At 45.7% G+C, this 72089-nt stretch overlaps 2 protein-coding genes across 2 annotated transcripts in view; both read left to right on the top strand.

Annotated features, from left to right (window-relative positions):
- LOC146195005 (sodium-dependent high-affinity dicarboxylate transporter 2-like) overlaps positions 1-9716 on the top strand; it is a 56390-nt gene extending 46674 nt beyond the window's left edge. The window contains exons 5-6 of the mRNA XM_084596697.1: positions 8990-9109; positions 9713-9716. Coding sequence (XP_084452823.1) covers positions 8990-9109; positions 9713-9716 — 124 coding nt within the window. The remainder of the gene's footprint in view (positions 1-8989; positions 9110-9712) is intronic.
- Positions 9717-20013: 10297 nt separating this feature from the next.
- Positions 20014-51563, top strand: LOC146195004 (solute carrier family 13 member 2-like). Its single transcript, XM_084596173.1, has 5 exons — positions 20014-20100; positions 21781-21961; positions 38542-38694; positions 48487-48628; positions 51335-51563. The coding sequence occupies exons 2-5, from the start codon at positions 21833-21835 to the stop codon at positions 51475-51477; spliced, it is 567 nt and encodes a 188-aa protein (XP_084452299.1). The 5' UTR covers positions 20014-20100; positions 21781-21832; the 3' UTR covers positions 51478-51563.
- The last annotated feature ends 20526 nt before the right edge of the window (positions 51564-72089 follow it).

The following is a 72089-nucleotide window of genomic DNA, read 5'->3' as shown; positions in this document are numbered from 1 at the left end:
GTTTGTTCCACCAGACCTCAGTTTAGAGGCGATAAAGGTAGGGATGTCTAGTATGTTGCATTTCGCGCAGCGGTAAGAGTGATGGTGTTGGTCGCACATTGTTGCAAGGCCTCTCTGACGGTGTCATAGTTTCTGTTCGTGCTAGACGGTGTCCACTCTGTCGGCAGGAAAAGCAAGCGTATCATGCATGTGATGCCGCGAGCGAGCTCGAAATCGGCTCAATTTCTGCGATCGCACTATGACAACTAGCTTTCAAGTGCCTTTATATCCATCAGAGTCTTTAGTGTTTCAAAATATGTTCATTTTACACACATTACGCATTCTCTTTCAATATTGTGTGAATTATGCACAAGCCTTTTCTATTAAAATATCAGTTTGAACAGAAGTTTGAATTTTTTTGGTTATTTGTTGAAAAGACTTAGAAAATAAATGCCAATGACAAAAGTAGCTGTGCAAAATGTGTATATCACACATTTATGGCGTAGTCATTTATTGGATGCTTATAGTTTAGCTTCCTCTGCTGTCTTCAAGCTGTTTAGCATTCTTCATGACAGTGTTGCACGTTTTATTAGTGTAAAGTAACCTTTATTCACACATAGCCCCAGCAATGCATTTGTTATGATTGCAGTTATTTTATTGTCACTAAGATTTTTGTCATTCAGCAGTCATTCTGGGCACTGAAGCCAAGTAAAATGCACTATTCTCCTAGCAGCTGCTACAGCAGAGCAGCAGCTACAGCTTTGTTATATCTGATATATAAGCATTTTGTATACTGCACCATGCATACAGTGCCTATTTGTATAGGTAGCTTCAGTATGCAATGGAATGGCTTCTTTGGGCCTAGTAATTTATTCTCGAATGTACATGTCAATGTTGTATGGTCAATGTATACCAAGGTACATGTGCTTCTCTATATGCTGCCTCTTTTGCAGTAAAAACACTCAAGTGAAATGCTGCTGCCAAGAAATAAGTGTTTCTACTGAATATAAGTGGCAGTAAAAAAAAAAAAAAAAAGATCTTTGTTGGTAGTATTTTCTGATTACAGTCAGCATCATGAACATTTACTGCCTTGCTGTAATACTGCACTTTTCAGTTTAAGCATGTTTACACCACAGTGACCACAGCCAACTGTACCAGGCTGCAAGACGGTAGCAGAGAAGAGACAGCGAGCTGGGACTGGGATGGCTTGGCGCTGGTGTAATCAGCCATGACTTCAGTGGGTAGTTGCCGTCTCATGGGTAACCAAAATATGACATCCACTTAGGCCCATCTTTTGCTAATCTCAACAGCTTTTGAGCATGCTTTAGCACTCAATTGAAGATCCATACTAAGTAGCCCACAGCCAGAATCGTAAACATTCGCAGGAATGCTTACAACGTGTGCCAATGCTGTTTAGGCAAGCATCATTGTAAGGACAGCCTTGTAACTTGGTAGTGATGATTACCTGCATAACAGAAGCACCCCGATTTCTTAGGCAGCAAATAAATTTAAACACTATAAATATTTGTCTCCTATTGCTTTTGCCATGAACAAAATTTCACTGCAACATGCATTCTTTGGCATACAGCCCGTCTCAGCATATTCAGGAAATGTATCTCTTGCCGAAGCCGAAATCTAAGTCAGTCTCTCCCTGCAAGGCTTGTTTTCAAAAAAAAAGAAAAGAAAAGTCTTGTCCTCAGAAAAGACTCCCGGTCTTTGCAGAAATAAAAAGAAGCAGGCGTTTTTACGGCGCATTTACTTTCAAGCCGCGAATGTGTCGCAGGCAGGGAGCGTGACAAATGGCCCGAAACCAGTCATCGATGAGCAAGGCGCGCTGGACAATCAATAGTCCCTTCATCCTGTGCTTTACATATAAAGGGCAGGTATACAGAACCCTTTCGACAGCTCTCGCTAGGTCATTTTGAAGACAACTGTTAATAAACAATGCACGAGTGGGAACGAGACCTTTTGGTTGGGAAAAAAAGCCTTGCAGAGAAGCCGACTTACAACAAGTGGTATTGCACACATCAATGCATATAATCAAGATCGTTCGATCACCAACACGGGTTTTTAGATCTTAATCAGGAAAAAGACGCAGGTGTTCAGCAGGCCTTCGATCCCCTTTCGGTGCACAGGAGTACCGCTATCAAACATTATGGTGTCGCAGCGCTGGCAGACAAGGACAAGACTAGGGACACACACAACTGCACTGAACTTACAACTTTATTTTGGACGCTTTTGATTCGCGCATATATAATTGATAGAAGGATGAAATGAAAAGAAGCAGGTGTTTTTACGGCGCATTCACAAACGCTAGACGAACGCGCCGTGGAGGAGGCGTTGGTCCGGCGGGGAAGCCAGGGTCACGAAATGCGCGTGTTCGCGTCGCAGATCTGAGATAAAGCAGGCGCAATACAAGTTTACTATGATCTTCAGAACTCTTCGGCAAACACACGCAGTCAATAACAAAATCTACTCACTATTGTGATGTTCACTACGTGCGTAGAACCCCTTGCCTAGCGACTTGTTTCCGTATCCTTGACGGCAATCATCGTTCCGCCCGATGGCTTCCGCTACCGACGCACTGCGTGGTGCAAACGATCTTACATTCCCTACGTACGTTGGAAGCACGGTATAATCGTGGTTGAAAGCCTCCGGTAGCAAAAAAATGCGGTGCGCTTGCCGCCGCGGTGACGACGCACTCGCCCGCAAGCCGCCGTTCATCGATGTTCGTCGGCAATCGTCGCACAGTCACTACACTTTCTGCTTGTTCCCGAGTTGAACAGAGCCGGAGCAACTTGTCCGGCAAGTCAAACGTGTGCTCGTGCTTCATTCTTCGCTGTGGATCGCCGATACAATGCCTCAAAGCGGCGCATCGCAATTTACGCGGCCGCCATTTTCACTCTGAAACGTTTGAGACTGCTTCTGTCGCTCTCAAAAAAACGCTTTCAATTGGCGGCCATATTTAGGTGCTCAACGTCATCATTTCTTTCGTGTTCATGACGTCTGACGACTTCCACCGGTGACGCAGAACTGACCGGTCAGAACTGACCAATAGGACATAGGCATTTGAGAGCGATTTTGAAAGCGATCCGTTTGAGAGCGGTGCGTAATCCGGCCCCAGGTCTAACGAAGTTAGAAAGCTTTCGCTCTGTCGCTGCCGCTCGTCGCTGAGTTGGCTCAATCGCTTGCATGTGAACCAGCCTTTAAAGGCGAAGCTTAAATGCCCTTCCCCCATTTTTTAGATTATGAACAGCTTTGAATTTGAATCGGATATCGTAAAACTATGGGCCCACATACGAGTCCCTAAGACTAAAGGGGTAGCGTACGGGTTTTCATTGCAATTGGATGAAATTTATCCCTCACTTTTTTATTCGAACATGTGTCGAATATCTTCCCTTTCCTTTTTAATTGAACACAAAAATTAGTGGGGGGTCGAACCCTGCTAACAGAATTTTCGATACGCTTCTATTAAGTACGGAATAAATCAGTGACCTATTTCGGAATTTACGCACATTCATTTCATGATCTTGTGGCATTACCACCACGTGTCTCGACAATTCCAGCTTGACGTGCTTGTCTCAATGCAAATTTCACAGCGTGCGGCTGTGGCTTCAGTCTATTCTTACTTAAAGAACTTTTCTTGGAGCGTAGATTCACCTTTCCCATCTCGCGAAAGGAGGTTGAATGGTTCTATCTGCCCACTCGAGCATCCATCTTTTCCTTTATGCAAAAAATTGCTACATCTGGACCTCTCTCTAGTAATCTGTGACTGGTCGTTTGAGGTCACGTGTCCTCGTTTAAGTCATCACTGCCTAGAAACATTTTTAGGTGTAATTAGGTGGTTTAGCGCATTAACAATGAATATCAGTTGGAGTTACCTGTAACAACAATTTTAATCACATTGCTTAAAAGTATTTCCTAATGTTCTTTGTCTCTAAAGCCAGCGCCTTGTGTGCTGATTAGCATCATGGTAAAAAACCGATTCTATTCAGCATTAAATTTATCTTGCTCAAGGGCTCCAAAAGAATTTACAATCAAATTGTCGCAGTAACCGCTTCATAATAGTAAAAGAATTAAACGTTTCGTAGCAAACGCCCCTCAACGAAAATGATTACGGCGTAGTTTTGGTCTGTAATATCGCTACTGCAACATCACAGCAAATACCGCGACAATTAAGGAAACTTCAAGTTTCTTAACATTCAATGAACCCGCTCCAGTACACAAAAGTCTATTTGAGATACGATCACTGAAACTCTGATCGCTCTGAAACGTTGCATGCAGTGAGAATAAAAAATACAGAACAAAACACTCAGCGGAGGAATCTGAACGGTTACCAGTGTGAGGCCTTCTCTGGCACACTGAAGCTTCCATATGCAATGAAAGAGCTCTTTCATGCGATACACAGTTAGAATATTCAAGCTGGACATTGCTATGCATTTAGACAAGCGCAATTCTAGTGAGCTGTGCAAAGATTACATTTTACTCGGAAGATTGGTGTTCAGGGATCACATATCCCAACGCTTTACTACACTGTGACCACCCCAGCGACATGCTCCACCGCCTAGGCGCCCCTATTTGCTGCCAGGTAGGCGGCACCTATATTGCCAATGCACGCACGTATGGATTTGTCTCCACTCTTATTATTTCCTGGGTTATGTCCCGCTAAAAATGATGTTATCCTGTTTTAGCCAGGATATTTCATTTCTCTTCTGCACGCGTCGCCATAAAATTTGAATGTTTTGCAGCCGACTTTAGTCGAAAGCTGGCCACGTCCTATTTCACTTCCTACGGTCCATATGCAATCATTTTCTAGGTTTCATTTCGGTTTCTGGAAAAGTAGACAGTACAGTATGGTCCATAAGCCAGAGGCTTGAACTGCTTCCAAAGTGACCCTCTATTTCCACAGCACAGATGCTAACAACAGCTGACTTGCACTAGTAGCTTGTTGACTAATCTTACAACCTTTTTACCTTCCTGTCGTTAAAGCACTTGCTGTCTCCCATACTGCGCGCTAAGAGAAGCCGCCACGTGAAGGCGAAGGGCGCACAAAGGGTGACTGAACGAACATTTAAATGCTCGTTTTTCAAATGGCTACGCTATTTTCATAGTGTACAGATTGCTCACTCACACCATGCAATGGTAAGGATTATGCCTACCCCTTCCGCATTGTCGCTACTTGTTTCTTATAATTTCAAGTTCGCTCTCTGTGAGGTCAACTACAGGAGCACTGACGCACTTGCAATAAAAGGCACGGGTCCTGTGCTGTGCTTTTTATTGCAAGTGCCTGTCTTACATTCTGCGCAGTCATTTAGATGAATGGCCCCGCCGGAGTGGCGCAGTGGTTAAGGCGCTCTACTGCTTTTCCCAAGGATGCGCTGTGGAATCTCGGCCACGGTGGCCACTTTTCGGCGGAGGCGAAAAGCAAGGCGCCTGTGTGCTGTGCGATGTCAGCGCACGTTAAAGATCCCCAGGTTGTCGAAATTACTCCGTAGCTCTCCATTGCAGCGTCTCGTCCCTCATAGCCTGAATTGCTTTGAGACATTGAACTCCATAAGCCGAACCGAACCTTTAGATTAGTGACTACCATGACATAGACGTGTGCTAACAAAATAATAACAGATAGCACAAGACGAAAGCTTGTTTCTTGTGCTGTCAATTTGTATTTTGTTAACGCACCCCTACGTCAATATGACTGCAGAACCACTAGCCCAGTGTAAACCTTTGAAAGATCCATGAAAAATGTTTTAGGAAATATTGTATGACATTTACATTACGCAAAATGTGACGCCAAGCTGCCGAAGGGGCTTATTTGTTTCCAATTACTTAAGCGATCTCTGAAATTGATGTTGACTTGCCCTGTGTATATAGAACATTCCACAAGAAAATAAAACCTTGTAATCAATTTTCTTGCCAAACCTGACATATCTCATATTGTACACTGTTTCTCATTTGCCCTGCCGTCTTCCTGTACACATCCAAAAGGCGCAATCACGTGTAGTCGTTGATGCTGTGAGTGCCATAAGTATAGCGCGTGTATCCTTTTCTATTTGTCCTTTTTGCTCTGCAGGATTATCCAAAGAAGAACGATACTGGTTCGATCCTCATACAATACGTTCATAAAACGTTTCAAGTGCTTAGAATGTGGCAAAGCGATATGATGCATCTCTAATGTTCTCTAGAGCACTCGCGCTAGCCCATTGTTTATTAAACCGACTCAAAATTTCAACACATCAGAGTGCCATCGTAATGAAGAGGTGCCACAGGCTCAGCTCCTGTCTACGTCTTCATTGATGAAGTTTCAGTGTGTATCGTTCACATGTGCGATTTTAAGTTGGGTTAGTGTTCTTATATTGTTCTTCAAATGACGAAGTTCTTCAGTGCGGACGCTTGGTTTCGTAAATGCTTCCCGAGCAAACGCAAAATAATTTGTCTCGCGCGGTCGTAGGTACAAGAAGGAGTTTTCTTAATAACGAAAAAAACTTAGGAAGGTGCAAGAAATCTATTTACCTGCAGAGGGCACATTAAGGAACGCCGTTGTGGTTTTTTGTTAATATTAGTTTCATAATAGCTGTCCGGTGCACAGCGCTGCCCACTTATCATAACACACGCAGCAATCGTTTAGCTGTCTACGAACTAAACATTGATCGCGTATAGCAGAACGTGCGAACATGTTTGCAAATATGTCCTATAAAATGTAACAACGAAATGCACAAGGACATAACGGCTTGAACTGTTACTATATCTATGGCAAACGGTGGTTGGATCAACGGGCGCTGCGTCGGACCTCCGTCGAGACGGACGCAGTTCTGTTGTGGTGCACGTGAGTTCTTTTGGCGTATTTGTTAAGGCTATATTAATGAAGCACAATTATGTATATGATCCGCACCTCATTCAACCAGCCTCCATTTACGACATGCCACCAATATTTCGCGTATACCCAGAGGAAACTGAGCCTAAAGACTTCGTGCCCATAGGAAGGGGGGGGGGGGGGGGAGGTCTCTGTGCGTGTTTTGCATGCTGAACAATGAAACCATAATCCTGAATCACTAGCCTTCGTCAGTGATCAATACGAAAGGAAGGGAAACAATGTGGTGTCATTACTTTCCGGCCTAGCCGTGAACACAGGGCCTCAACGTACATTTTGGGTTCCAGAAAGAGCAGCGTTAACCCGTGATTTGTCTGCCCTTGAGCTGTGCTTCGATTAACGTCCGCTTTTCTCATTGAGCCTGACCAGTCGCCTCTCTACTTCCGGGCAGAGGTAACACTAGGATGTAAATGACCCCTGTAATTAAAGTACCCTCCGTCTCTCTAGTGCGGGCACGATTGATCTTGCACCTACTTCCTGAAGCTTACTTAATGTGTGAAAGTGTGCATGCCAATTCATGTGTCTGTGCACGTAGGTATTTACGAACAGTAATCCGAGACACACAAATGACCGGGCGCAACTGGGACCAATATAGGATGCCAATTACAGATGTACGAATGTTCTTTGCGGTCGTGTTTTTACCCCTTGTCAACATGTACATGTTTACCTTCATCCTTGCTCAACGTTTCTCAACATAATGTAGGTACAGGAAAGTTTGTCCTTTGCGGCATGTCTTAAATTTCATGAAATCTACAACGACAAATAAAACTTTATCTAGTCCAAAAACATGTCAGCGACACATTTCACATACTGTGTTGCATGTTTGCGTCCCTTGCCGCACTCACCGAAGCCTGCACGAATTGCGAGTTATATCAGTGGCGCATGGTTCATGCCTTGCAGTTTTATTATGAGTTTATATATCTTAGCGCAATGGGCAGTTCAGTTATGTCAGAAACTAAGAAACGACGACGCGCTGATATTTACAACTTTATTGCGCCCATTAGTGCGGCTTCCGGAGACTCCGCTCTAATGGGCACCAAGAACGCTATTTTTATATCTTTCCGAGCAGCTCATTCAATGGCAGAAATCTCGCGCAAAGGCGAATATATCAGTGTTAAAAGGCTGAAACGTTTCTATGTGATGCTTCATTCCTACGGGAATTTAAAACTGCAGCCTCTTAAATTTATTAGCATACGCGATCTGCTGGAGGAAGATTTGTACTATTTGTAATCATTTTTTGTAATAAAATTTTGGATTTTTAAAAATTGTCTAAAGTAGCAATTAATTTGAAATTAGTGGCAAGTGATGCTGTGGGAGGGGATGGGCGAGAGAAGCTGAATGGAATTCTTTTTCAAGACGGAAATTTGGCATAGAAAAATAGTTCCGCCAACGCCGACCTCTCTTTTTTTATCAATCGAGAAATACTTTGCACCAGTATGGCCTCACTATCCACTCCGAAATCGTCAGGCAAGCTTCAAGGCTCTCGCGTAAAACCACTCTTATTGCAAAGCGCATGTAAACACCAAATACTTGTTCTTATCGAGGTATTGTGACGTGGTGGTGACAATGCCGTAGGTCACAAAAGAACAGATAGGTGTAACACTGAAATGAGCTCTTAATTTGGCAGACTTGCGCCTGCAAAAGGACTAAACTCGGCGGCGGCGATAGCAGCACACGTACTCACTGGTGATCGAACAGAGAACAGCCGTTTCACTTGTCACCGCTCAAGTTAAAGGCGACTAATAAACACCAAACAACAAACGTTGACTAGCATTACCAGGAATAATTTAGAAACACACGAGCATCAGAGAAATTATTTGAGATACATCTCGATGCCTCTTCCATGACAAATGAAATGACGAACCTGCGTCTCGTGACAGCGAGCATGAACCGAGTACATAATCAATCTGTGTGCTACACTCATAGTGGTGAGGTCTCATGCTGGCAGCCGTTCAAAAACAAGAAATAGAGATTTTAATGGTTCGAGGCAATGTATGCGGATTCTTTAACATGCGAATGCTCTGGCAAATTGTACCATGTGCAATGTCATGGCGCTAATTTTCGTGTAGCCCGTAAGCCCTATTGCAGCGCTCACCTCAACGACACTGATATTTCATTCCGTTCATCACTCCCTTTGCGCAGGGACTTCTGCACTCAGCTGCGCGCCTTGCTGCTGGTGGTGTGGTTCGGCTCACACCTGGGCTCCTTCCTCCTTCCGACGGGCAGCGACGCAATGCTGCACTTCACACGCATCGCACACAGGTGGGAAGCGCGCGCAGCGTTCATGAGCATGTCACGCGAACGGCAGTGGGCTTAAAGAAGAAGGAAAAAATATATGGGGGACACTTAAACTCCGCCTTTAAGGTGTTGATGCGATAGCGTAGGCAATAGCCTGACATATAAAGCGTCGATTTAACCAATCTGTAAGAACGTGCCTCCTTGGCCTAGGAATAACGTGACTGAAAGCATTCCTCTGGGCTGATTTTGACATCACCTTCCCGTATGAAAGGAGAGTCCCGAGTTAGCGGCTCCTTCCAAACGTGACGTCAGGTGGCCCATATGTCCAGTCAGTGCGCGCTCCCAGCCCCGACGTCGACAAGGACACCGACTCCTTGTTTTCTGGTGAACGGGGCCTTTAGCGCGGTGTATGTTAAAGAAATGCCAGACTCTGCGAAATAATCGGTGCAAATGCTGCTTATAGTATTTTACATTGATCATGGTATCGACTCAAGGCACTGTGTGGAGCATTAAATCTGATTTTTGTTTTAACGGAGGATGCCATAAACGACAATATATATTTATATGTACAATATTTTACTATATCCTCTTCCCGCTTGTGTTGCTTCCTCCTCCTCTTCTACGCAGCTGAAGCAGGTGAAAATATTCATTTACACCACCGCATAGTAAGACAGGGTGGCAGCGGATGCTGCATATATCCATGTACGCAGAGCGTTCCTGTAGAGAAATGGGTGTTTTGCAGGACTCTTGAGTGGCGGTCTTGAATGATTGTTTTTCCGCAACAGAGTTTTATTGGTATACGGTTGAGGCGAAGTTAAAACGCGAACTTTAATCAGCCATTAAGTTTGACGAAGCATTCTGCAATTTCTGCGTTCGAATATAAACGTCTTTGAGTTAAAGTCTCCGTTCTGAAGAAAATCTGACGATCCCAGCATAGTGAGCAAAACATCAGCCCATCTATCTGGCATCCGGTAGATGTCACGTGACATTGGCGTCCACTGACTGGTCGGTGAGTTGTGTCGCCTAAAGTCGCAACAGAAGCCGACATCTCTAGGCTTAGCTGCGTGTGTTGAATGCCTGCTACACCATGCATGCTTTTAAAACACCTGTGAATATTCTTTGAGATGCGAAACAGCATGGAAGGAAGGAAGAACAAGCGCTATTGTCATCTCGTTTCCGCTTGTACCCTGATGTAAAACCAATTCAGTTGTGAACTGCCTCCAGCATCCTTGGGGTAGACCGACGATCAGTAAAAGTTGTCTCTTTCTCATCGAATGAAGACCTCTTTCGCGATGCTTATCTGAAGGACTGAAGATTCCATGCATAGTTGTTCATTATGGCGCGGCTTCAGTGCGTACGAAGAGGTAGAACAACGCTACGCGCCTAGTAAAATCTTTTCGCTTGGGGGTGCTAACCGTATCGCCTCTCCACAGACACTTTGACGACAAAACCATCCCATCTGCGTGGTTCTGGCTGGCAGCCAATGGTCCTTGCGTGGTACTGTTGCTCACTCTCAACGTCGCGTCCGTCCATTTCTTTTACCTGCGCCACCTGTAAGTACTTTATGCTCCTGTAAAAACAATACAAAAGATGATTGCTGTAGCAGAACATTTTTGCGGGTTAGTTGGTTCATTGCAGATAAAAGGTAAAACTGCGCTCCCATGTTATCGTTTTTTGTTCCTTTCTCTCTTGTCCTGTTTCATTCGCGCATTTGTACCCTTTATCTGCTATGATTGCTGTACAAGGCATCACGTTATCCAAACGGGCGGGTAGCATCGCTTTAAGATGGTGGGCAAAAATATTATATAGGTTTAAAGCTCCTGAACCGAATGTTGAGCGAATGCTTTGGCAGCAGGCGACCGAGCATTTCATCCAACACAACCAGCTTTTCGTTGAACGCATCAAAGTTCACCGGCGTTCTATGCAGAACCCACTTTCATCGCTGTTATGAACGTTCCTGCGTGGTGTAGGGGTAACGTGAATTCGAATGTCATGGCAGGCTGATTCTAATCTTACCCTTCCATATGAAAGGAAAATCCCGAGTTGGCGCAACCGGTTGCTAATCAATGGGACGCTTTTCAGGCACCGGCGACATATTCCAGGGGTGCCAATTGTGTACCTTTCACTACAAAATTATGGTTCCTACTTAAGCTCGGCCTTTAAAGTTATGATGCGATAACGTAGGCTACCAGCCAACGTATAAAGCCCTGCTTTAACTAAACCTCATGAACGTGCCTGCGTGGTATAAGGGTGGCGCAAATTCATATGCCATGACAGGCTGATTCTAATGTCACCCTTGCACATGAAAGGAGAGACCTGAGTTTGCGCTCTTTCAGGCACAGGCGCAATAAGTGCGAAATGCTCAAGGGTACAGTAGTATAGCTTTCGCTACAAAACAGCGTAATATTCGTCCTTAGATGCAAGTGCTTTGGAGAAGTGAGTGGGCACGTGAGAGTAAGTGAGCGAGTGAGCAAGGGAGAGTGATAATTGAGAGTGAATAAATGAATTGGTAATCAATTATTTCACTTGCCAGCCGGCCAGTCGGTTAGCTGCGAATCAGAGCTGTTTTATCGCTCATTAACACTCTCTTTCTATCAATGAAAATTTTTAACGAGCATCCGAATGAAATAACATTTTCTGCTTGCCAAGTATCCACTAGTTGAAACAATGCGCTAATATCTTCTCATGCCTCTCGGGATTTCCTGCCCCTCAGGCGCATCTACTCACCGGACAGCCTGCGCCAGCGCCAGGAGCTGAAGATGACTCTGCATGGGCAGTACAGAAGCGAGCCCTGGATGTCGTGAGTGACGTCTTACACGCGGAAGATTTCACAAATGCCTTTGACGGGCATCCTTGTGCGAGTCGCCTGTTCGTTCCTGGACATTTGAGATCGATTTTCATACCCCTGAGTGCTTCCGTCTGCGATGCAAATGGGCCGCACCTTAATCCAAATGCTGCCTGCCTTATTAGCTAACGCTTGCATTCGTTATGAGGCACAGAAAAGTGTTCGCATGCTTTTTTTTTTCTCGCCGAGCGAATACGTCTGTTTTAGTAAACCATATTGCCTCAACGCGAAATTATTTTACCTACAGGAAACTACCTACAGGAAACTATTATGGGCAGTTAACCGAAATATTCAAACTGCGAGGAATCGTATATAAAGAAGTATTCGCGCGAAAATTAATACGAGCTTTTTTATTATTTTGTATTGTAAAACAGACTCAGTGTACAACTTGGGTGAGTCAGTGCAAGCCATGCTTCTGGGGCCTATTTATGGGAGATAAGCAACTTGTCTCCCGCCGTTCGTGCATGTTTGTTCCTTCTCGTTTTCTTTTATCACAACAAGCTACTCTACGGTATCATCACCCGTGATATTTCCGTAAAGCAGGGAGTCTACTCCAATTAGATTGATCTGCATTCGCCCTCCTCGGCAGCATAAAAGTATTATGCATTCCTCGCATCGGAAACATAACACTTTTTAACGTGATTGGTTGTCAACAAACTTTCAGAAGCCCAGATTCCCACATATAGAACAGCCGCGATGACTACCAACACATTAAATGAAACTGGTATTTATTGAACACACAAGGAATGTACAGCTGAACAGTTTAGAGACGAGCTATCCTGGTCCTCCCATTCCAAGTCTCTGAGTACTTCCTCTAAACAAGCTGTGAATAGTACTGGGGAGATTGTGTCTCCTTGCCTAACACCTTTCTTTATGGGAATTTTGTTACTTTCTTTATGCAGAACTATGGTTGCTGTGCAGCCACTATATATATATACCAGCATTTTCACGTACGGCTCGTCTACCCCCTGATTTCGCAATGCCTGCATCACCGCCGAGGTTTCAACTGAGTCAAATGCTTTTTCGTAATCAATGAATGCTATTGGTTGTATTCCGAGCATTTTTCTGTCACCTGATTGATGGTATGGATATGATCGATAGTAGAGTACCGTTTCCGAAACCCTGCTTGATCCTTTGCTTGATTGCAGTCTAAGGTTGTCCTGATTCTATTAACGATTACCTTAGTAAATACCTTATACGTAACAGACAGTAAGCTGATTGGTCTGTAATTTTTAAGGTCCTTAGAGTCCCCTTTCTTGTGAATGAGGATAATGTTTGCATTCTTCCATGGTTCCGGTACCGTCGATGACACCAGGCACTGCGTATACAGGGTGGCCAGTTTTTCTAGCACGATATCCCCCCCCCCCCCGTCCTTCAGCAAATCTGTAGTTATCTGATCCTCTCCAGCTGATTTCCCCCTTTTCATAGTTTCTAGTGCTTTCTTGACCTCGTCCTTCGTCACTGGTGGAACGTCTGACTGTTTTTCCCTACCGTCAATCTCATTACGGTCCTGACTACTTTGGCTACTGTAGAGATCTGTATAGAACTCCTCGGCTATTTTGACTATCTTGTCCATATTAGTGATGATGTTGCCTGCTTTGTCCCTTATCGCATACATCTGGTTTTTGCCTATGCCCAATTTCTTCTTTACCGCTTTAAGGCTTCCCCGTTCTTTACAGCATGCTCAATTTTCTCCATGTTATACTTCCTTATATCGGCCACCTTGCGCTTATTGATTAATATCTCGGCCAAATCGATCTGGTCTGTTGGATTAGAAGCTTTCATACTCTGGCGTTTCTTAATCAAATCTTTCGTCTCCTTAGACAGCTTACCGGTATCCTCTCTAACTATCCTACCGCCTACTTCTACCGCGCACTCAGTAATAATATCTCTGAAATTATTGTTCCTTGCCTCTAGGGTAATGTCGCCATTCTCAGTTAGAGGTGAATACCTATTCTGTAGCGAGATCCTGAACTCTTCTGCCCTCCCTCTCACCGCTAATTCGTTGATGGGTTCCTTTCTTACTAATCTGTTGCGTTCCTTCTTCAGATTTAGGCTAATTTGGGACCTCACCATCCTGTGGTCACTGCATCGCACTTTCCCGATTACCTCTACATCCTGCACAATGGTGGGGGTTGGACACATTATGAAGTCGATTTGATTTTTAGTCTCTCCTTTAGAACTTTTCCATGTCCATTTCCGGTTCTTCCGTTTGCTGAAGAAGGTATTCATGATTCGTAAGTTATTGCGCTCTGCAAACTCAACTAGTAACTCCCCCCTGCTATTCCTAGAACCAATGCCATAGTCACCTTGTCTCCTGCCTGTTTTTTCCCTACCTTGGCATTGAAGTCGCCCATTAGTACAGTATACTGCGTCTTTACTTTTCGCATGGCCGATTCTACATCTTGATAGAAGCTTTCAACTGCCTGGTCATCATAACTACATGTAGGTGCAAAGGCCTGTACAACCTTCAGTTTACACCGCTTATTAAGCCTAATTAGGATGCCTGCAACCCTCTCATTAATACTATAGAATTCATCTATATTACCTGCTATATACTTATTGACAAGGAAACCTACTCCTAGTTGTCGCCTCTCTGGTAAACCTCGATAACACAGTACATGCCCATCCTTCAGTACAGTATATGCCTCATTCGGCCTCCTAACCTCACTAAGCCCTATGACATCCCATTTCATGCCCTCTAGTTCCTCTAACAGCACTGCTAAACTAGCTTCACTAGCTAGGGTTCTAGCATTAAACGTTGCCAGGGTCAGTTTTCAATGGCGGCCTGTCCAGCGGAAGTATTCAGAGACTTGGAATGGGAGCAGTTAGGGATAAGAGTAGATGGAGAATACCTCAGTAATCTGCGATTTGCTGATGACATTGCCTTGCTAAGTAACTCAGGGGAAGAAATGCAAATAATGATTGACGATCTAGATAGGAAAAGTAGAAAGGTAGGCTTGAAAATCAATATGCAGAAAACTAAGGTATTGTTCAACAGCCTCAGGAAGGAACAGCAGTTTACGTTAGGTAGCGAAGCACTGGAAGTAGTAGGCGAATATGTCTACTTAGGACAGGTAGTAACCGCAGATCTGGACCATCAAAAGGGAATAACAAGAAGAATAACATTGGGATGGAGCGAAGTCGGCAAGCACTCGCAGATTATGACTAGCAGCTTACCGGTATCGCTCAAGAGGAAAGTATACAACAGTTGCATCTTGCCTTTACTCACCTATGGGGCTGAAACGTGGAGGCTAACCAAGAGAGTTCTACTTAAGTTGAGGACAACCCAGAGGGCTATGGAACGAAAAATGGTAGGGGTAACATCAAAGAGATAGAAAGCGTGCAGAGTGGGTCAGAGAAATAACTCAAGTTACCGACATTCTAGTGGAAATTAAGAAGAAGAAATGGACATGGGCAGGACATGTAGTGCGAAGAGAGGATAACCGATGGTCGCTGAGGGTAACAAACCGGATTCCAAGGCAAGGAAAGCGTAGCAGGGGGCGGCAGAAAGTTAGGTGGGCGGATGAGACTAAGAAATTCGCAGGGGTCAAGTGGATGCAGCTAGCACAGAACCGGGTTAAGTGGAGAAATATGGGAGAGGCCTTCGCCCTGCAGTGGGTATAATCAGGCTGATGATAATGATGATGATGATGATGATGATCCTGGTCCTGCGCTGTGTATGGCGAAGGTCTTCCTCTAGCTTGACGTCGAATCAGTCGACGTTTTTACCTAATCATACAGTGATTCTCCGTTGTTGTTGCAAACAGTACTAAAACGTTCCATTGGTACTAAATGAATGAATTAGAGCTCCAACGTTATTTTGTTACATATCCTGTAGCAGAATATAAGGCGCAAATGCTTTTTTGCAGCCGCAATCAACGTTCTCATTCTTTACGACGCTTTCTATCAATAGGGATTCGCTGCACTCAAGCTATGAAAAACGGGTGTATTATTTTTGAAAATCTCTTGTCCAAAAAACCAAGCGCATGCTTATTCTAACACTGAAGATTTTATTGTGTCCTGTAATTGTGCGGGCAGTCTTGGTAAAGTGTGAGGGTTTACAAGCGTCGAGCGTGGGCAACAAAACACTGAAATAGACAAGACGAACTCCTGATATCGGCTTGTATTCCTTTACGAATTCTTTAAAGGTCATTCCATTCATTGTTGGGCGTTTAACTCAAACTCACTCAACAAATTTAAGAGATGCATTTCAAAAACATTTTGTTAAACATGAGATGCTTGTTTCTAGAAATCAGTCTCCCAAAAGGCAGATACTCTTACACTCTGCTAAACGGCTAGTAGCTGTACAGCAGTGAACGTCAAATTTTTTGCCCTTTCATACGGAACGCACTAAATATAAATCTAATTCCTAGTTCATGAATCACAAGAAATTATGCCTAGAATTTAAAATATCTTCCTTGTCTATGTACGAACTATACGCGTAGACAATTTACCTCGCTCCACTTTTTACCTCCGTAATTTACGGCGCTTTTTACTACGATGATGTGTAATGTGTGCTCTGCATGTGAACAGTTATTCAGGATATAAAATGCAGAGGAAACGCAGAAATGGCCGTAAATGTGGTTTCTTCACTCCATTCGACCCGTTGCAGGTCACATTTTTACCTGGTCAAATTAGCGAATAAAGTTCTGGGTCTTTCACAATTGCATCAGCTTATCTACATATTGGCGCTATAAATCAGAGCCGCCCTTAACTAGTACCGCATATTCCCGCGGCAGCAGCCGGTCTAACCTCCTACTAATTCCGAGGCAGCCATCCAGGAAGTAATTAACTATTTATTCTAAATGACTGGCGTATTTCAGTTTAACAATGTTTTTTTTTTGTTCTATTCATGCTACCCATACTCTGGCACCAGATGAAAAGTAATTTATCTTTAAGTTCACATGTGAGTTATGCTCTTACGCTCCACAAGTGTGTATAGAGGACAATGAAGCTGTCTGCGTCAAAGCCCAATAGTCTTTCATATGTGTGTATACAATGACTACCGCTGCTCCCTCTCTAATTAATCGTAGCTAGCTATAAAATGAGCTTCGTTAAAGCTGCCATAATAAATACTGCACTTAGAGGAATGTCTGCATGTGCAGCTTGGAGGTATAAAAGTGCAGCACTTAATACACGGCACGTGTCCCTGCATAATTGAAAAGAATGCTTAGGATCAGAAAGCAACGCTCATTTTTGCAAGCATAATTGCGTGCCCTAATGAATACTCGAACAAACTGTGCGAAAAAAAAAAGTAAACATAATATCCTGAAGTATTCGTTAGTGCGTAGTAAGCATATACTAATTACCACTATAAGCAATCTCCCGTCTTCGGTTCCTCGGCATTTTCCCGTAAGAAATGTAGTCGTCTAAATTTGTTCCGTGGAACACGGTCTTTTCCCGAAAGTCATTTCGCAGAAAATGTAATTAATTAATACCAACTCGACAAACGCAATAACGTGCCCATTTACTTGGACTCCGCGCTTACTAATATGAATATGAAATCTGTCCAGAAATGGCGCATCTTGTCCAGCTTAAGCCTAATTACGCGCTCTAAAGGCCCTTTGTTGTATGAGTTCAAAATTTTATATTTTGCCTCCGCTGTTTGTTTTGTTACATCAGGCGATTGCTTTTTTGGCAAAAGTAATGCATCGAACTGTTGTATTCTTGGTTTGCTGCTGCTGACATGCGACCCTATCATTATACTTGTAGCACGCTGTATTTTTGTTCTCTTGGTTTGTTCACTATCAGCGTCTCCTAGTCCTCGCTTCATAACTTTCTTGGTAGCGCAAGATGCGTCGAGATTTATGTCCAACGATTGCTGCCAACCGCGACCACTTTCATTTTTGCCGGCATTTCCGGACGAATTTTCAATTCAGCAGTGGCGAGTGCAACGAGTATTTGTAGTTCGACACCGACGAGCACGCTTGCTGCTATCGCCGCCGTCGAGTAAATTAGTTTTTTTGCGCCCCAAGTCTGCCCAATTACGAATTTATTTCAGCGTCCCGCTTTTCTCTTCGTCTGTTGCTACCTCCAACATTGTCGCCTCCACAAGAAACTGTACCACTGTGTTTTGTTGAGATGTCAGCTTCGCTGCCCTATATCATGGTTAGTTATACAATTTGCCTATAAATTTAGTTGTTTAGTACCGCTGAACCAGAAACGAGCGTAAAGCGAAGTGTGTTGTTTCGGTTTTGAGCTTTCAGTAAAACATAGTTCCTTCTCGTATTACGCGCTACAGTATAAAAAAAATATAACGCAAGCAAACGTTGCTCGAATACAGCATACGGTTAAAACCTCATCAATGCTAAAGTAAGCTGTTTGGAAAACTGCGAGTTCTACGTGAAAATATGCAGATATACACTACTCTATACTAAGCCCGCTTCTATCTGTAAAGTTCACACGTCGTAGATCTATTTTGTTTATGTGAGTGAGCTCGTCAATGCTTTTTCACAATTTCAAGGTCTCTATTTCGAAGTTTATTGTTAAAGTAATATTTAAAACCAAAGTTTTACTTTTCTCTCCCCATTTCAGAGTAATATATCTTGATATCTAGCTCGTAAGTGTCTTTTTACGATATAAGCATTTTTGTTTCGTGGTTTGTGCCTTAAACATATATTTCAAACCACGTTCTACTTATTTCCCCCTTTGATCGTAAGATGTTGGACATGTGCTATTAAATGATCGAAAACTGCTCTGTTATTTAGAATGTCTCCCAAGCCTTGCTGAAGATCGTGATGTCAAGGAAGAAAATCTATTATTCATTCTACCTGTCAAACTGCAGAAGCATCGCCGCAGCGCGATTTAAAAGATATTTCATCTCATTTCATTTATTGTACCCTCATGGCTTTCGCATTACAGGGGGGGTGGGAGTAGTGAAACCAAACAAAATCAAGTAGAAGAGGAAGCGTGACACAAAACGATACTATTGAATATAGCTCAAAACAAAATTCAACAAAAAGGAATATAGTATACATGAGTCAACAAAAAGCAACCAAACAAAAACATCCAAATAAATTCGTGAAACAACTAGGGATTAATCAGATTCAAACAGGGCGATAATGCGGCTCTGTAACGCGCAGGGTCGATGATGAAAGTAACTACCTGTGGAAGATGGTTCCAGTCATTGCATGTTTTAGGATATGGGCTGTATGTTATTGTTCCTCGCCACTGGGACAACGCAAACCACTCCAAGTTGCCGTGAGAATCGTCCGATCACTTGCGAAAACAAAATTAGAATAAACGCTGGAATCTGTCAAACATGAATCACAGCAAAAATATATCGAAGAAACGCAAGTATGGGTCTCAAAATGCAAAGTTCTCCATTGGCCCAGAGTGAGATGTTAGTGACGTTCCGCATAATTTTACCATACGTACCTTGTTAATGTAATTTTCCGTTTCTTAAAGTCAAGGCCCTGTCAGCCTTAAGAACGAAGCTTCAACCCACACGCGGGACGAAGCGCTCTGTTTCTGTATTACTGATAATAATGGAGATAGAACTAGGCTAGTCTGCAGTATCATAATTCTTACAAATACTGATTTTCAAATCTTTACTTACACTACCTGCAGATGCACATAAAAATGTCGTGCACAGAAAGCTTCTGAGGCGGTTACAAAGCAAAAAAATGCTTTGGTTTGGTTTGGTTTCTGGGGTTTAACGTCCCAAAGCGACTCAGGCTATGAGAGACGCCGTAGTGGAGTACTCCGGAAATTTCGACCACCTGGGGTTCTATAACGTACACTGACATCGCACAGCACACGGACGCCTTGCTTTTCGCCTCCACAGAAAAGCGGCCGCCGAGGCCGGGATTCGATCCCGCGCCCTTGGGAACAGTAGCCGCGCGTCGTAACCACAGCACCACCCCGGCAGGGTATGCGTCCTACACGAGGACTCCATTGTTTATGGTGGCAGTAAACTTCGTGCATTTAAATTATTATCGTATCCACGCATTAGGAAAAACAGGTATTTCACAATACTACTCTTTGGAAAGCCCGTTGTGTGAGCGTATGAAGAAATGTGAAAATGTGGCTTTATAATCTGACTGCTTTCATTCAACAGGCCCTGGGAAGGCATCATGATATTCTTCCTGGCGATCTTCGTGCTTGTCCTCTTCACCCGGGAGCCTACGTTTTTTCCTGGATGGACGTCTTTCCTCAGCGTGGAAGGGTACGTCAGCGTCCGCGTCGGGTCGCACACCGATGAGGTTTCGCCCATTTGCCGATGTATACCGCAGGAGTCCAGGCCGGCCACTTATTTTCAAGTCAGCGTCTTTTTATGGCTTCTCTCGTCATGCTCCCGCTTTTGGGGATTTTGTACAAGCAGAACCAGCCCCTGCGAAATGCACCAACGTCGATTGGTGGGCGGGAAACTGTCATTTGACTGCAGCAACAGCGGTTAGTTTTGAAGCGAAAGCTTCATTGGCCGCGATACAGCGATTTCGCCCTGGCACCAATTTCCACCGTGGTTGGACCGCTCTTTCCACTTCCACTCACACCTTCCTCCCTTCCCTTATAATGCGGTACAGGTGTCCACAGAACAAGTGTAACATATACTGCGCCTTTTCTTTCCTACGAAACAATTTAAAGAACGGGGAGGCAGCCCTGGGTTGTGCGATGTCAAGTTGAACTACCTTGAATGTCCTCGACATATACTGCGCCTTTCCTTCTTTATAAATCAATGTACGATATACAAGAAGATATGAAAACATGATAAGCTGTAGGTGTCCACGATTGCGTAGCGTCCACTCAAAAGCATAGGCCCCTTCCTATCCCCATAACCTAACTTTAATTAAAATTATGAAAAAACCGCGGATTTAAAAACGGTTGTTAAACAGGCTATTGCGGCAACACTCAGCTTTAGCTCTATCACTAGGTTCAAGCCGTGCTTAAACCCCCATAGTTTCTATTCTAGAGTATATTGGTAAGTACTGTTACTTATTCATGATATTGAAGGTCTTTGCGCAACTTTTGGATTATTATGATGGTCACGTTCGTTTTGTGCAAATTAAATATAACTGTGATTATCGACATATTTTCTGAGCACAGACAGACAGTTTTTGTTCAGAAAACTGGTTCTGCATTTTACAGGAACTGTCACCATGTGTCATCTATGACGGGAAATATATATTTGGTTTAGTATTGCATTAAGAATGTTTTTCATGAAATTCAGTGAAATGTCAACCAGTACCAACATCTAGGATTTGTTGGCTCGCGAGAAAGGAGCGTCCAAGTTATAGTGCCCTCTGAGGCCGACTTCGCACACCATTTACTCGGGCATGCATCGAAGGGTGTTTCAAGAACAAGTGGTAAAAAAACATTCTAGTTCTAGCAATCAGACAGTGCATGCACTGTATTTATGCTGCAGCCGTAGTGTCTATCTTTCCCCAGCCCGCCTTACTTCTTTTAGACTTGAAGCAGCACTGAAGGAGATGCCACGTAGTGTCGCGCTTTAGTTGACAATGAAAAGCGGTTCTGTCTGTCGGTGTTGTTTAGGACGTATATTTTGACACAGCTTTTCAAGACAGGATCAGAAGAAATAAGTGAATTAAACGTTGACAGCAATTACTTTGCCGCTGTGAAAGCAACTGCTGCTTCAATGTGCAAAGTACTCAATCAAGCTTGTCATAATGCGACAGCCAAAAAGTGCAAATGCCAGCATCCTCTGCGGTTCTCGCAAACATCTATGTGAGGTAGGCCAGCCAAACGCTTGTGCACACTTTCTTCATTTTCGCTTAGCGTTTATGTTCAAGCTTTTATGATGTGCTGAGTCAGGACTGCTCTTTAAGAGGAGACGTATGGGTAGAACGCTTCGAATGGCTGGTGATGGAAAGGTTCCCCGTCTTTGTAGGGACGTGACCGACGCGTGTCCCACGGTGCTCGTCTTCCTGCTACTGGCCTTCATGCCGGTGCAGGCTCTGGAGATGACCACCAAGCACCGCGCCCTCCACTGGAAGTCTGTTCTGCCGCACGTGCCCTGGGGACTGGGTCTGGTGTTGGCATCCGGAAACGCCATTGCCTTTGCCACTAAGGTAAATCCCTTATTTTGGGGGGAAAGCCTCTATAGGTCCATGAGTGTCCACGCGTGTGTGAATCTGCGAGAAGTGTCACAATTATTTGCGATATACCGCGGGATACCCCGAGATTTGACGTCATTACCAGGTGATGTCATCGGCAATGACTAGACGAGATGTCATTAACGCGGACATGACTCCATGATGACGTCACATTCGATTATTTAAAATAATCTGAGCTGACATCATCATGACGTCACATCCGATTATGACATCGCGTCTGGTGATGACTGATGATTCACCAGGCGATTCACGCACATACGAAGCTGACTTCGCTGGGCACCCTATCCAGGCGTCCGTGCTGTGCCATTCGACGCTTCTTCGAACGCCGCACCACACAGCAAACCGAAGTAGATGCAGTAAAGCAGGAATCAGCGGCATATCAGACAAATGGTTTTGCTCATCTGACTTTAATGGTTAAATTGACCCCTTGAATTTTTGTTTCTTTGATGTCCGTGGTTATCCGCGATTACCTGGACTCAAGCTGTGCAATTCGCATTTAAGCGTTATAGTGTTTGAACCTATTGCGAAATATGTCACCATAACTAATATTGCAGAACATTCTTGTTATTAATTAAACGTCGCTCGATGCACCGAAGTGGACGGCTTTAATGAACCAATCGGCCAAGCGAGTTTTTGTTTAGCCCTGAGGGAATGGAGTATCTACAATACGTATCTCCGCCTGGTGGTATTTTACCCTACTCTACGAACGTCATGTGATGAGATTTGTTTTGGGATGCCAACCTGAGACTCAACATAAAATGGACGCGGTGGCGGCCAATGACTGGTGTGTCGCCGCTGTTACTAGTAGAAGACTTCATTAAAGCACAACACTTAAGCGACTAATACATCGATGACCTCCCATATCAAGACGCTGTTCTTGTTATAACTTCAAAGAAACTCGGAGAACAAGGAAGTATGATCTGAACATACGCTCAGACTATGAGTTATGTATAAGTAGACAGCTGCTATCCTTTCTTCTCGGATAAAAATAACAGTGGTCATGTTGGATAGTATACAAGACAAATGCACAACAACTTAGACAGGACACTGGAAGAAACACACACAACAGTTCACGAGCGCTCGTGAACTGTTGCATGTGTTTCTTCCTGTGTCCTGTCTAAGTTGTTGCGCATTTTTCTTATATACTATGCAGAACCAACTAGCCCGACAGCACGCTCTTCTGAACTGTCATGTTGGATGTCAAACAGCCCCGCGCGATTGCGACTGAATGTAAAGGCATATTCTGGGGTAAGAACACGAACAAACGCGATCACGAGCAAAAGAGGACCATTGTCGCAACTTGTTGCTTTAGGCCATAGCCGATTTTACGGAAGGGGGAAGGGTGCTGTCACATCGGGCGCTGGGCTGATTCCGTAGCAAACAGTTGACGATACCCCCCTCCCCCTTAACAGCCCAGTCAAACTGGTTTCTTCGAGGGTCGTGCCCCGCCGGGGTGGCACAGTGGTAAGACGCCCGACTACTGTCCGGAATTCCCGGGTTCGAACCCGACCTCGGCGGCTGCGTTTCGATGGAGGCGAAACGAAGAGGCGTCCGTGTGCTGTGCGATGTCAGCGCACGTTAAAGATCCCCAGGTGGTCGAAATTACTCCGTAGCCCTCCACTACGGCTCCTCTTTCTCTCTTTCCACTTTAACTCCCACCTTCCTCCCTTCCCTTACGGCGCGGTTCAGGTGTCCACAGAAAACGAGTGAGACAGTTACCGCGCCTTTTCTTTCCAATGAACCAATTATTAATTATTCGAGGGTCGTAAAATGGGCTATAGGAAAGACGGATGAAGGGGGCACTCCGTCTTTCTACTGATATAAAGCAGTGCGTAGAGGCCGTGGAGGTGTGCAGTTTTATACGAAGGTTAAAATATGGTTGTGTTCATATTGAAGTTGAGTGCGCTGTTTAGAGCTTCACGTGCTGTTTATGCAATTAGAATTTACTTTTTTTTCACAGCCGAAACAGAAAGCTTCCAACGTTAAGTATTCTATACCATGGCATTTTAACGCGGTAGCCTTAAGGAGCTCGTGTCGCAGAAAAGCCGGTGTCGTCGGCGTCCAGTGAGCGATAAATCCCGGCATGCACTTCATAAATAAAAAGCAAGTTCCTAGATGGGCTGAGTGGGAATCGAACCAAGGTCTCCGGAGTGTGAGACGGAGACGCTACCACATAGCCACGAGTTCGATGCTTGAAAGCGGTACAAAAGCGCTTCTAGTGAATGCGGTGTTGCCTTAGAAACATGCCGTAGAACGTTATACTGCAGTGTATATCGGTAATTATGAGCATGTTACTTACAGAAGTCGCAGTTACACGAGCAGCGAAGTACGTTTCCGCTACATTTCTTCTGCGCTCTGCGCACATGCAGAGCCATCTTGCGGCAAACAGAAGAACCCCTCCTCGCAATGTGCGGCGCTGCCCCGAAACGTGGCGCGCCACTCACCCCTGACGTTTCGCCGTGCACCCTCACAGGTTGTAGAATCAAGCGTCTTTCCTTTCTTTAGATCACTATCTTCGCTCACCCGCTTCTCCCCTTCGGGCCGCGTGGGTACCGGTGCGAGGATGCCCCAATACCCTTGCTTTTAGTAAGTATTCTCGACGAGGTGCAATAACGCTATCGCGTTCCACTCTTGAAGGCGAAGCTTAAGCGTCCTCTAAATTTTTTTACGGCTGCCCCTACAGGGCTGGGACTGGTAGGTCACTGCAGCGTGCGGCGGGGGCTAGCCTTTAACCGCATGCTTATCTGTTGTAGGCCATCACTGCACCCACTATCGCTTCGATGGTGGACGACGGCTGTTGCGACGCGCGTCTTTCTCTCCCTCTTCTCTTTCTTCTCTATTTTCTCTTTCGTTGTTGCTGTGGCTGTAGAAAAAATAAAAAGAAAATGCATGGGCCCGCTACTGGCTCTGTAGCTGAGCCACCTCCGCCTCCTGATTGATTGATTTATAGGAAGGGAAAGGCGCGGTAACAGTCTCACTTGTTTTCTGTGTACACCCCCAACCGCACCGTAAGGGAAGGGAGGAAGGTGGGAGTGAAAGTGGGAAGAGAGAAAGAGGAGCCGTAGTGGAGGGCTACGGAGTAATCTCGACCACTTGGGGATCTTTAACGTCCGCTGACATAGCACAGCACACGGACGCCTCTTCGTTTCGCCTACATCGAAACGCAACCGCCGAGGTCGGGTTCGAACCCGGGTACACCGGCACAGTAGTCGGGCGTCTTACCACTGCACCCCGGCGGGGCGCGTATTTGGGTTTGCTCGGTGCGGTGGCTCCACAAGGGACAAAACGACAGAAGAGACGAAGAAAGCGGGCTGTTCCGACTAGCATCTACCGCCCCCAGGAGCCGAGCAGCCTAGCGATTAGCGGCGCATGCTTTTTCAATGGGCGTCATGCTGGACGCGGCACTAGCTTGATAAAGCCTATACTACTACTACTACTACTATTGCTACTACTACTATTATTATTATTATTATTATTATTAGTAGTAGTAGTAGTAGTAGTAGTAGTAGTAGTAGTAGTAGTAGTAGTAGTAGTAGTAGTAGTAGTAGTAGTGGTAGTAGTAGTAGTAGTAGTATAGAGGAAGTCTCGTTTCACGAGGTTGGTACTGAATTGTCTGTATGTAACGGGCGAATTAACTGGCTAAATGTTATCTTCACAGTTGTGATTATTAATAATAATAGTAATTGATTCACAAGAAAGGAAAGGCGCAGTATCTGTCACACTTGCGTCTGTGGACACCTGAACCGCGCCGTAAGAGAAGGGATGAAGGTGGGAGTTAACGTGGAAAGGGAGAAAGAGGAGCCGTAGTGGAGGGCTTCGGAGTAGTTCAGGTGTCCACAGACACAAGTGTGACAGATACTGCGCCTTTCCCTTCCTGTGAACCAATTATTATTTTTATTACTAATAATTAAAACTGTGAAGATATTTAGCCACTTAATTCGGCCGTCTACTACTACTACTACTACTACTACTACTACTACTACTAATAATAATAATAATAATAATAATAATAATAATAATAATAATAATAATAATAATAATAATAATAATAATAATAATCATTAGCAGAGAAATATTACTTTGTGTATTATTATTATTATTTGGTAGTAGTAGTAGTAGTAGTAGTAGTAGTAGCAGCAGTAGTAGTAGTAGTAATAGTATTATAGGCTCTCTCAAGCTAGTGCCGCGTCCAGCATGACGCCCATTGAAAAAGCATGCGCCGCTAATCGCTAGGCTGCTCGGCTCCTGGGGGCGGTAGATGCTAGTCGGAACAGCATGCTTTCTTCGTCTCTTCTGTCGTTTTGTCCCTTGCGGAGCCACCGTACCGAGCAAACCCAAATACGCCGGCGGGGCCCTCCGCTGCCTGATTTTATTTTTTTTTATAGGAAGGGAAAGGCGCGGTAACTGTCTCACTTGTTTTCTGTGGACACCGCCACCGCGCCGTAAGGGATGGAAAGAAGGTGGAGTGAAAGTGGAAAGAGAGAAAGAGGAGCCGTAGTAGAGGGCTACGGAATAATTTCGTCCACCTGGGGATCTTTAACGTGCGCTGACATCGCACAGCACACGGACGCCTCTTCGTTTCACCTCCATCGAAACGCAGCCGCCGAGGTCAGGTTCGAATCCGGGTACTCCGGCACCTCGTGCGGACATAAGAGAAAAAAAACTGATTTATTTATAGGAAGGGAAAGGCGCGTAACTGTCTCACTTGGACATGAGAAAATAGAGAAGAGAGAAAGAAAGAAGAGGGAGAGAAAGACGCGCACCACAACAACAGCCGTCGTCCAGCACCGAAGCAGTGGCGGGTGCAATGACGGCCTACAACAGATAAACCGGTTGCTGGATAGCCCCCACCGCGAGCGGCGTTGACCTACCGTCCCAGCCCCGTAGAGCCAGGAACTGCCGCCCTTCATCTCTCTCTTCCGTCCGCACGAGGCAGCGCCAGTGGCTTAACTACTGAGCCAGTAGCACGCCCGTGTATTTTCCTTCTTCCTTCAGGCGCAACAACGTCTTTTACGGCGTGGTACGCATGTCGGCGGAGAATAGTGACAGATACTGCGCCTTTTCTACCCTGTAAATCAATTTCAAACGCCGCTGATGCCTGCTGCACTAACGCCTCCTAGACATCTGGGTCTGCTTTTTGCTGTGCGGTGCGGTGCGGCGTTGAAAAGCGCCGCACGGACGCCCAGATCGAACGCCCAATGAGATCAGCTTCGTATATGCATGAATCACCTGGTGACATCCTGACCTGTCCTGACGGTACATCGTGCGCTCCTTGACGAACGGAACCAGCATTTCAGTGAATGCATCAAAGTTCACTGGCGTTCTATAATTCCGTTACAGGAAAAGAGAGACACAGTATCTGTCACTCGTGTAATCCCCTTATCATCCTTGCCAGCACCCAAGGCATACTCGGCCATACTAGAAAACTATAGAGGAAGAAGAATGCGATATCCCCCACCGCACAGTTCTCTCACCAGAGACAGATGTCCGTGGTGCGATGAAAAACCAACACTATATCACATCACATGGGCCTGTCAAAACATAGATGTGGTCCCCAAAATTCTAAACCCGGGTGCAGAGCAATGGGAGACTCTGCTGTCCAGCGACCGCTGCGAAGACCAGCAAGGTCTGGTACAGCGAGCCCAACGGGCGGCAGTAGCCAGCGGAGCCCTGGACTGTGGGCAACCGACAATTGTGCAGAAGTGGACGAGGTCGACGGAGAAGGCTCTTGTGGATTCAACAAGCAGACATCTCTGAAGACGTCCCAAGAGCCGCCAAGTAATATGAAGCTAAATAAAGTTTTTCCTTCCTTCCTTCACGGTACACAGACGGAATTATGAAGAGCGTTTCACGATCCGGGGCGTGGTGCAGTTGGTAGAGCGATGGCTGGGGCACAAGGAATGCAGGCTCGATTCCCGGTGTAGACAAGGTTTATTCATTTATTTCTAACTCTCACTATCGAAAGCGTCACACCTGTGCTGACAACCTTGTGTCTACAACGATGAGGCATCAAAAGGCCTTAAAAGAATTCCTGGCCAAACCCACCTAACTCTTACCGGAAATCCTATCTGCGATTGCCCGGAAGCGAGCTCTAGCTGTAAAGCTCATTGTGGCCCTTTCCCTGTGTGTCCTTTGTCAGCGTGTCTATTTGCTCCAGGTTAATGCTTCACGCAGTTCTAAGTAGGCAGACACTGCTGCGATACTTCTTGAAACTATTTTGCTATTTAATGTCCGGCCTTTTATGCATACCTCACCTATTACGAGACTCTGCCTGCCTGAAATACTTTATTTCAGGTATCTTACAGAGAGGACGACGTTTAAAGTGGTCGGGGCCAGTTATAATAATCACTAGGCGAGGCTCGTATAACAGGAGCCCATTGGTGAGCGCTGAGCCTCGAGCTCGCTCGACCAGGGCCTTCTGGCTCGCCAGGCCGGAGAAGTCTAGCAGGGGTGCCTCCAATCTTTTCGGGTGGGGTCGAGTTAGGGGCGAGGTTCGGGATTAATTGGCACGCCTACGCCATGTGGAAGATGACTGAAGACCGCACATTGCCGGCATTGTCCTCTACAGGTAGGATCAAAGTGTTTCAAAAAGGCGTGGCAGAGCAGTTTTTTCATGTACAGACGGCGAATTGTGCGTTTCTCCACCTTACTAAGGCCCTTAAAGTGCTGAAGATACATTGTGTGGCTGAATTCGTATAATTGAGCAATTTCTCAAAACGGGAGGGCAGGATTTGGTTCGGGATCAGTTTCAGAAGGGTCTGGAGGCATCCGGAGAGTGAGTGCGAGGACGGCGGCGTCTGCCGTTTCGTTGCCTTCGAGGCCGATGTGAGCAGGAGCGGATGTCGTCATTCGAAAAGTTTCGATAGGCAAAGAAAGGAGTATGCTTTGTTGAACAATTTCTACGGGCCCCTTTCGAGTCGGTGATGACTCGCGAAACCTGGTCTGCGGCGGCTTTTCGTGATGGCGACTTCCTCCGCAATGTTATCGCTAAGGGCTCGGACATTAGTCCATTCACCACGACGTTTTGGTAGACGACTGCGGCCGTGTACTAATCCCATTATAAGAGCCACAGACGTCCCCGTAGAAGATTCATTCTGTTTCTTCCTATAGTGGGGGGCCAATACCACCGCCCGCGCAATACGCCTGCCACTGGGGTCATCACGTGTCATGACCGAAAGAGCACACACCTGTTCACGTGTTCTCCTGCATCACTTCCTCTCTTTATGTAGGGTATTTGCATCGTCCTCTCAGACCGATACTAAGTCAAGACCCCCTATCACTCGAGCAGATTGGAGTGTGGTAATGCCATTGGTTCCTTTGCTCGTTAGTGGAGAAGTGACTGCATGTTAGCTTACGCAAAGGAAGGGAGGGGAAGATGGTCGGTTTGGTTTGGTTTGTGGGGTATAACGTCCCAAAGCGACTCAGGCTATGAGAGACGCTGTAGTGGAGGATTCCGGAAATTTCGATTACCTGGGGTTCTTTAACGTGCACTGACATCGCACAGCACGCGGGCGCCTTGCTTTTCGCCTCCATGGAAAAGTGGCCGCCGAGGCCGGGATTCGATCCCGCGTCCTTGGGCACAGTAGTCGAGCGCCCTAACCACTGCGCCACCCTGGCGAAGGGTGGGGAAGACGGGAGAGGGCAATGCACATTCAGATTGGCACAATGGGGACCCTATTTTTCCCTCTCTACAAGACATCAAGAGGAAGTGAGCCTGTGTTCGTGTTCGTTTCAAGAGGTATACTTTCGTGAGCCAGTTCCGCACATTGCCGAGGAGCATCATGAGAAAGTATTGTGTGGCTGCCGAATATTCAGAATATTCCCACCACACATTCAGCCTTTTAGAAATGCAAAGCAGTTGCTGAAAAAGAATCCTACCTGCTTCGAAGCACACTGAATGTGTATGCGACTGACTATACTGTTGTAAAGGCTATCGGCAGCCCTCTATACATGACAGATGGACTTAATGGCATCAGATTGCCGCCAGATTTCCGCTAGAACAACGCCCGACTACTTGGCTCGGCACTACGTTAGCAGCGGCTGGCCTTCATCTCTTTTACGCCTATCCTAATTGACTCGAACTCCCAAAACGCTGTTGCCGAGCAGAGCGCCCTTAACGTTCTTGCTATTTTTGGCGTTCACCTTCCATCCATGATCTCAAAAGACGTCGTGCTGTAGATACCTATAGAAAGGCGCTAGCAGGGTATGAGCAACACCTAGCTTAAGTCGTCGTTTACTTCGGCGAAGAAGAATGGTCTCTGTGAAAAAAAAAAGAGTATTGTACTTTTTACACGGAAGCTTATTTGTCGCCTCCGAGCTGTACAGGAAGACGATCTAGAGCACCTGCAGAAGTGTTTTTCTGAACATGTAGTCTAGCTACTGAAGTAAAAGAAGCAGCACACTTTTATTGTAATGCGCGTTTCTCGTTTGCGTCTTTCTCTGGCCAAGTTTCAAAACGGTACGCCACAAGCTTGGAGCATTGCACGAGCAAAACGGTTGCTATCAAGGAAGAATAGTCGCTATCCGCACAGTGCTATGGCGGTTGCGAGCCGACTCTGGTAAAACATGTTTGTCCTTGTTGGGGATGTTAACAATGGTCCTCAGCCGCTGGGTGGCCGATTAATGCGTGGCAGATTTCCGACGTGGGTAGTTGTGGAAGGTTTTATTTTCTGATGCATATTGTTGACCCTCCTCACTTCTTATTCGTATATGTTGCTTAAGTTATCAAACGAGGGGCTTTGTCCCGTGTCCAATTACTAATTTTAATTATTGCTTGCACTTTGCAATTTTGCACACAAAATATATCGGCCGCAAAATAAAGTCATACCTGCCTCTGTTCTCCAGTTTGAGGCTGAATCTGTACTAACGAAATTGTTGAAATCTTAAGCGAAGCGTATAAAGCAGGTTTGGTCGTAAAGCCATCACTGTCATCATTACAGTCACCATCGCCGTAGCCGTAACCCAAATTGATAAGACCGACCTTGGAGACAACATGCAAATGATTTCATACCACATTAATGACGCAACCAGATTTTGTACACTGTGAATAGTAGAACCATTTTGCTTCTCATTGACCGTCAATCATGTAGACAATCCGAAGGCTAATTTGAGACAAGGATTCGAACCGAAGACATATCCACCTCTGACAAGTCTACGTGTCTACTGGGAAGTGAGATACTATGCCGTTCTGGTATCTAAAAACAAAAAATATTAAGAAATTCGCGGAATGAAGCAGCGGTGTTAAAGACGCTTTGCGTGTAGTCCTTAGTTAAATCTTGAGCGTCCCCTAAATTTATTTTAAATAACGGCACTCATAAGGTCATAAGAGGAGGGACGGGAAGGGCGGGGGGAGGGGGGGGGGAGTCGTATTGTGAAGCTCCACTACGCGGGTAAGAACCGAGTTGCGCGTGAGTGTGCACCGCCCTTTATGCGCATGCGCGAGAGCCACGTGACGTCACGGGAGGCGCAGGTGCGTCGCCTCCTCGGCCGCAGCTCCGCCGTGAAGAGGAGCTACGGTCTGCTCATAATAAAACATTGTCTCTCCCGGGAATCGAACCTATACCCCAGCATTCCTCGGATCCCTAGACGAGCACTTTCACCAACTGGGCCACACCTGGGATTTTGTTTTTCAGCATGGTATTCATTACATGCCTTTAAATTCAGCATAGAGCTATACACATTATTTACCAAGTAATCAGCCTGTAGGCGAAAAGTCCAATTGATAGATACAAACAACACCACACAATTAGAAAACGACTTAGCACAACTTCAATAAAACGGTGGCAAGGAAAGACAACACATCATCAATGACAGCCACTCCGGTTGATAGTCACTATCTTCCTGTCGATAAGCTGGTGCACCATCTGGCCGAATTGAGTAGTGGGGGAGACGAGAGGCTAAGCACTCCGATCCAACATACGCGTTTTCCACAGGCTGTGCAGTCCATTAAGGAAAATCATGTAAAAGGGTTTGTGGTAATGTGCGGTGGGCATCAAGTAACGCACACTGTGGGAATTCAAAATAAAGTCTTTCTTCGATGCTCTTTGCAGAACGTCCCAAAAGAATATTGCATCTTTGCAGGCAATGAAACAGGGTTCGATGGTTTAAGGTGTATCACATAACCGACAATTAATAGAAGAAACAAAATTACTTTTTTTTTCGTGAAGCCACACTTTAACAGGCAAAATGTCGGCATGAAGTTTAAACAAAAACGTTTTAGCAGAAGACGAGATCGGCATTTTCCGCCCCCTTTTTAACACATCATGCCCGATATCATTGGAATAGAGTGAACGATATAAGGGAGGCGGGAGCAACATAGATATCAATTCTTTGTATAAATGTTTCCTTGAAACAGAGAATAAGTACTCATAAGAGAAGCGAACTGCGAGAAAACGCACTGAATCGTAAACTTATTTCATAAAACCAAATAATATTGGCCGATCGGTAAAATTGGAAGAGACCACTAAGTTTGGAAGAAAGTTCATAAGGTTGGTTTGCAGGGATGCTCTGGTAATTGGATGGGAGCTATTACGGAAAAAGAAGAAACGAGCAACTAACTGTCTGACATAGAGATGTGTCAAACCTAGTCCGCCAGCAGAAACAGGCCTGTATAAGTTATCGCGCCGTATAGGCTCAAAACTGGACGACCATATCAACGTCCCAAACGTTCAGTGGAAACTTTAGATGTAATTCCTCGCGAAATGAAGTGCCTGTAAAACATAATAATTTTTTTGTAGCCAGAAACATGTTATATGCCTGTGCTCGGCCAGAAAATGATAGGCAGTGCGGAACAAAAGTCTGAGCATAGCTTTGGAGTGCAGTGACTCACTATTTCCAGTAACGGCCGCTAAACTTGAATGGCTCGAAGGGGAATACCTTGGAGTTCCCCTTCGAGCCACACGTGGGATCGTGAGCAGTGCATCTTAATTCTCCTTCTCTATCGTGAGGATGATAGTAGTGATGATGATAGGCTAGTTACCGGCGCATTTCGGGCGAGCGTGTACACATCATTGGATTGAACTTCATTATATTGAATTGGATTAGACTGAATTGTATTGGGCAGGACTGTATGGAATTGGGCAGGATTCGAGTGGATTAGATTGGATTTGACTGGAAGGAACTGCACTTGATTGGACTACAGTGAACTAGTTCACTGTAATTGTACTGCACTGGATTACACTAGATTGGATTGTATTGGTTTGGATTGGATTATATTAGACTAGGTTTGATTACACTGGATTGAATGGAATTAGATTGGATTGGAGAGGAGAGGAGTAGGCTGCCAAGCACCAGGAACACATGATTCCGCAACGTACATCCTGGCCTAGCTGAACTAAGCCTCCGCCAATTTCCAAGCGTAACCACACCTCCCTAGCTTTCTCTAGCCCTCGGCTTAACCAGAGTTAAACCACAATTAATTTTTTATAATGGTCTTGTGTTTTCGTCTTCTAATATTCTAGCATAACACACCTGTAATCAAATTCAAAACACTTCAACGCGCTGTATTTCTAGTTTTTGATTTCACACATTCAGCTCGTTATCTCGTATAATTTAAGCATTGCCTTGACAAACTCAGAGCGCCATGTTATTTATTTTGAAATAGTTGACATTGCCAATACTCACTTAACAGTATAAGGTTCAAACAGGGAGACTATAGAATCCCATTAAAAGCACTTGGCCAAAGTCAGCATAACAGAAGTTTGAAATTTATCGCCGTCGTACAAATTTTTAAAGCGGCCCTTTCGGCCTCGTCGCCTTCGGTGCCGTTTCCAGTGCAGCAGAGCGAAAAAGAGTCACAAACCAAATGGAATTTCTCAAAACAGCCACGAGCTCTGCGTTACTACTCGCACGTGGTGGTTCTTCTTTCTCTTCTTGTGATAAGTGTTTTTTTGCTCGTGAGAAAACTAAAGAGGGCTTCGTAACTGCACATACATGCCTGCAATCGTGTGTCAAATTATTTGCCTCCATATACAATAACAAGGCTAATTCAAATTTCGAATAAAAGAGTATCCAAATCGTCTTTACTAGTTTCTTCTGTAGCGTAGTGAAACGACCGGCCAGCACAGTGAAGACATGTGGTCATCTGATTATTGAGCAGAATAAAAGGAACCAAAATGCAAAGTACTTCTACAACAAACATTTCTCAAGGGTGCATTTAGAGCAAACGACAGTCTTTGATACTCTTCCTATCCTGTGTTCAACTTTCCTTGCTGTATAAACAAAGAATGTGTTTTTGGTAGGTTACAGCTGAATCGAGAGCTGAATTCTCGATTCGCTGACAGCTCGCAATTAAAAAGACCTAGCCGTCCCAGAACGCCATCCCCCGACGTCGAAGACCGACAGAACCCTTGTGCAGCGGCTGACTGCGCGTTATCGGCGGGATTGCCTTATTTGGTCGATTAGCGGCATTTGCTGAGAGACCGCAGACACGTTTGTATAACCAATTCTGCAAAAATCGAGGCGGGTTGTTTGACTGCTTACCGCCCTCTGTGCATGGCCGCTCTTTCGCATAGCATTTACGGCAAGTAGAGAAAACGACCGTGGAAAGCATTGTGAGTTAATTCGCACGTTAAAGCGTAGGCGGTATAGTGTTGAAATATTCGGAGCATATTCGGAGCAGCGTTCCGGGTTCGCACCTGTAAGCTGTTCATATATATCGAAGGGGGTACATTAAACAACGCTTATCCGTGATTGTTTCGACAGATTGGTAAGGGATAGTATCCGAAAGGTGATCTCATTCCAAAAGTCGGGCAACAAGCACAGTCTCCTTTACTACTCAGATATCTCGTTTACTAAATTTTCTTGCCAAGCACGCAACTCCTTTCTTTTTTTTCGCACATTACTGTCATAAATTCAGTTCCTCCTTCTTACAATCAAAGCCTGAAATCAGGAAAACATACTCTAGCAAGGCATGATTAACTTCTGCATTTGTAAACTCAAAATTTATGCTTGATAGCATTGTTTCAGAACCTTCTGAAAACGTTTGTCAGAAGCTATAAATGCGCAAATTAAATTCGTGAATTTAATCTCATCCGGTTTAATTGTCCCAATTCACTTAATTATATATGCTTAGTTTTGCTCAACTCACTGCACTTATCTATTAGAGAGTTGAATATAGTCTGTTTACCACAGGGTTCCCTTTGTGGCAAAGTTTTTTTTTTCTGGCTGATATTGGTGATTACCTTCATGATTTATTCGAGAATCTGTATTTTTATGCTCGAGTGCTTAGACTTTTAAAAACAACGTGTATATATATTATAACGTTTTTATCATCTGATCCTGATGTTATTTCTGAGAGGTTTCAGTCATGGCAAAATAGGCTGGTTTCAGTAGGTGCTAATTCATGAATGTCTCCAGAAACAAAAAATTCACAAGCTGTGTATTTGTTATTTAAACACATTTCGCTAAGGAACTCTAATGAAAAAGGATTACCACGAAGTAAACATTCTCTGCAGCATTGTTTCTGATTTGCACTTAAACTTGTAATTATGTCGCGGTGAGAGAATTCTCGAACCGGAGACGCTAACTTCCTTCATCTTTTCATCTACTTCCTGCTAATCACTCATTCGATTGAATGATTAATAATCATCTGCAGACTGCCATTCTTCTCTTGGGAACCGAATGCATTGAATGGGAATGGTTCAAAACAAGAGCGTCACGCCAGTTATATTTACTTGTGACCTGCCGTCACGTGCACATTGCCTTAATGTCGCTCGCGGCTGCCGATTATTGCGTTTGCGCTAGCATTGTAACAGGCAACTAAAAACAATTAATGAAAGGCGTGCCAACCGCCTGACGCCTTAGACGTCTAAACAGCGACTTGACGGGAAGTGAACGAGGTAAAGCTGAAGAAGAAAAAGAAATTAGGAGGACACTTAAGCTCCGTCGTTAGGGGTATGACGGAATAGCGCTTTCTGCACAGATAAGGAGAGAGACGACGACGACGACGACGTTTTTCACTAAGCCCGACAGACCATGACGTCACCGCTAAGCTCGGACGCTGCTTCTTGAAACTTGATGCGTAACCAGTGCGCTCTCAGCACAACATGCGTTTTGCCATATTAGACGTCTCCGGCCCGTTTTTGTTGCATTGAATCCGCCTCTCCTGCCCGCATCTCGGCTTTTTCGTGCAGCATAACCCTCATAGCCTCTGGGGCCTAGCCTTCATCTCCGACTTCTCAGCTTCAGACTCACTTGGCCAAACCCATCACAGAGGGCTAAACGTAGATGCACCATCGGCACTCGTAGAATACGAGGACGACTCATACGAACGTCCCGCACTAGTTGACGGCAGCGTATTCATATCCCACGTGTAGTTCTAGAAATACCTCCGCTCCTTACGCATTTATACGAGAGCACCATATATTTTTACACTATTTGCGCGCCATCTGCTGCGGCAGAAGAGTACGATCACGGAGCAGTACTTGCCTCGACCTCACCTAACCCAAGCCCTTCTCCTCAGGTAACCCTTATGAATGAATGAATGAATGAATGAATAAATGAATGAATGAATGAATGAATGAATGAATGAATGAATGAATGAATGAATGAATGTCGCAGGTTTCCTGTGGTCGCCACATGCTGGCGGCACTATATTTGCACGAAAGTAAAGCGCAAAACTAGCGGAAATGGTCTTTGCCTAATTATTAGTTTCTTATTAGTTCATTTCTAATGACACAGCTATTCGATAGCATACGGTCATGCGGCAAACCATACATTAGATACATCTTTGATCAAAAATATTGACGTTGTTCCATGGTGTATTTCGGTTCAGAGAAGAGCATCGAGCAATTCCTGATCAGCCAACATGTATTGGAGTGCTTGATGAACCTGTGCTGTTTAAAAACATTTAGATCTGTCGCATCAGTAATTGTGTCACTGAAGGGTTTTACTATTACGTTCTGTACTTGTCCCACGCCAAAGTCAGTAATAAAGAAAAAAATATTTCCATGATTTACGTGCTCGTCACGCCATCTGAAGTGCTGTAGTTTGATTCCCCGTGTATTCGGTACTATATTTATTTATTTGCTTCCTCCCATGTTTTCGCGTTACGACGAAGAATTGAACGCCGACATGCACTTTTCTGCGGCAAGGGGCCCTTAATGCTATAGATTTATAAGGTGCCCTACTGGAGGGCTCTAGAATAGTGTCCCTAACCTGGAGATATTTAACATGCACCAACATGACGCAGCACACGGCCGCCTTGTGCGTGTCGCCTGTGCCGAGACGCGGCCGCCGTTGATGGATTAGAACCCGGGCATTCATCAGCCTAGCCAGGCGGCATCGGCAGCTGCTTGGATCCTAGGAAGAGCAATGTGCACAAATGAAACGGAGAAACGACTGGCTATCTCACATCTCGGTGGACATCTAAACCACGCCGTTAGGGAATGGTTAAAGTGTAAGAATTTATAAGCGGAGATTTAAAACCGCTCTGTAGACCGTGGGAAAGGAGATAAGAATGGCACTTCATGGTCAACACATCCGGTCGTTGGCGGTTTCAAGCCGTATCGCATGAAATTAAATGTCTTATATAGGCAGCATTTTCATCTAATGTGTCTAAAAACTTCCAGTAGTAGTGGTAGAAGGTGGTTTTTAATAAAAATTATACAAAAACGGACGTGAAAAGTTGTTTGCCCGACCCGGCACCTGCTATCTGAATACCTGAAGCACCTGAACTAGGGCCGCGTATAGAAAGAGAGTGAGAGACAAGGAAGAGAAATCAAAGAGGTGAGCGACCAGTACAAAGGGATAAAATAAAATAAAACAGTTCACAGTAGGTCGAGGTCTGCCCAAAGCGCCTGGAAATATTTTAAAACAAAACAAATTACGCAAACACATTGCCGGGGAATACCTTGAGAAAAGAGTGAACAACCATCAGAGCTAAAAAGAAGTCAAACAGAACGACTCAGCTAGGCCCTCTCGCGAAATGCTTTGACTAAGCCATTGTTTAAATAAGCTGTTAATTTGTCAGTTTGAGGTTTCGTGAAATTGGTGCAAATAGGGTGTTGTGTATTGCTTTTCGATAGCTTATGTGTTCCATTTATTATCGTACTCTGCCGGCAGTTTCGACTGCGCTGTCCGAAAACTTTATTTTGGCTCTTAGTTCTCTTACCTCTCCCTCTGGGCCGCTTCTTTCGGTAACCAATGACCATATCACGCATTTACTAAGGGTTACTCCTTATAACAGCTGAAGATGTATAACAACTTAATGAGCAAATCATCATTACATGCTTCGTGTGCGCTTCGTATCAATTGCATAGTCATATCAGTGGCGGAACAAACCTTATGCGATGAGTGGCAGTCACCTAAACCAGAAATCGTCAAAGCATTCGCGTAAAGATGAACACTTTTTAATGTGCCACTGTATGATCGTATGGTCAAGAGCGTCACCTTGAGGGCATTTTCAAAGCCAAAGCGTTTCTTTTAGGAAGTGGAAAATAGGTATAGTGCAGGATAAGTTCTCACGAAACGGACTTATCGACCGAAAGTGGTCACTAGCGTGTTTCCGCGTGTCGCCGCCTTTCCTCTGTGCGCAGAAGTGCGGCCTTGCCGAAACCCTGATGGACTGGAGCAGACGTGGCCGTAGTGCGTTCACCTACCAGGCGCTTCTCACTGCCGGCGCTGCCATGAAGGCGCAACTGGTGCCAGGAGACGTCGACGACGAGAGCATGCACCGCCTGGTCGAGAGGGTACGGTCGGATCCAGAAAAGCCTTTACGCGTGTCCTTGCTGCGGACAAAGCCAGGGGCCACCACCCTTGTCTGTTCTCTCCATTCTTCTTTGTGTTATACCTACGTCCCGGACCAAAACCCTACTATATCGACTTAAATATATCTGTCAAAATAATAGTGCTGCTGTTGGCGTGACCGTACTACATTTGGGACCAGGTCGCGCAACGGTGCCCATGAAAAGCTGCGTGTAGAGTGTTTAGGCGCACGAACCTTGACGCTAGCATATATCCAATGGTTCCGATAACCTGGAAAGGAAGTCACTCCCATTTGTAGTCATTTTGTTGCGACAATAATACCTGTGACGCTTGGAGCAAATACCAGTGTTGCCTGTGTGAAGCCTCAGCGAGTAAAGCCTCCGCTATTATGAAGCGCAAGCCACCGCTTACCCACCTAACTCTGTTCTCGAGTGGTTCATGCCCACAACAACCCCACGCAGCAGCTCAACGAGAGAGCAACGAAGAGCTCATAAACACATTGGAAAAGCCATCTGCTGTCAGAAAGCACCATCCACCAGATATCTCCTTTCCGCTCCACCCACCCCAGCCTGCAACCGGAAAAAAAAAAAAAAAGATGCTATCCTGTGTGCGAAACGTCGGGTTCTTGTAAATCTTGTAAATATATTTATAACAGTAAAAATAGATTAAGTTCATTTCTTGTAAACCTAGTTGAACAGCGAAAGCTTCGTTACTCTTTGTTACCTAGATAGAGGTTCAAGTATCCTTGAAGTCAAGAGCACAGCCCGTCGGCTGCTGCCGCTACGACCTTCATTGTAGCGGTCGCATAAGTTGTCGCTGATGCACTAGCTTGAGCCGGGACTCAATATTTGCACGTCAGAGACAGAGGATCACGTGACAGCAAGGGCGACGTATAACCTACGTCACGGCTACGTATTGCCATCCTGGTTTTTCCCCGCCTGACCGACGATCGGGTCGGGTAAATGGGAGAGAGGGCATCCGGCGTGCATTAGGAAGCGTACGCGACGGCTGCGCGCTCATTGCTCAAAGGTATTTCTTCTCTCCTTTTTTTTTTTTTTTGTCTTTCTCATAACCAGTGAAGAGGTTTTGGAGGTGCTTTACGCGCGCTGAAAAGCTCATTCCCCGTTGTTGTTGTCGATTGCACGTCCCTGTTTCACTGATTTGTGGGCGCTGAAAGAGCGAGCTGCCCTGACTTCCTCATCTATTCCTCATCTCATCTTCCGAGTTCAGCGCAGCACGTACACGTTGAATACCTCGAACTAGTTCATACTATCCAAGATAAAACGGCGCAAATACGCGGACGAGCAGGAGGCAGATGCCTTTACTATGCAAGAATTTACTCCGCTCGTTAGAGATGTGAAGCTTGGTGGTGAACAGACGAAAAAATACGGGTGATGTGAATGCGTTATCATTACGATCCTCTATTCGTATTTTCTTTACGGCTTGCATGCATTTCACTTCTCATTAATGTTTATTCGCTCAAATTTGCTAAAACAATACTGCGGAACTTTGACTTGCTCTTCGCTGAGTAATTTAATTGTTAGTTATTTTCATTTTTCTGTTCTTTCCTTGTCAGCTAATGCCTGGCCAGCCACTCCTCTCCACTACCTGGGCCTGGGCCCAGACTTTTCTTTCTAATACGCGCAATGAAACATGAACAAATATTTTATCTCATTATCTATTTCGTTTTCGCTGGTCCGCTTTGAATTTCAATGGAGCCTTCGTTAAAATATGGTTTTAAACAGCCCTGAACCGACGTTACTGAGGCGAGCAGGCGTGGTGTTCTTTCCGCGAGCTATTAGCGAGGGAAAGCGCTCTGCGCCGTTGTGGAGAATCACGGAACGAGTCTTTTCGCTGATAAAGCTGCTTAACTTGATAACAGTTGAAACCCTAAATTGGCATTGGTGTAAGTACTGTTTTTCTGTTCTACTTGCTAGAATTCATCTCAAACTATGTAATGCCCAAAAGTCATTTTCGACTTCAGTAGCGAAAAACAAAGCGTCTCTGTGCAAACTTGATATTCCCTTTCATACTGAGCAACCATGTACAAAGTACTACGCGCGGAGAGCAGAGGTAAATTTGAGCAGTGAGCTGAACTCGAGGAAGTGCTACGCCTACGTGCGTATTTACTTTTTCCAAGACTTTCCGTTTTTTTTTTTTTTTTTTTTTTTTTTACAGTACCAGGTCCTCAAGCCGAGTTTCTGATACCCCCGTGCCACCGGCTGCATGAATTCGCCGCCTCTCAAAGCTGTCCATACGCTCCATCTGAGGCGTTTAGGGAAGGAGGGAAGAAAGTAAAGAAAAACCAATAGCGCATGTAGAAGTAACATAGCGTCGGAGCGCCTGTTGCTAGAGACGAAAAAAATCGCAAAACAAAGCATGCAGAGTGTTGTGTCGGTATCTGGGGTGCGACACGTGCGTTCACTGTTGATAAGATATAAGGGTATCACCATCATGTCTGTTCTGCGCATGTGTCAGGTTGCTGTGTGTGTATATATGCGTTTGTCATGTGCTGTACTGGGGGGAGTTTATTTCGAGCTGCCAGTATGCAGCACTGTGAATAAAAGGTTTGTTCAAGCCTACGCCTACTTACTGTGGATGCAACAAACTGGCGACGAGGATGGGATAACACGAACTGAGGATGGCATCCACAGTCGGCAAGCTACCGGAGTTTGATCCTGACAGCGGAAACGTGGACGTCTTCATCGAGCGCTTCGAGTTGTACTTCACGGGGAATGAAGTAGCCGAGAAAAAGAAACTGCATCTGTTCCTCAGCGCCATAGGAGAAAAAGCGTATGTCACGCTCCGAAGTCTGCTTCTTCCAAAGTCACCCAGCAAATCAACTTACGAGGAAGTCGTATCGGCTCTGCAGAAGCACTACACTCCGAAGCGGTCTGTGGTGAGCGAGAGATATGATTTTAATTGAAGGAAGCAAGGACCTCAAGAAAGTATCGCGGATTTCATAGTGAAGCTCAAGCAAGCGGCAGCCTCATGCGACTTCGGCAGCTTCTTGGAACAAGCCCTGCGGGACCGCCTGATTGCTGGCCTATACTCGGAGGCGATACGTTGCCGGCTGTTGGCCATGACCGACACCGAACTCACCTGGGACCGTGTTTGCAGCATCGCTACGGCCATGGAAATGGCAGCGAGAGACACAGTGGCAATGATGTCTGAAACCAGTGGGGAGCACTCTTCAAGCGGCAGTGATGCCCTCTGGCAGAGCAAGTCGTCGATGGCGAGACCGGTCTCCGAAGGGGTGGCGTTCAGCTGTCACGCCTCTGACAAGCCAAAAACGAAGTCTGCGGCTCAAGGGACTAAGTCGAATTGTCATCGATGCGGTGGGCAGCACGCACCTGTAAGTTGTCCTTTCTTGAACAGGGTGTGTTACAAATGTCAAAAGATAGGCCATGTTGCTAAAATGTGCAAAACTAGAGTTGTACATCAGCTAGAGCAGGAATCGTCGGACAGTGAACTTCTTACCCTTTGCCACACCGACAACTGTGCCGCCAGTCCTGCTATTGTAGTCAGTGTATGGTTAAATGGGGAAAACGTACCCATGGAGTTAGACACAGGAGCAGCGGTTTCCGTGATGTCAGAGGCAGAGTGTGCGAAGCACTTTCCTAACACTAAGCTCAGGCCAGCAGACGTCAAACTGGTTACGTACAATGGCACTCCGGTTGATATCAAGGGTATAATGGATGTGGAAGTGAAGTACTACGATCAGTGTTTTCGCTTGCCGCTAGTAATTGCTAAAGAGACGAAAGGTGCCAGAATGCCTACGTTGTTTGGCCGCAACTGGCTGAGTAAAATCAAAATCCGATGGAATGAAGTGATGCATGTGCAGTCACTGACGAAAGAAATGCCCTTGATGACATTGACTGAGAAATATCGCGAAGTGTTCGAGCAGGGCTACGGAGCGATAAAAGGTTTCAAGGCGAGCATTGTAGTTAAGAAGAACGCATCCACTGTATTTTGTAAGGCGCGATCAGTGCCGTACGCGCTGCGAGAACGGGTCGAGCAGGAATTGGCCAATTTTGAAAAAGCTGTAGTCATATATAAGGTGCGCCACAGTGCTTGGGCGACACCACTGGTGATTGTTCCAAAGAAAAACGGCGAGGAGCTTCGGCTGTGTGGTGATTACCGAGTCACGGTAAATCCGGCAATTGAGGTTGACCAGTATCCGCTCCCTCTACCAGAGGACATTTTTGCAATGTTACAAGGCGGGTCCGTGTTTTCAGTTTTGGATTTGTCTAAGGCGTACTTGCAGCTGGAATTAGACGAGCCAGCGCAAGAACTGCTCACTGTCAATACACACCTCGGCCTGTACCGGTTCCGACGCTTGCCATACGGCGTAGCCTGCGCGCCAGGAGTATTTCAAGCTGTGATGGACAAAGTCATACACGGACTGACTGGCACAGCCTGCTACTTAGATGACATTGTCATCGCGGGCAAAGATCAAAAACAGTGCCATGACCGATTGGAGCAGGTACTCATACACCTAAGAGAACATGGCATAAGGGTCAACACTGCGAAATGTAAGCTGTTCCAGAAACGAATACGATATCTGGGCCATGAAATTGACAGAGATGGATTACATCCCACAGCTGATAAAGTGGCAGCCATAAAGAATGCACGAAAACCTGGAAATGTGACCCAGCTAAAGGCCTTTCTGGGCTTAATTTTTACTCAAAATTTTTGCCTAATCTGGCTACAGTTCTCGAACCCCTGCATAACTTGTTTCGCAAAGACACTGCATGGCACTGGTCGCGTCAGTGTGATACTGCCTTTACGAATTCTAAACAGATGCTTACTACCGAGCGTGTTCTGGAGTTCTCCGGTGTCAAAAAAGAAATACAGCTAACATGTGACGCGTCCGAATATGGTCTTGATGTTGTACTGTCACACATCGTGAATGGAAAAGATAAACCAATTGCATTTGCATCCCGGTCACTGTCACCTGCAGAACGCAATTATGGCCAAATCGAAAAAGACGCATTGAGTATTGTTTTGGTGTGAAAAGGTTTCATAACTATCTCTATGGTAGAGCATTTAAGGTGTTGACAGACCATCAACCACTAACCGTACTTTTCGACCCGAAAAGAAACAGCAGTGCTGTGGCAACTGCTAGGGTGCACCGTTGGTTTGTGTTCCTCGCGAACTGCAGCTATGAAATAGCGCACAAACCAGGTACGGAAATTGGCCATGCCGATGCCTTATCTAGACTTCCTTTGCCAGAAACGTCAGAGCAGACTGAAGACATTTTTTATTTTTCTACACTTGACGAGCTTCCTTTGACTGCAAAAGACATTGAACGGAAAACAACGCGCGACAGGCTGCTAACGGTGGTTCGCGACATGATGTGTCATGGTTGGCCAAAATCTGTTTCTCAGGACCTGCAGCCTTTCTGGGTTCGACGTTTCGAACTTTCCATTGAAGCGGGCTGCATTATTTGGACAAACAAGGTAATCGTCCCGGAGTGTTTGCGCAGTGTTGTACTAAACTTGCTGCACGAGCAGCACCTTGGAATCACGCAGATGAAAATGGTCGCAAGGTCAATGGTGTGGTGGCCAGGTATCGACGAAGCGCTGGAACAAACGGTACGAATTTGCCGCATTTGTCAAACTGTTCAACCTGCAGCACAACCAGCACCCTTGGCTCCCTGGAAAGTGTGTGAACACCCTTGGGAAAGGGTTCATCTCGATTTCGCCGAGAAGGAAGGAAAAATGTTCCTTTTAGCAGTTGATGCATATAGCAAGTGGTTGGAAGTGAAGGTGTGTACAACGACGACGGCCGCTAGGACCGTTGAAGTTGTAAGATCCATGTTTGCTGCCCATGGTCTACCCGTTGAAGTTGTAACTGATAACGGGCCGCAATTCCGTGCTGCTGAGTCTGAAAATTTCCTGAAAGCAAATGGAGTAAAGCCCACATGCACCCCTCCGTACCACCCACAGTCGAATGGGTCGGCGGAGCGGGCTGTACAGACAACAAAGACTGCACTATTCAAGCAGTTGCTGGAGGACAGAGAAAAGGGAACTACAAGAACCTTGCAGCACAGAATAGACAACTTCCTACTTTGTTATAGAACAACGCCGCACGCATTCACCGGAAAGACTCCGGCTGAATTGTTCTTAAGAAGAAAGTTGCGAACCAGATTTTGCTTGTTGAGACCAAAATTGACAAGTGCAATGACAGAGAAAAGCGAAAGGGTGAAACAGGCTGCAGATAAGCGCAGAGCGAAGCCGCGATCCTTTGCTGCTGGGGACAGGGTACTAGTGCGTTCCGGGCGCGGTGATTCGGTGAACTGGCGTCCTGGAAAAATTACGCGTGTAAAGTCCCCCACTACGTACTTGGTTGTCATTGGAAACAAAGTGCGTTTTGTGTATGCTGATCATTTGCGACATTCTGTTCTTGATGATGAAAAACCAACTGCAAAAGAAATGTGCCTGCCACACGCATCAGAGATCGCCTCTCCTCCAATGCCTTCGGCGCAGCCAGCGCCTCAGGTTGGACCCAGCCCACAGGATCAGTTGCCATCTGATAATGAACCTATTCCGTTAAGACGGAGCAACCAGGAAAGGAGACCTCCGGAGCGTTGGGGCTATGACCGTTTTTTATCTAGTAGGGGAGGAAGTGTTGTGTCGGTATCTGGGGTGCGACACGTGCGTTTACTGTTGTGTGATAAGATATAAGGGTATCACCATCATGTCTGTTCTGCGCATGTGTCAGGCTGCTGTGTGTGTATATATGCGTTTGTCATGTGCTGTACTGGGGGGAGTTTATTTCGAGCTGCCAGTATGCAGCACTGTGAATAAAGCCGTTAGTTCAAGCCTACGCCTACTTACTGTGGGTGCAACACAGACGGCAAGCATGCGCCCACTTCCCCATTAAATTCACCCGATCATCGAAGACGCGAGGAAGAAGTTCGAGAAGGAAAAGCGGGCTGAGAGGGCAAGGTGGACCAGAATAAGTTAATGAAAAAACGTTGCCGTGACGTAGGTTTTACATCGCTTTCGCTATCACGTGATCCTCCCCATGACGTGCAAAAATTGAGTCCCGCTTCAGCCAATGCTCTCTCTCCCTCTCAAACGGGACAGGTTCCTTCTCCTGTTAAGAGTGTAGAGTCACGTGGTTCGTCAGATGGCTTCAGCTGGCGATGCAAGGTTCGGTGCTCGACGCAATGGTAGCAGTTGTGGATTGTCACATGATGTGACGTAACGACATACCCTTTGCGCTCCTCCGGCTTCAAGGGCACATTATCCTCGTCGGTAACCTTACCGAATCACAGATAGCAACACCAAAAGCCAGTTATCTCTAAAACTCATTTCGTCAACAGCAATTTAGCAGCAGAGAACAGTTGCTTCAAGTTATGACATAATGAGGCGACGCAGGTCTTCCCAGAGACAGACTCATGTATGCGTCAAGAATTGATCCCACAAAAATCCGCAAGATGTCAGTGAAGTGAATTAGGTTATCTACAGCACCACAATAATCCTCATACCATGCCTTCATTTACATATTTCTGTTCAGAAAATTTGAATTCAACACCAGTGCTCAATAAGATGGACTTGCCGGCTTGCAGTGGATGCTGGAGATAATAAAGACATCCTGCATTTGAAACTTCCTCAGAAAAGCACTGAGAATTTTTAAATTACTAGTAAAAGTTTTATTTGACGGAGCCAAAATTAACAAAATGTATTTAAAAATATGCCTGGACAGAAGAAAAACTTCCATCCTTCTCCACTTCTTTTTTTTATATAACTCCGATAGATTATGATACGTAAACATTATAACTTCACACAGCTTGCGGGGATCATTTCGAATCTGAAAGGAGATATTGTGCCAAATATCTACCTTATTTTTCTGTCTTTCAGGTCCTGTGATGGGTGTAATAAATTTATTTGGTTCGAACGTCCCAAACCGGCCCAGGTATAAGGGACGCCGTTGCGAATTTTAAACTCTTAGCGTTCTTTAATGTGAACTGCCACAGCGCAGCACACGCGCGACTTGAGTTTCGCCTCCGTGAGAACACGCACGCCGCGGCCGAGACCAAACTAGGGTTCTCGAGAGCAGCAGTAGAGGCCTCAACAGCTGAGCCGGTGCAGCGGGGGCATGCAAAACAAGCTAACGGGAACACGGCATTGAATTCTTACGTGAGGCGCGGAGGCTGCGTCTTAATTCCGTTTTTAGCGCTTCTTTGTGGTAGCACTGAGGTAGTTCTACAAAAGCATTCGAGACGCATGCTGCTATTCGTGGTACATTACAACCGTGCAACAAGCTACCCCACGCAAAACAAAACACTTGGAGCATACAAGTGTACACCGCCATACAAGGAGCGACGCCCTACTTAGAATTTATTTTAAATGCGTAATTCAATTGTGGAATCGCTCCCCAGTGCATCTGGCACCCGCCGATGTTACAGTAGGTGCAAACAACCTGCTGGCTTGCCGCTCACTTTTTCCGCAACATAGCAACAGCGTCGCTATGCTTAGCATAAGCCTAGCCTTTGCGTCATGATCAACTACTGTAAATCTGCGGGCATTGCATTTGCCATTTGACGCCTGTCGGTAGAGTCTATTGGATTGAGATCACAATGCAACTACGGCAACAGAGGCCACGTCACAGTTTTTCGTACGTATACGCCAGTACGTATAGAGCAGTTAAGGTGGCTAAACCACAGCTATTTTTTTTAGAAGAGCCGACACGCCTCTAACAGAGTGTCCAGTAAATGCATGCAGTTCTCCACTAATTTTGAGAAGTACAGGCAGACATATAACGTCAAGTTTAACGCTCTGTGCATGAACCACTAAATTCCATTTACATATCAGTGGCCTACGGGAAACGCCGCTGCTTTTCGAGACGCGAGTGGGGCATCACGTAAATTTCGTAGTGTTCGACCTTTGTCTCTTTGTCTTGTAAGTATCTCAGCACACCTCCGCTCTCGAATTGGAGTTAAACATGATGACCACTTGGGCTAGTTCGTGCGAATTTAACATATTGGACCGGCCAAAGACATGTGGCTACAAGAGAAAGAAAGTGTCGAGAAGAGTCGAGACGGCCGGGGTACTGGTTTATCGTCGATGGCTTGTTGGTACAAACACCGAACATGAAAACGACGCCCCCTTACCTGGGCAGGCTATTTACACCATTGTGGTGGCGCTGAGGTACAGACGACCGTGGGCCCCTGCTGGCTTTAATTTCAACAAAAAGTGTACTTACATTTATTGTGATCTCGTTCTTTTGGCTTGTCCTATATGTTGAAGTTACTAGACCTTGCCATCTAACATAACACCGTCGTCACCTATAACGCGACATGTAACGGAGCTTAACTTTGCCAATTTGAATATTGCTAAAAACAGAAAGCCTCACTTTTTTTGTTCCAAGGTGCACGACACAAGAGCTCAAGCCTCCTATTTCGTTTAAGTGACGCCACTAGTAAACAGGGCGGTAAAAAAAAAAAAGGATGTGGCGCTATTTGCTAGACCTGTCCTGAGGAGACACCATCGCCCGCTTTTCAGACAAGACGACGGCACAACTAGAACCAAGCCTCGCTTGGTGTTGAACGCAAATCTTGAAGTGGCCTAAATGTCGCAATGAGGCGGCATATGGAATGAGCAACGCCGGCTTTTCTGATCATAAATTCTGCAATGAGATGCAACGCTATGAGATTCCAGCCGTTGCATTGGATAATAAAATGCACTTTTACCACAGTGCCTTGTGAGCAGGCCGCAATCGTTTTTAGAGATGTAATTTTTTTTTTTTTTGCTCTTTCATGGCAGGCTCAGATGGACCATGTTCCTTCCTTGTACTACGCCTGGCCTGTGGTCACGGCGTCGTGTTTTTCTTTCGTATTGCCCAGCGCGTCGTCCGCCAACCTCATGGTGTACCACTACTCGGACCTGCTGTTTACCGACATGGCAAGTACTCCATCCAAGCTTTCCGCGTATTTCTTTACAACTAGTTGTTCACAATGCTGATCCAGAGCGAACTAGTGGTCGAGCACAAAGCATTTAGCAAGAAGCTTTCTGAGCATCGATGTTAGTACTGTTGTCGCTGTTTATCCGTCTGGGATAGTCATGAAGAACTGCTTCATTACCGCGAAATTGCTTTTTCGTCAACAAGCGCATACTGATACGAGGTGGCGTGAGCCAAGAAATAGATGTCATTTTAGGAATTAATTGAGGTTACATAGATTATGTGCTTGTTATCAATAAAATTGTAATATGTGATGCTGAAACATGTCCGAACGAGATGTTTTCTTGCGAAAACCTATCTCAAAACTGCCAGCTATGAAGCGCCGCTTTTGCGACATCGGGAAAGTGCAGCCGATCGCAACACACTTTATGCATTCTAAATTCTTTTCTTTAACTATATAAAACTTTATCGCCTAAAACATTTAAAAAAGCCTTGTTGGCTTTTCGCATTCTGGAGCCAACCATTTAAATATTTTCGAAAAAGTTGTGCGTTCCAAGGAGGGCAGTTTTCAGATACTAATGTGACTATAAAAGAGTGTAAACGTCATTGAGGAGTTTCCCAATATGTAAGACTGTTTGCTGCTACTACCACTAAAATAATTAGCTTCTAGACTGTCTAGTTTTTCTTCAGTTGGCTCTTGAAAATTTTTAGTGTTTTAATAAACCTTCATCGGCTGCTTCATGTCAGACGTGGACTATACAAGAAAAATATAGCCAAACTTTGCATTATGCTATTTTAAACTGTGAAGCTTATTGATGCGGCGGCATTAACGCCTCGGTCTTGAAACTCCCGCATCGTCGTCGTCAGTGTAGGCGCTGTGAGCGCAAAATTGCGAACAACCTTTGGCAAAAGGCAGTTGGCGAGTGCCACGGCAGGCTACTGATTAATCTATTAGTAACGTCTAGAGGTCACGTCACATGGCCAATTTAGGAGCAACTGCCTAGCAGCTCCAATTTCGAAATGTGTAATTGAAATAGGGATCGAACTTTCTGGGATCCTCGTAAGCCCACTTGGACGCACTACGTCTAAGCCAGGCCGACACATTGGTACGGTTGTTTTATATTTTTTTACGGTTGTCTTTCATATAATGTGGTATCTTACGGCTCTACGTTAATGTCTGCGTGAGATAATAGAGGCACAGTGTAAGGGATTAGTGATTAAGCGTGTAGCGAAGTTTAAGTAGTATCAATCACACTTACCATGAACACGGCTCCGCGTGGCATTGCGCGTGCTTTGCACCATTGCAAATAACTCGGTTGCGAGCCAATGCTTAGTGGCGCGCCATTACAGAGATCTCTAAGTAATACTTCGTGTTGTTCGCCATTTTGTGGGAATTTGCCGCTGGCTTTGACGCAGTGATGCTCCACACATGCGCCGCCACGCGGAGCAGTGGTCCCGCTAAGTGTGATTGATACTTTTCGTCAACCTAGGATCCGCAATGATGCAGCCGCCTCCAGTCCGTAAAGAATGAGCTTAAGCTTTTGCCAAATTTTTAACGTCAGAAAAAAAATGTCCACATTGTATAAATTAACCGCGTAAGCCACTAAATATGGTTGGCATTAGACGTTTATTTGATAGCTTCAAACAATATATTCCAACATTTTATGGTTGTCTTCAAAACTGTATGTTTCCAGGGTCTTGTTAGGATTTTTGTTGTTTGGGATTGGGCGATTGTAGCTTTCATCAAGTCTGAATGAAGTTATCCTAGTTTTTGTTGTCAACGGGGCTTCAATTTCAGAACATTTCAACCCACAGTTTAGAAACTCTGTGCCTTCCAAAGGCGCCAATTTACTCATTTAGAAGAAGAAAAGATTGAGAACTGCTAAAACGTTTCATCGCCCAGTTCTTACTTGCTCCGGTGCCATATTATCATCCTGAATATTTTCTTCGTGAATTGCGCAACATTTTCGCACAATATTTATGATTTTTGCGGGGAAATTACATGATTCAATAGTTTATTCTCTGCTTCACAAATAAATGTTTACATAATATGACATAAAGGAATCAGGCTCCATAAAGCTTTAACTGCCCGTATCTAAATTGTTTTTTTAAACGCACAAGCGACATTTCCCGCATCTTGTACAGATTTCTTAGAAAGTTACTGCAATAGTTGCAAAAATTCATTCTAGTCTCTTAATACAATATCCCATCGTACAGCGAATTGTCTTAAAACAAAAATGGTCATGCGTTATTCTCATTCTGTGCTCACAACCAGCTACACTATTATGAGGGAGCCGCGCTGCATTTGCCACACTGGATCGCAAGGTTCATGTCCCATTTTTGGGTACACGTTTACGGATATTCCTAATAGCAAAAGCTGTACGTGAACCTAAGCGCTGTCAATCACAATGCATCCCTTACTGAACTCAACGTTATGAGCGCTTCCCACACTTTGGCCAGCCTAAACACATTGTTATAGGCACGTTAATAATAAACGCGGCTTAAATATGTGAGCTTAAATACTTTAATGCGTGCATAGTTGATGCACTCGTGTATATTTACCGCGCATGCTTCAAGTAGCACCGAGAGTTTTTTCCAGCGCTGGCCAACCTCAGTAATCCTCTTCTTTTCACCTAAAACCGTAATACTTGTCTCCTCTTATTTATTTTTTTTTGTTTTCCTAATCGCATCCTTGTTTTTCGCTGCAGGTAGTTCCTTCCACCTTAAACCTTGTCGCCAGTGTGCTCACCATCCTGCTTTGGTACCAGGTCGTGTTCTCCGGACCATTTACGCCACCATCGCTTCCAAGCTTGCCGCTAAACAGGACACACGCAATTCTCTACATCGACCAATGACAGCACGATGCTGTTTGCCAACTTTGTATAGCGTCCTTGTTTGACTAAGTTTTCATATACAGGGGCTGGTTCTTTCTCAAATAAACACATAATATAGCGTCCTGTGTGGCAGCTCATTTCTTCTTGTGCTCATTTCTTTTTAAGTACCTTCGCTTAGCTCAGGCATAAACCTTCAGGACTGAGGCAACTTAGCTAGCGCGCCGCAAGACATGGAGACCTTTGGCGATGCTGGCCCAGTCGATGGCCTTTGACCGAATGTCCGCGTCATCACGGGATCTTAGTCACAAGCCTCTTTAGAGGGACAACGCAAGAGTTCTGAGGGAGGCTTATGTACTTTACATGCAAAAAAATAAGTTCGAAGTTACCTTTCTTCCCATAAAAGCGGCGGAATTAATGGATTCAGATCCTTATTCGGTAATTTTGATATGCCAGTTTAAGTTGGTGAGGTTCCCTGTCTGTAGTTTTCTCCACATGACCTGCTGTTGTCTGTTGGAAATCATAGCGCACAGAGGAGGACGGGACGAGCGAGTGGACATGGACAAGTGCTACACACTCGAACTCGTTCGTCGCGTCTTCTTTTGTTCGCTATTATTTCCAGCTTAGAAGGAATCACCAACATGCTCTGCTGTTGCCTGGTCAGTGTTTGATGGTTTGATTTGGATTTATGCGATTTAACGTCCAAAAGCGACTCCGGCTATGAGAGACGTCCTAGTGTTCTTTAACGTGCACTGACATCGCACATCACATGGATACAGTTACCCAAATCTTTAACACTAATTCCGACCGTTAGAAAGGAGGTAAGATAAGCAGGAACTCGCCATGTACTCGCTTAATCTTGGCCTTTCGAAAAAGTGCCTTCGCCCGAAGGTCCGTGCACGAGGACAGAAAAGGCGGCCATCGTGCAAGCCAGTAAAAGATGTTCGTGGCTGTACCTTGCTTTTCGCCTCAATAGAAAAGCTACAGCCGTGGACTAGATTCGATTCCGTGTCCTTGGGTTTGGCAGTGGAGCTCCCTAACCACTGTGTCATCGTAACGGGGTAGTGCTTTAAGGTGTGGCGGGAGTGTCGTTCTTATCGCTTTCTTTCTAATGTGCAGTGGCTATGTGGTAGCCTTCACGCAGTTGCGGAAGAGAGCGCTGTAATAGCTGAGCAGTCGGGCTTACAACGCGCTGCCAAATGGTATTTTCTGAACTTTGCTGGCTTTCATCTTCTTCGAATAAAAAGACCATCTTGGCTACCTTGTCGGAAGCACGTGGGTTAAATATTTTATTTGCGGCTCACTGAACGGTTCCCGTTCTTGAATTTGAGCCAGTGCTCGGCCGGCTAATTTTCATCCCTCTTGGTGAGCAACCTTATCTCCCAGATTCTGCACATGGTCTGGGGTCCGTATCAGATATCTTTCATGAGGTGAGATTATATCTGAACATTTGTGCGGCGGAATCTGAGACCTATCTGCACTTAGAAAGTTCGATAATATACATAGCTACAAGCTAAGATGGCCACAATACTTTTTAAACCACTAGGCGTTCTTCCTTATTGAAGTCAAGTGAACGTCGTCAGGATTCATGCAAAATACCAACTGGTATTTTTGCCGCCTGCCTGATTATGTATTCGGCATCAACTAATTAACTGTTTAAACATTAGTACAAACGCATGTGTGAATGACGTAAATTGCATAGCATCAAGAAAATATTTAACTCACGTGCTTCCGACGAGGTAGCCGAGCAGGTCTTTTTATTCCAGAAAGATGAAAGCCAGCGAAGTTCAGAAAATGCCATTTGACAGCTCGACTTTTCAGCTATTCAGCGCTCTCTTCCGCAACTGGGTAAAGGAGGCGAAATTCGCGCCTTATCAGAGACACTAAACCGAGCCTCACTGTCAATAGCCTTTGAGGCTTATAAATTCTTTAACCCTGCATTTTTGGATTTTAGCAGCGTTGAAAAAAAAAAACAATGTACCAGACAATGCAATGACAAAACAGGAGCGGTGACAAGTTGAAGCATAAATTAAAACAACCGCTTCATACAGCTTTACCAAAGGATCGAACCAAATGATGTCAGTGATTATTGCAAAACTTCAAATTGCAAATTGCCACTTCGGTTATTCCAGTCCGTGGCCGTTCTTGGCAAAATGAAATGCATATACAAGTTATTACGCGGCTGAAATGGGATTAAAGAACGCCTGCAAAACCTAGCTGAGAAGGAGATAATTTCACTGATTCTCATAGTACTCGACAATTTTCTCGTTCACGCGCTTGCATTTATAGACACTCAAAAAGTTAAATACCTATTTATTTTAACACTTACTCAATTAGGCTTAAGTAAAATACAGCAATGGGTAACTGACTCCTAAAGATATTCCTAACAACACTCACTTGATTCCAAATGGGACCAACGCCTAGATTTCTAAACCATTGACACATCTTTAGGTGCTTCTTTAGGTGGTTGATATTGTGGCTTGTACAAATGGTTTTACAAAGCAGTTCGGAAAGCAGAACAAACTTGTTTCTACTAGCACGTCACCTGACGCTTATTTTACGTGTCAACAGATGGTAACCGCAATGGATGCATTGAAGCCGGATTATGGCTATTCGTTAAGGTTATTCGTAGTAGCACTCATCACCGTTTAGCGCCTGGCCCCGCTGATTTCTCAGTATAGCGCTCTGACAGTGTCAAACACTGGCGCTAACGGCACGCCCTCATAGGGCGGCGCTGTGACACCAAAACTTCCTTCTGAAAAAGGAAATGTACTTGTAGTCTCTATTTTACTTTTTGTTGCGCAAATTCAATTGCGTCTGCTATTTCCAATGCTATAGGATCCCAGTAAACCTAGCTTCGATCGTATTCGGGCGAACACATGGCACGCCTTTCAGTGTTCCGCTCTTGATCATTGCATCTTATTAAACACATTTCAGAGATCAGAAATTCAAAACCCCGCCTCTAGCCAAGTGAACATAATGCCTTCACTACGCGGTGATGCTAGTTAGGCACCTTTACTATTAAAAAGAGGAAACATTTCTGGCTTTTCATTGAAGATGAGAAGGAGATGACTCATTTTTCCCCTACCACGCATGCACTTGTTAGCAGCTCATAGAGCAGACAGTAAGCTTTCCCGGCGGCCAGGACAAAGAATTGCCCTCTCAGACAGAGCCCTCGATCCAAGTTGCCCACTACATCCATTTGGCTAAAAGAACAACAGACATATGAGAGAAAAGCTCGAACCCTGCCACAGATTGTACTGCGAATGAAACTGTCATACCACAGATGTCGACCAGAAGCGATTGAAAGGCACGCACGCTCATTTAATATGACTACGAACCGAGACACGAAACCCTGCGGCAATTTGCTTCGATAAGTCACAGAGCAGTGAAGTCGTCTTTGTCCGCCTTACGCGCAACGTGATCCCGCGAATTGTTATCTACGCCTCTTCAGCGCTCTCTTCTTTCACGCACGAGCAGGTCAACTGTAAATTGGCGAAGATGAAGTTCCGCCGAGTGCCTAGGAACGTATTTGCCATCAGCTTAGAGGACAACAGCAACAAATACGCAGCGCTTTTGTGTATGCGAAGACGCATGCAGCATTCACGAGATAGAGGAAGATCCTCACAGCAGAACGATGGATTCGTGAAACGATGCGAGAGTTCTGCGTCTTTGGGAAATCGCGTCGCAGGGACTGTCCAGCGATGCGCAAGATGCAGGCTGAGAAAAAAAAAAAGGCTGCTTTCAAAACCTCCTCCCTCACTTTTTCTTGACTTACGCTTTATTTCGCATCCCAAGGAAATGGGCACACGAGAGACTACTTCCTGCGCCACTGACTTTTACGCTCTCACCACTCAGCGCCACCTGGTTTTATTTGCCGGCATTCTCTACTCGCTGGTATTTTTATTTCTCGCTGCTTAGGTTGTTCGTCCCTGTTTCCCCGGCTTTCCCCGTCTCTCCCTTGTCAGCCTTTACAAGCTTTGGTATAGCATATCCCCTGTCGCTACTTCTATCAACATTTTCTTCTGTCATTCCCCCACCTGTATTGACCCTATCCACGGCCGGGTGGAATTGAAAAGTTTTTTCCAGCAGCCTGATAAGCGATTCCTCCGCCGTCGTCGAAGCATAGAAATTCGCATCTCTGCTCGCATTCAGGGCATGGAATTATTTTTCTCTAAAGCACCTTTGCCAACTCGACCGGATTCCGCTTCTTTTCAACGTCGTTGCGCACGTTGGTATAGAACAAGCATAAAACTATTTTTAGTCGTACGTTTCACCACTTTCTCTTGTCCTATCTGGTCGCAACGCCTGCCGGTCACGTTTGTTTTTATTTTTATTTTCACTCCGTTCTAGCTGTAGGCGGTAACCTTTCTTCGGTTGCCGTTCGTGTTTCTGTTATATTGTCTTACGTCGTCGAATCACTCTCGCTGTCGAGCACCTCCTCGGCGCTGTTTTTGTTTTGTTTGTTTTCAGAAAGTGTTCAGAAATGAGAGAAAGGGCCGGTTTTCCTTCCTCCGAAATCCGCAACATAAACAAAGCTGGCCTAGCCTGCCACACAACCTCGCACGTGCGTACATCATCCTCGGCGCTCCTAAGAATCGAGCGCTGGAAATCGGGCGACTGTGGAGACAGCGGGTCGGAGATGGTGAGCAAGCATGTGTGGGGGACACGGGGTGGCGTTCGGCGAAGCGAGCGGGCACTCTTCTCTAGAGCACGTACCTGCATGTCCATATAAACAAACATTGCACTCGGCCACCGTAGGCTTACGTGACGCCGAAGCCGGTGCACGTGTTCGGGTTTACAACCATGTGATCCCTGAGGTGAAGGCCCGTGCTGCTGACCGTTGAATAGTCGTTGTTTTTTCTTGTCTTACTCTTATTACTGTGAGCTGTCTTCTTCGTGTTCCTCGTGCCATAAGCATGTTTTATTTTTGTGTGGTACGAAGCTGAAAAGCCTACCAAAACAGTCCTAGCATGTTGAACATTAATCTTGTTAGCTGTCCCTTCCCAACCACAAATGTTACCCAACAGTGATGGTTAACTGCATAGCTAATACACAGATAGCACTCTATCACGCTTTCAGTATGAAGGCGTCAGTTTCCTTACGACAAATTTGTAGCGGAAGTCAGCAGACTTCCTCAGACGTCGCCAGCCTTTTAATACAGTTTCCTTCTACCAAGTGAAAATGTAGCGCACTTGCGGTCTGCAGTTCTAGTGCATGCACTAGTAATGCTCTAATATTAAAGTTCTAATAATGCACTTGCGGTCTGCAGTTCTTACGTTGGAGTTTCTGCGCCGAAGGTGGCTTTTTTATGCGACTAGACTTACACGGGCGCCTGTCTTGCGTCCGTTTACTTTTTAAGACTTTCTGTTCCATAAAAGCATGGTTTCAAAGCAGCAACTTCCATAATAATGGCACATCAAGAATCCCACGAGATCCTCTGTAATGGCCAACATTAGTGTGAATTGTATGCTTGCAAATTTTTCGTCGATTTTTTTTTTTTACGGAAGATCTACACTGTAAACAAGAATAAGCCCATAAGGGAGTAAAAAGAGAGCAGCATGTCCTTTAGCGCACTTTCTCGTAGGGCACGGTATTCACTACAAGCCCTAGGTAGATTTTCACCACTAACTATACAAAATGCTTACTTCAGCAACAGAACCACATTGCCTTCTCAAAAAATAATTATTTCATTTAATTAGCCCCCACTGCATCAGAACTTTGACGAGGGGGTACCGCCAATGAAATGAGTAAAAGGAATTATAAAGATAAATAAATAACTTTTATTTCTGCCTCAAAGATATATGGACAGAGGAGCTGCAGAAAAAGCTGTAAAAATACAGCTTGACAAAGCCGCAGCCCCCATTTTACAGGCAACAGCAGAAGACAAACAACGACTCAACTTCTGGTGTCGTATAAACGAAACAAAAGAACAAAATGTAATGCTATACATCGCAAGAGCACTTCAAGCGTACTGAGTAAACACAGGGATAAAAAGATTGTTATTACGTATCACACTCTCATACATAAAATATGAACGACAGAAACCTAATAAGGCCACAGACACCTCATTTAAAACCTTCGCAACTGCTACAAATCCGCATATCCTCATTTGATAATTGGCTTCTATATGTCTAGCGAAGAAAATCTGCCGCAACTATCGGCATCATGACCTGACGAATTGGAAGTGCACTAGAATTAAGGCAAGCTATTCCCTTTTACTCCTTATAGGCTAATTCGTGTTCAAAGTGTAGTCATGAAATGAGGGCAAACGTCGGTCACGTTCACAATTCCTTTCACTCATTTCCTTGGCGCTACCCCCTCAGCTCCATCATGCAAGCCCACCCTCCCAAGCTTTTTATCTAAATGCACGAGCGTCGACCACCGAGTCGACAAGTACCATATAACAGGAAGCAGCGGCGAAATCAGCGAGATTACGCGCATGCGCGCAATGAACAGTCCGATGCAGCTTTCTTCGGTCAGGCTGGTACGGGAACTGGACCAGACCCCGTCTCCTTTTTTATCCGCCATCACTTTTTCTGCAACTTTCTGGATGCTGCTTAACATTATAGTAAACGAGGTGCTGCCGATCCTCTCCTATAAGAATTGAAAGTGTCAACTGATAAACAAAATAATTCGATCAGACTTCATTGCTGGATTCGTCAGGCTGAGCAACTCCTTTCGTCTGCTTTCGTACCAATTCGAGCAAACAATCCTCATTTAGGCTTTGTTTTTCTTTGTTTTTACTTTCTAAAAGCATTACATTTATTTCTGATGCAACGTAGACAAGCCCTCTGCGCTATTCTATGCAAGATGGAGGGTTCTGATAAGTAGCACTTGCAGTAACAGGTACTTTATCGCGGCAGGAAAGTGCTATGGGAACCAGAGGGAAAAGAAATATACTGATAAGCAGCTAGTATAAAACCAGTGGGTGTATATTGCATTCCATCCAGCTTAAGTGCTACCACTTGACCCTTTATTTATAACTGGAAATTAAAGCTGAAAAATGAAAAGGGTAAAGACGATAACGGCGTTCACACGGAGTGGAAGTGGCATTCGTTTCCAGGTCAGGCCAGGTAGAGGACACGACACCGGGCTGCATAGCGAGCACGCACGTATTTCCGCACAGGTCGCGGCTGTGCTACGTTATACGCCGCTTATCGGCTTACTGGTTGATACGCACGCCCGCGAGCGGCAGTTCCTTTTGTTAACTTCAGGAACTACAGATGCCTTGGCCGGTCTCTATACCTTTCAAATGCACTGCACCCGCAGGCAAGGTAGATCCCACGGTAGCGAAACTTCCATAGACCCCATGGGGACCAACTGAGTGAGGCACGAGTTTCTTTTCACCGCCAAGCCCTCTGTGAATGGTTTTAAATACTAGTTCTAATAAAAAAAAAAGCATGATGTTACCGTCATGCATGCTTGTCGCGGATTTCGATTTTTTTATTGTAGACCCGAAAGACAAGGCCAACGACGACGAAGACTGAACGATGCTCGGCTATGTCGGCAAACCTTTGACTCCGTAACTATTGTGGAGGCTTGGCGGGCTCTTTTGGACCTTTACAAGTCATGGTGCGATGGCACGGTTCCCAATAACTGGAAGATCAGCCGGCTCATTCCACTGCTGAAACCCAGGACATCACGCCTCGAGCTTCCATCATATCGTCCGATAGCACTTGCCAGTTGTGTCGGCAAAAGTTAGGGAACGAATGCTGCCCACGCGAATTGAGTGGTACTTGAAGTGATACCTAGTGTATCTATGCTTTATGTCCGGTTTTCGACGTGGCTGTTCGTCTATCGACAACGTGGTTGACCTGGTTACATCCGTACAGGTGCAAAAAAAAATGAAAAGATTTATTTCGGCGTTGTTTTTGAAAATTAAGGGTGCCTTCGACAACGTAACACATCAGGCTATTAAGGTAGCATTGCAAACTGCTGAGATTAGAGGCCGTACTTTCTGCTGTATACGCAGCTATTTATCAGAGAGGTCGCTTTTTATCGAGACACAGGACTGACCAACCTCTTTACACCGATGCTCACGCGGAGTCCCACAGGGCGGGGTGTTGAGCCCAGCCCTGTTCAGCCTCCCTCTCATCGGCCTGGTCGATTTGCTGCCACAATCTGCTCAGATGTCATTCTATGCTGACAATATCTGCATTTGGCCGTTAAGCGTGACTCGTCCCCAAGTCCGTGCGAGACTTCAAAGGGTAGCATCACTCGTGACATCTTACCTACATTTTCAAGACCTTAACATTTCAAGTGAGAAATGCTCTCTTTTGGCCTTCACACGACAACCAATGTCATACTACGCCATATCTATATACAGGAAGGGCATTTCCTATAAACAAAAGCCATCGCTTTCTGAAAGCTGTCATCGACAGGAATCTCTCGTAGAGCCCACATCTAAATGACATGAAAAAGAGACTGCTTGCCATTGTCCATATTCTCTCCTTCCTCAGGGGAACGTTATGGGGCACATCAGTACACTCGATGCTACAACTTTATCTATCATTATTTATGGGGAGATGCGGTACAGCCTTCCGATATTCAACAAGATCAAGGAGACGAACATTCGGACGTTCCAAAGTGTGCAAGCGCAAGCTTCCCTCATTGCCTCGGTTTGCCTAAATTCACCTCAACGGCGGCAACTGTCCTTCTATCCGGAGAACATCCTGTCACTGTCTATGGTGCTTTTGAGATCCCGAGAACACACATTAGAAATGTCGCACGAGTTCCCAATCATCACCTGGGAAGTCTACCAGCAACTAGACCGTGTACTGCCTTTTCAAAAACCATTGAAGTTTACCGCATTTATCTTCCCTTGCAGTTCATTCCTGCCTCAAGACCGAGCGCACCAATATAGAGCCTACATGAACCTCAGATTCACCTTTCGATTCCTGGCATAAAAAGAAAGCTCGAATATCGATGCCTGCCTTGCAAAAAATGACGCTGGATCACCTTCATTCTAAGCACAATCGCCGAATACATGGCTCAATTACGTCAGCCAGCTCCGCGGAGTCAGTGATAGTACCGGCAAGGTCCGTCTTGATGAAGCTAAAGACTAGACATCTCATCTCTTCGACTGGTGCGGAACTAGCTGCCCTACGGGCTGCAGTCAAATTCATCAGCCAGGAACTCCCCCAAGAATGGTCAGTTTTCACTGACTCCAAAGCAGCACTTCAAGGCATGCAAGCATCACTACACCACGATTCAAATGAACAACTCATTGCAGAGATCCGCACGCTGAACCACGCCGCAATATCCAGAGGTCACAACATCATCTACCAGTGGTTGCCAGGACACTGTGGCACTGCAGGAAATAACCAGGCGGACGCCGCTGCCAGTTCTGCCCACAACGACGGACTTCCCGTCTAAATTCCATTAATGAGAGCCGACGCAGCGAGCCGGCTTCGCTGTTTGGCTGTGGAGCTGACACAGTCAACGTGGAACACCGGAGAGTTCTCCAACCGTCGCCTCAAGGCATTGGACCCCGGACTGCGCCTGCGTATTCCCCACCACACAACACGTCGGGAAACAACGTAATGTGCTGCCTATGACTTGGCGTTGCTTTCGCAAACAAATACGCCTTCCTGGTCGGGATGGCTGACAGCCCTGCTTGTGAACGCTATAGCGTTGACGAAACGATTGAGCACCTCCTTTGTGAGTGCCCTGTTTTTGCAACTGAAAGACATACGCTGCGCACTGCATTAAATGCTCACCCCTTAACGGAACGGACAATCTTGGGACCATGACCACAAAAGTCATCTTTGCTCAAAGCCTACAAGGCACTTTTTTTAATAACGTTTTTTTTTTTTTTTTTTGCCTCAAGGCATAATGAAATATGTACAAAATAAAGGGGATATTAAATGAAAGGAAAAAGGTTAGCTGTTCTAATAAAGTTCAAGAGAGAGCGATGATAAGGCACTTGAGTGCATGCAATGTATGAAGATGGGTTGTTCGGCGAAAGGCCCACTGTCGTCAGGTGCCGAATTCCCGTCGGCTTCAATGACAGGCAAACCCACAACAAGTGGTGATCTGCCTCGTGATCTGGTGACTTGGAGACAGGGCATCCTGGAAGTTGATATAAATATCGATATTGCGGCCATGTTCGTGTCACCGCAGGTGTGAGGGCAACCCCGGCCCGGATCCTCCGTAGCGCAACCTCCTCAGCGCGGGTAAGACCGCTGGAGAGGGTTGTCGCACACGATGGGACAAGAGCACGTGTGCGGCGCCGGAGATGCTCCTTTCTTGTGAGAAGCAGAGTGGCATCATCCATAGTGAGGAAGCGCGTTAATGATGAAGGCAGTCACCTGACGGGTTGCAGAATCTGCAGAGGTTTGAGAACTGAGTAGGTCACGTGGGAACCACTCAATTCGAATGGTTTGCGAGATGCGAGCCGCCAGACGATGTATATTCTGGCAGATTTCTGGGCTGCGACTGACGCGTCTGAACAGACGTATTGCTTGTAGGGCGTCGGTGCGGACGACAATTTTGGCTGTAGGTAGCAAGGTTGTGACGTAGAGCGAAGGGCCTCTTGGACAGCAACCAGCTCAGCACAAAAAGAAGGAGGAGGTTCGGCAATCTGATGTCTGGATGTGCTATTAAGCGCCGTCTTACAAAGACAGTGAATTGCAGTTGTCGTTTCAGATCCATCAATGCTGGCATCTACATATGCAATTATTGAGCCTTGGGGCAGCTTGATGTCTTGCTCTCCTGTCTTTTCACGAAGGGTTGATGCCGCATAAGAAGTCGTTGGTCTATGAAGGTCAGTAGGTTTGTTTTCGCTCAGCTGAACAAACTTCCATGGCGGAAGAACTGGCAATGTTTGGCGGCAATATGGTGTGCGATGTAGCATAGGCCCGGAGTGCTCGCGGTGAGTGCAAAAGGGTGCCTTAAGACTACGAGCATCACGGCGTTGCTGTACTAGTTCATCTAATGTGTTGAGCTGAGCGTTTTATTGTAGTGCCACAACCGGTGTGATGCGGGGGAGACAAGTAATGGTTTTCATATCCTCTCTATATGCTGCTTCTAGATGATCCCATTGAGCTCTTGATAAATGAGGAGTGGCTGCAGAACCGCTGTCACCAAATGCCGTGCGACGTAGGAGCGCGCGCCTCTGGAACTAGTAATGGGTCTTATTTGGCTCAAGGTCTGCATCGCCTGCTTTTTAGCCTGAGAACGCCAGGCGGTTCCCTTTCCCGATTGATGAATCAATAATCCCAAAATTATCAATGTCTCACTTTCGTGAAGGGGGATTCCAGATAGTCGAAGACGGATCGGCGTCGCCGCGAGTTTACAGCGACCCCAGCGGTTGGCGACCGACGTGAGCATAGTTTTGCCCGTGGAAAGCTCTAGGCCGACAGATTTAACATAGTTGGCAATAATACCCAAGGCTGACTGTAGAGCTGTCGCTTGAGTAAACATGTCATGGTGTGTACTCCACATCGTAATATCATCAGCATAGATCAAAACGTTGAGCTCAGGGACATTATGTAAGCGCCAAGCAAGGGGAATGAAGGCAATATTAAACAGCGTTGATGACAGTACCGAGCCTTGGGGTACACCGCGAACAGAGACAAATGATCCGATGGAATCTCCATTAAGCCGTATTGCAAATCTTTTGTTTTCAATGAATGATTTTACTTAACTGCGTACCCTAAGAGGGAAATGCAGCGTGTCAATACAGTTCAAAATGACGTCGTTTCTAATGTTATCATATGCCTTTTCGACATCCATCACGAGAATGGTGCGCACATTGCGGCAGCGGGGAGACGACAGAACTTGCGAAGCCAGAACAGCCAGCCCATCTTCGGTGCCTATGGATGGACGGAATCCAATTTGTGCGGGGTGGTAGAAACCGTGCTGCTCCAGCCACCACGACAGTCATGTGGCTAACATTTTTTCTGTCAGCTTGCACAGTGTTGATGTTAGAGAGATCGGCCGAAGGTTGCCGAGATCCGTCGGGAATTGGGATTACAATGTCTGATTTCCAGGCCTCGGGTACAGAGCCGTCTAGCCACACCTTGTTAATTGTGTCCAGAAGTTGAGGTATTACAGCGTTACTCAGGTTCTTGTACACTTCGTATGGAATGGCATCCGGACCGGGTGATGTCTTCTGTTTGGCCTCATCTATTGCCGCAAGCAACTCAGGCATTGAGAAAGGACTGGCTATACAATCGGTGTCGACTGCTGTTGGCAGTCTACCTATGTGTGCTGGAATCTCACAACGTTAGAAATTGTAGTTGAGGGAGGCAACACATCATATTTTGGAAAAACCTTCCGTGCCGCTTATGTGGCAAAATCGTCTGGAGTCAAGTTAGCTGCGAAGCATGCGGTACTCGCTTCGTCGGGACGACGGCGACCTTGTTCCACTGCCCGGAAAGTTCGCCAGAGAGATGCATTTGATGAATTGGTATTAAACTGCTCACACCAAGTATACCACACTGCAAGTATGCAGGGCTCTTTTTGGCTTAAGAGAGACTAGCCTGATTGACAGATAGTGACTTTCTCACCTCCTCTTATTTTCTACCCTCCCCCATTCAATCCTCCCATTCCCCTTTCCCTGTAAAGGGTAGCCAGCCGGAACTATTTTTGGTTAACATCCCTGCCTTCCGCCCTCCTTTTCTCCTCCTTCTCCTAGTCAGAACATATTAAAGCCAATTTAAAGCACCTCTTGTGTTGAACAGGGTTTTTCTTAGCCGACTTGTCCAAGCATCGTTGAGACTCCGTCGTCGTTGGCCTTGCATTTCTGTGCAAGTGATCAAAAAGCATTCTGCTTTACACCGCCAGTTACATCCACATTCATTCTTCATACATGCACGAGCCTGATGAGTCACAAATGCGCCGTAGTGCTTGCACACCACGAAGCACACAAAGGCAAAATGGAGTGTCGGAGAAGCAGCAGCAGCAGTTTAATGTCACTTCTCGGGCGTGATCAAGCAGCAAGACAGTGCATCAAATGGGACAGAAGGCCTTAGAACAAAATGGAATATACAGCTCCAAAAATAACACAAAGTAGTTTGTCGCATCAGCAGTACGGCCCAGCTTAAAGATGAAAAATACACATAACAAAGCGTGTACTGTTAACACACCTTTTTTTCGTATCTACAGTTATTTGCAAGTTAACTTGCGCACAACTATGTGCCCACAGAATCAGGGGATACAAGTGAAGGAGCGCCCGCATGGAAACGAAAGCTCGGGAGCCTCCGCAATCATTAATGACAGCACTCTGTGCAAATACACTCTTACATGAAAGCGTATTGTATTTGGTGGAATGATCTGTTTACAAATAGCGGCAAGCTTGCATACATCATTCCAAGGCAGTAAGATTCCCATCAACCCAAATATTACGCAACTGAAAATATATGCACGCCACGAAACAACCCTTCACTAGCAACCGCAAAAAAGGTCGTACAACTCAATACAGACCCAAATACTTAGCCTTTGTGCCTGTATGCTGCCTTCGCATGAGCAGCAACATAACGAAAATTGGCCTTCCTCTGGCTCGCAAACCAATGAAGCCCAACTCATATGGAGAAGGAAGGAAAACATTTCATCACATACAGCACCGCTGCACAATGCCAAGAATGTTCTACGTTTTCATCAAGGATCAATCAAAGAAAGGGCTTGACCGGTATTGTCTCTAGACACAAGTCTCTCAATAAAAGCCTTAAAAGTCATTCACACGCAAAAATAAGCAAAAACATGTTCCCCTTATGTTCCACTGCCTCTAGCCATGAACACTAATGCTTTATTGCAAAGATTCCACCTCTGCATGGTAGAGTATTCCACGAGGCCTTCAAACGTATCGAAAGGTGTGTTGCAGGACTTTTTCTGAATGTACACATCGTCAAAAATTATAGTGCATGACCCCCGGGTGCCGAAAAAAGAAGCTTATTGCTTCTTACTAGTGTCGTGACGCTGGGGCTACGTCGACCCGGCCTTCACTTGGTAGCGTGCAGAGACTCGGGGTTGAAGTAGGATTGAATCTTCGAAGTTGGTGAAATATGTACAAGCAGGTTTAAAGGCACTTTGAGAAACTTATTTACAAGATTTACACGAAAAAGAAGGGTACATCAGCAAAAATGGCAAGCGTTAAGAGTTCATAGCGAGAAGCGACTGGATGAGCCGTTTACCCAGGGCCCAGAGCGACATTTCGTGCTCTGCAGCGTCCTTAAAAACCCCCTATGTCCAGCCCCTCTCTGAAGATGCTGACCAACCAAATCCAGGGCACGCCCCTCAGGTATCGGCATCCAATCGAACACATCACTGCACTGATGGTCTGAAGCACTGACTGGTCCGGCATTCATTCGTTGGGCGTGATCACTTGTTGGCGGGAAAAGCTTGGGAACGGCGAGGAGAGGAGGTACATTTCTATTCTTCAGCAAAGAAACCACAGGCTGGTTCTGAAAAGGGGTTTTACTTCTCAGAAACCCGAGTGCACGTGGCGCCGCATAGGGCTCCCAACATGGTCCCTTTTCGACAATTGCAAATCTTTCCTGCATTCCCGGGAAATCACTTAATGGCCGTATGAGTCATGCTCCTTTCTTGTCCTGCACGTCAGCGGACATGTCACTCTGTCGTCTCCTTTGGATAGGAGGCATTCATCACTGGAGGATAGCACTTCTCGACTGGAAGGGTGAACAAAAGAAAGAAAGCACTTCCTGCTATTTCCCTCAGGGGGACGTTTCTTTGTGTTTTTCCAGACGTTCTCTTGACAAGGTCAATTTGGCATTTGCAGGTTGTCCACAAAGCAAAACATGCTTACAAAACAGGATTCCTGGAAACAGGCTCACTTAGAGCCATTGGACCATCACCACATATTCACAAAACTTATCCATGCCCACAGGCGAACAATAGAGCGCGCAATTGCGGATGCTTGGTCGTAACAGCCTCCTCCCCCGCCAGAAGAGACTCGGAGGGCAGCAGTCCCAGCTGCTGCATGAAGAGACGACTTAATGGCCTGCACGTGAACGCTTGAAGCTCGCTGTTGCTTGTCGCGTTGTCTTGATTGTTGTAGGCCAAATTGCTCGAGCTGTCTGAAACTCAACCACATGTCGAAGCAAGCACTCGGCTCCCGTCTGAAGAGACCAGGTCAAAAGAAAACTGCCATTGTTGTTCGAGAAAAGCCCACTCTCAAGACGTTCAGGACCCACGTATTCCTAGAAAACCAAACGTGCTGCTTTACATAGTCACACATATACAAGCGCACGAAGAAAGAAAAAAAAAACCTGATTATCAATTTGGATACATGGTGAGGAACATCTCGGACCGCTTAGAAAGAGCGGCTAAGCGCGTCCGCATTCCCATTTAACTTCCCCTTTTTGTATCTTATTTCAAAATTGTACTGCTGTAAAATCAAGCTCCACCTAAGAAGGCGACTGTTCTTCGATGTCGCAGTTTGCAGCCAAGCCAGGGGACAATGGTCCGTCTCTACGGTGAATTTGGCCCCTCCAAGATAGCACTGCAATTTTTGAATGGCCCATACAATGCAAGCGCATTCTTTCTCTGACGCGCAATAAGCCCTCTCTCTAGAACTCAGTTTTCTGCTCAAGTAGAGCACGGGGTGCTCATTACCGTCGTCATCTCTCTGGCAGAGAACAGCACCTAACCCTCGATCACTGGCATCACACTGGACCGTGAATTCTCGGCCATAGTCTGGAGCTCGCAATACCGGACGGCTAATCAGCACAGCCTTCAGGTTTACGAAGGAGGCTTCCTTTTGTTCGTCCCAGACTACATTTGTTGGTTCTGTCTTGCGGAGAGCGTCGGTCAGAGGGCTAGCCAAAGATGAATAGTTAGGGATGTAGTGATTGTAGTATCCCGTCAGACCCAGGAATGCTCGAATTTCCGTCTTTGTGCTCGGCCGCGGGTAGTCTGCTACCGCAGAAATCTTAATCTCGCTAGGTTTCCTGAAACCTTGACCTACATTGTGACCCAAGTAGTCCACGGTCGCCCTTGCCAGGCAACATTTCTCGGCCTTTACGGTTAGTCCAGCTTGACGCAAAAGGCTCAGTACAGCTCTTAGATGTACCATATGGTCCGCCCATGAGTCGGAAAAAACCGCAATGTCATCTAAGTAAGGCACTGCGAATGTTTCACACCCCTTTAAAACCCTATCCATGAGTCGTGAAAAACAAAATGGAGCATTTTTGAGCCCGACACTCATCATTGTTGGCTGGTAGCTGCCCGTCGGAGTGACGAAAGCCGCGTATCTGCTGGCGCGTTCTGTGAGCGGTACTTGCCAGTATCCTCGAGTAAGGTCCAGCGTAGTCACATATGCCGCTCTACTGACCTGTTCTACTCTCTCCTCAATATTCGGAATAGGATACACTTGATCCCTGGTGAGAGAATTTAGCTTTCGGTAGTCTACCACAGGCCTAGGGTCTTTACCTGGAGCTTCTACTAAGATCATAGGCGAAGCATAATCGCTTTCCGAGGGTTTTATTACTCCCAATTCCAGCATGCGAGTTACTTCCCTATCCAGAATTTCTCTTTGCCTTGGAGAGAATCGGTAGCACCTTGATCGCACTGGCACGTCTGAAGTCAGCTCAATATCGTGCTCAGTCAAATCAGTTCTGCCTGGCCTGTCCACGAAGCAGGCCTCAAACTCTGTTATTATCTCGCCCAGATCGGACAGCTGGGATTTCTTTAGTTCTCCTCTCTGCTCCGTCTTTTTGAGAAGCTCCTGAGCGTTGCTTCCTTTTCCGCTGAGGCAAATCAAGTTATCCCCCATCTCCTCGGGAAGGTTTAACGTTAGATTTACCACGGCTTCCTTCTGCACATAAGGCTTCATAAGATTGCAATGATAAATGCGCACTGCTTTACGCCTATCGGGGATTTTCACTGCGTAGTTAGTGTCAGAAAGCTCTTCAACGACTTTAGCAGGTCCTTCCCACTGTACTTCGAGCTTATTCTTGGGATCATTGGCTTGCTCCATAGCTAAGTCCTCTCGGGTTCCACTTAAAAGTCTCGTGAGATTACTAGACACTGGCGGCAAGAGGTTACTTTCAAGAACGTCCTCATTCCGTGTCTTATCAAGCTCACTTTCATGTTGACTTATCTGAGATGCCTCGCTCTCAAAGTTTTCTGGCCCGCTATTTTCCGCATTTACCACTGTTTTAACTGCCGTTTCCTCCGCTGTTGATTTTTCTGAAATGAGCAGTGTAGCTAGTTCTCGCGCCTTTGAACGTGTTAAGGCCTGCACATCTCTGTCTCCGAAAATCAGAAGGCAAGCTTTGACCTTCTCGTAGTTGTCCGCGTCCTCCTTGTTTAGCCGCGCGACAACCTCCGCTGCCTCGCAGGGCAGAACCGTCAATAATCTCTGAGACCACGTGTCTCGCTGGAAGGACAGTTCTTCGCAAGTTCGCTCAAAGTTACCCAGATACAGACCGATATCCCCTGATATCACATATGGCTGCATGTACTTTGACATCTTGAAATCTGCCTCCTTGTTGAGAAGAGGTACCGCTAGCTGGGGACAATTGCCCGACCTCTTGCTCAACTCTACTTCTAATTTCCGGAGCTCAATTTCTAGCTCCCGCTTTTTTGCTTCTCTCTCAAGCTTCTCACGTTCGTGCTCCCTTTCCTCTTTTTCCCTCTCAAGTTCACGCTCCCTTTCCTCTTTTTCCCTCTGACGTTCGCGCTCCCTTTCCTCTTTTTCCCTCTGACGTTCGCGCTCCCTTTCCTCTTTTTCCCTCTGACGTTCGCGCTCCCTTTCCTCTTTTTCCCTCTGACGTTCGCGCTCCCTTTCCTCTTTTTTTTGGGCGATGAGGTTCCATGCTTCACTGAGCTCCTCATCATCGGCTCCCAAATCTGTGATTGCCTTTATAATCAAAGGTTTTCGTGCCAAACCACTTGTATCAATTCCCAGTTCCTCACACAATTGCAACAGTTCCGGTTTCTGCAGCTTTTGTAGGTCCATGATCGCTCCGAGTGTCGGCTACTTCCAAAACAACAGTGCAAACTACCAAACCTAAAGGCGTTTCAACACTTTTTACCAGTTCTAAAATCTAACCCTGTTCTAGAACCTGGTCCACATCAGAAGAAAAGCCAAGCACTCACCCACACATGCGATCGATGTTCCGAGCTGCTCTCTTGTTGGCCGATTGTTGCTCCTGCTTGTTGCTTGAGATGCCACCTCCGATCACCAGATGTTGTGGCTTGTAGATTCTGATCCACCTCGAATCACCAGATGTTGTAGCTTGTAGATGCAGATCCCAACGCTGGTCACCAGTTGTTGTGGCTTGTAGATTCAGATCCCACCGCTGGTCACCAGTTGTCGTGACGCTGGGGCTACGTCGACCCGGCCTTCACTTGGTAGCGTGCAGAGACTCGGGGTTGAAGTAGGATTGAATCTTCGAAGTTGGTGAAATATGTACAAGCAGGTTTAAAGGCACTTTGAGAAACTTATTTACAAGATTTACACGAAAAAGAAGGGTACATCAGCAAAAATGGCAAGCGTTAAGAGTTCATAGCGAGAAGCGACTGGATGAGCCGTTTACCCAGGGCCCAGAGCGACATTTCGTGCTCTGCAGCGTCCTTAAAAACCCCCTATGTCCAGCCCCTCTCTGAAGATGCTGACCAACCAAATCCAGGGCACGCCCCTCAGGTATCGGCATCCAATCGAACACATCACTGCACTGATGGTCTGAAGCACTGACTGGTCCGGCATTCATTCGTTGGGCGTGATCACTTGTTGGCGGGAAAAGCTTGGGAACGGCGAGGAGAGGAGGTACATTTCTATTCTTCAGCAAAGAAACCACAGGCTGGTTCTGAAAAGGGGTTTTACTTCTCAGAAACCCGAGTGCACGTGGCGCCGCATAGGGCTCCCAACATGGTCCCTTTTCGACAATTGCAAATCTTTCCTGCATTCCCGGGAAATCACTTAATGGCCGTATGAGTCATGCTCCTTTCTTGTCCTGCACGTCAGCGGACATGTCACTCTGTCGTCTCCTTTGGATAGGAGGCATTCATCACTGGAGGATAGCACTTCTCGACTGGAAGGGTGAACAAAAGAAAGAAAGCACTTCCTGCTATTTCCCTCAGGGGGACGTTTCTTTGTGTTTTTCCAGACGTTCTCTTGACAAGGTCAATTTGGCATTTGCAGGTTGTCCACAAAGCAAAACATGCTTACAAAACAGGATTCCTGGAAACAGGCTCACTTAGAGCCATTGGACCATCACCACATATTCACAAAACTTATCCATGCCCACAGGCGAACAATAGAGCGCGCAATTGCGGATGCTTGGTCGTAACACTAGTTAGAATAGTTAAGGGAAAACCTATTTTCAAGAGAAGACACCTTCAACTGGAGCTGCAGTCTCCTGACTCATGTTCACATGAAACCAAATTATCTATAGCCCTTTTGGGATGAAAGTGAAGTTCCAGGCTAAATGTTTTGTTGCAGATGCTGCAAAGGCAACCAAAGCGTTTAACGCTGCTTAGCTTCAACCAGTGCAGCAACTGACGACGATACATATATGCTTATATCGTTTACTATCTCGGCCAAGGTCCTTTGGCGACGACGTTGTGAGGGCTGCTGAAGTTTCTGGATGCGCTCTTGAAGCAGCTGGTACTTCTTTCGAGGCTGGGGATTGTTCCCTTGTGGCAGAACGGCGGCCAGTGCAGCAAACTACTATATTCATTAGAAGCAATTGAAAGAAATGCGTGCCAGACTGCATAACATCTGAGGTGAAACCCGAGTAGGCACACTGACTGATAAAGTGAGAAGTTGGGCGAGTTGGTAGGCATTCATGCTAAACGAGTGCGAAAGAACAAACACGAAAGACAAGACCGCACAACACAAACGCCTGCGTTGGACTGTCTTCTCTTCCGTGTTTGTTCTTTCACGCTCGTTTAGCATGAATACATTCATCGAGCCTTGCCACTACCCGTATATCCCATGCATCATCATCATCATCATCATCATCATCAGCAGCAGCAGCAGCAGCAGCAGCAGCAGCAGCCTTTCTATACCCACTGCAGGGCGAAGGCCTCTCCAATATCTCTCCAATTAACCCGGTTCTGTGCTAGCTGCATCCGCTTGACCCCTGCGAGCTTCTTAACCTCATCCGCCCACCCAATTTTCTGCCGCCCCTTGCTACGCTTTCCTTCCCCTGGAATCCAGTTTGTTGACCTAAGCGACCATCGGTTATCCTCTTTTCGCACTACCTGCCCTGCCCGTGCCCATTTCTTCTTCTTGATTTCCACTAGAATGTTAGTAACTTGAGTTATTTCTCTGACCCAATCTGCAAGCTTCCTATCTCTTAATGTTGCCCTTACCATTTTCCGTTCCATAGCCCTCTGCATTGTCCTCAACTTAAGTAGAACCCTCTTGATTAGCCTCCACGTTTCAGTCCCATAGGTGGGTACAGGTAAGATGCAACTGTTGTATACTTTCCTTGCATTTTTTAAGCCAGTAATAATCACCTGTGCGAGCTGATGAATAAGCGCAGTAAAAGGAAAGTGGGCATTTAAAGAAACACTAATGAACACTTCTATTACCGTTCGATGTTGACAATTCACTTAGAACTCGTGCACTTTAAAGTTTTATTCGAGCACTATATATAAAAAGTGCTATAACGGCCCAGAGGAGCAAGTGTATTCTATCAATGTATTTAAAACGTAACAAA

Source organism: Amblyomma maculatum, chromosome 3, assembly GCF_055883805.1.
Source record: "Amblyomma maculatum isolate TAMU_Amacu chromosome 3, ASM5588380v1, whole genome shotgun sequence".
NCBI lineage: Eukaryota > Metazoa > Arthropoda > Arachnida > Ixodida > Ixodidae > Amblyomma > Amblyomma maculatum.
This window is presented reverse-complemented; position numbering and strand designations above follow the sequence as displayed.

What these genes read in the sequence shown, in the direction of transcription:
- LOC146195004 (XM_084596173.1), top strand. Translation starts at nt 21,833, where the DNA reads ATGCCGGTGCAGGCTCTGGAGATGACCACCAAGCACCGCGCCCTCCAC. An exon ending in TGCACCGCCTGGTCGAGAGG is followed by an intron (nt 38,695 to 48,486) that starts GTACGGTCGGAT and finishes CTTTCATGGCAG; the next exon opens with GCTCAGATGGACCATGTTCC. An exon ending in GCTGTTTACCGACATGGCAA is followed by an intron (nt 48,629 to 51,334) that starts GTACTCCATCCA and finishes CGCTGCAGGTAG; the next exon opens with TTCCTTCCACCTTAAACCTT.